The sequence below is a fragment of the Malurus melanocephalus genome, unplaced genomic scaffold (genome assembly GCF_030028575.1).
Source record: "Malurus melanocephalus ecotype Western Australia unplaced genomic scaffold, MMel_1.1 scaffold_205, whole genome shotgun sequence".
Classification (NCBI taxonomy): Eukaryota; Metazoa; Chordata; class Aves; order Passeriformes; family Maluridae; genus Malurus; species Malurus melanocephalus.
In genome coordinates this window covers 1,004,952-1,076,604 of record NW_026623437.1, presented here as the reverse complement: position 1 = coordinate 1,076,604, position 71,653 = coordinate 1,004,952, and the positions used below count along the sequence as shown (strand labels likewise).

The following is a 71,653-nucleotide window of genomic DNA, read 5'->3' as shown; positions in this document are numbered from 1 at the left end:
TGTATGTATTTAACATAATATTAAAGATGTGCCAATTCAGTTTGCTTTTCAATATTTTTTTATGAGACTAATGTGTACCAAAGTGACTGTGAAACTGATTTATTTTTTTCTTACTGATGTTTTGAATATATACTTCCAGTCTGTCATGCATACTGCAAGTAAAAATAAATAAAAGTTCAGCAAATCTGGATATTTTGGTTTGGATAGAGGATCAAAATTTCATTCTGGCATTTAGAAGTTACAGAATTTATTTATATAACTTATCAGATGTCACTGAACTTATTACATAATGCAGGTTTATTTCCATGTATTTTTAAGCTTAACATTGCATGGTTTTGTTAGGACAAAAGGCATTTTTCTAAAGGTGCTGCTAATGATTCTAAGTCACAAAGTCAAGAACAGACCTGCCTTGTTGAAACCACATTTAAATGTTCTCTCTGTTGGCTTTTATCGTGCAAGCCTTTTGGAGGAACGTGCTTAAGGGTCATGCAACACAAGGCAAAATGTTCAAAGGGAGCTCTTTTGTGGTATGTAAAAAATGTATAAAGCTGTATAGGCACGTGCAGGCCTTTGCATGGAGCTGTGCATGCAGGTATGAACAGTTCCAACTCTTAAAGGCTGGTTTGAAAATCTCTCCAAAACCATTCTTAGGTATTATTCTTAGGTTCCTAAGGAAGGAGCCATTCCTAATTTCCTGCAGCATTTCAGTTTAGCATTTGAAAAATATGAAAATTTCCTGACACATTCTAAAGTAGGAACTGGAATTTTGCTTTTCTGCAACAAATGTAAAAATGAGGGCAGAGATGCAGTGTGCAGGAGGTGTTTTCACCTTCCTCAGCCAGCAYTAGCATTTTAAAGCAGCAGCATCAGTTATTAGTTTATTCTAGACTGCTATGTTTGCCAATTAAACACCCACAATGCCCTGTTTTGTTAACTGAGGATGAGTGAGGAGGTGGCACCTATGCTTTCCAAGTTCCCTTGGTGTCTCTAAACCTGCTGTGCTTCTCTCCTTCACTGTGAGGGTGCTGACACAAACCCGTGCTCCTCGTGGCAGGAGGGTGAAATATGAGCTCCAGGAGCAGGCTGAGAGCTGTCTGCCATCGGGTGCACTCTAAATAAAGGCAAATTATTGCAGTTACTCATCCTTTACTGTAAGAGTAGGTGGAAATGTAGTAAGAGCAGGGAGAGAGACACAAGTGATTTCATCTGTCTCAGCATTCTGGTCACAGAGAAGAGGTTTTGTTACTGATGRTGCCAAGTGTTGGTCAGTCTGCCTTTCTCCTCTCCTCTCCTCCAAACCCTCTGACTGCTCTCTCAGCATGGGCTGCGTGTTGGGATTTTTCCTTCACAGCAGTGCCTGGTTCCATTACTCCATCTTGGAGAGCTGAGGGGTTCTGTGCAGGACACAGGACAGGCAGCTTTCTCTCCAAGGAGACTGCTAGACCCTCCCCATCCGTTTGCCACCCAGTTCATACARTTCCCTGCTCTGAGAAATATCAAGGGCTTGGGGAGCCTCTGAGAAGGCTTCTGTTTATGTTTCCCAGGCAGTAACGCTTTGACCTCTTCACCTTTAATTCCTCAGTCTGCAATTTACCACGTGCATTTCAGCAAGATCAGGATCTGCCACAACACCTCTGTTATTGTGCAGATTGTTGTAACAGCTATCAACAGCTTAAAGATGATCAATTGTCCTTCTTTCTATTTTATTACGGTTATTCACACAAAAATCAGGCCTTGTTAGAGTCTCCCAGTCATTAATGGACTGGTTTGGCTCCATTGCATGGGAGTTTGTTGTTCCAAAATTATCAGCTCACTTTTAGGAGGAGGAGAAAATCCTTGTGGTAAATTAACCACTTTTCTCTTGAACAAGAGACATGCTGAGAAAATGCTGCTGTTTTCAGAGTAGAAAATATCACCCCAATGGGAGATGGATTAATTTCTGAGAGTTACATGGTACACATCAAAATAAGACTTGACTTCCCTCAGACAGTCCAGATAAATATATGTTACCCCTGGCTGTGGTTAGTCACTGTTCGGTTGCAGAAAAGCATTAAAAGGAGCAAGGAGGGAAAAAATAGATTTCTTAATATAAACCTTGATATTTGTGGGAGTTCAGTGTAGCTTTAGCAACAACACAGCACAATCAGTGTGTTYAGAAGTTTAAACCAAGACAGGAACACAATTCATTGTGGCTTCATGGTCTTCAGGGYAGTGCTTCCAGGATGTGAAGGCAAAAATTCGAGTGTTGTGGTCTGGAGCTCAGATGGGCTTGGTGCAAACAGTTCAGATCAGCTTTTGCAGCTCTCGAAACGAGTTGACTTTTAGGCTGAAYATAAAGCTGCTTCTGCTTATAGAAGGCTCATTTGCCAGTTTCCCATCCCACTTTAAATACCAAACCCTCTGCCCACTGCCAAAGCTTCAGCTGTGTTTCTTTTTCGGATTAATGGGAAGATGCTCTTTATTTATCCATTCCCTTTTTCTCTTTCAGAAGATCATTGTCAAGGAGACAAGTCAATGTTTTGTCGCATGGAAGTTCTGTCCCGCTACTGCTCCATTCCTGGCTACAATAAGCTGTGTTGCAAGTCCTGCAACACTTACAGCAACACCACGGAGGACGGCAATGTAACTGATGCCAATGTAAATAAGAATAATRTCATTGAGGAGGAGCTCCGGACCACCCTCAGCCCTCCCGTGGGAGTGCCCACAGCACAATCTGCCACCAGCCCTCCTCTGGGTCCCAAAACACGGGCACCCCCTTCCAACGGGACCGAGGAGCACCCCGAGATCAAYGCGGTGGATGTTCCCTACAAAGTCGATGGGTTGGATAACGAAGTTCCGCAGCACAACATCATTACACGGAGGAGGCCTTATGAAAGGACAAGGAATCAAAGAATTCAGGAGCTGATTGMTGAGAAAATGAAGAGAGAGACTCTTAGGAAAATAAACTAAAACGGAAATATGGCACAAACAACATTTTTCTCTTATAGAGATGCTACCAACGTCATAGTATTGGCCATCGTAGAGACTAAAAATGGGGAAAAATCAAAGTGGTGCTATGGCAGAGATACCAAATTCTCAAGCCTACTATAAATGGAAATGACAGATTGTTTCATAAGTGCTAATCTGAACACTTTGATGGCTAGGATAGGTGTACAGGGTACGGCAGAGTATTAGTGCAATATCCCTACAGTGTCCCACTGAACCCACACTAACCACATTCCTTAGGCCAGGTTAGCAGCTTTCTCAGTTATGGGCTCATGAAAGCCTTCTATGCCTGTGTAAAACTGCTCGGGAATAGTAACAGGAGTCACACTTTGTATGGAGGAGAGCAGTCCCAGACATAATAAATCCCTTTAACAGCGACAAGCAGGGGGTCAGCAATSCTGTGATGTTTCTGTGCATTGCACAAACCCTGGCACCAGCACAGCCCGCTTTGGGAAGCTCCTTCAGGACATGCCAGGCTCGGTTTGGCTCCCTTTGGCAGAGCTGCCTCTGTGGTCACAGCTCAGCATGTGCTCACGTAGCTTCCCGAAGCAGGACTGTGTAAGAAAATATAGAGAAATTTCTGTAGCCATATATTTATGTGTAAATTAAAAACTGACAAACAGTAGTTTACATACTTCCATAAACAATTTCAAAGGATTCTCCTAAACTTTTSGACACATGCAAGACATTTAGTAGGGTAGATCTGGCCAACTTGGACTGACAACATCCTAGTCTTTCTGTTTACAATTATCCATATTTTTATAGTCTTTAAGTTCCTGTAATGCAACAGCCTCAGTGATCATTATTGGTTGGTGCTTTTTTTATTGGTCTGGTTTTTTTTTCTACCCACATTCTGTTTAACTTAAARATGACTGGATCCTTGTCTTTTCTTTGGTGCTTTGTTAAGAAAAAGATTTTTTTYCCCCCACATAGGATGCAGTTATTTTTGATGAAATAATTTTATATTATCTACCTTTCCTTAGGACAACTTTATTGGTGCAGAAGTGAACAACTGTTTGCTGTGCACTTACACAATCAGACACACATGCACGTGTATTCACAGCACCRGGTCTGCTAGAAAACTTTGAGATGTGTAACCTGACAACCCTTTGAGTACTTTCTTTCCCCTCATGGTTTTCATAGGTCATTTTGAATTCCTGGTTGGAGAACAGAGGATGAATCCAGCTTGGCTGTAACACTGCCAAGACAGGGAGCATTGGCTGGTTCCTGCTGTGGGTGGCATCTGAGCAGTTTTTTCCTGGCTTGGACCTTTCCACTTGTTTCCTCTTTGCTGGTAAAACTCCTGCAGAGCCTGGGGCTTCCCTGAAATCCTCTCTTTACCACTAGGTAGGTCTGGTGGCTCCAAGTTCAGATTTTCCAGTCTGGGAGGAAGATGTCACCCTCCAGCCTGAGCTGGTCCTGGTTTATAGAATAGAATCACACAATTACTGGGAATGTGCTGCTTTCCCAGCAAGGTGGGAGCTCTTCTCTGGCCCAGCTGCAGGCAAAGAGCTTCACAGGCATTGCAAAGTGAGCCACGTGTGACTCCCTGTGACCCTACCCCTTGTCCTTGACCACCACGGCTGAATGAGCTGCCAGACTCCTCTTCCAAAGGAGCCTCTCCTGCTGGGAAGGAGGCGAGGAATGCAGGATCCTCAGGATTCACAGCACCTGCATGGGGAACTGTTCTGACCTGAACTGTGGCCAGAAGTCTTTGAAACACAAGACCTGGTCTAAGAAAAATACTTCATGGAGGTACTAGCCCAAGGAGGAAAGGAGTGTTTTCAGCTTTTTCAGCTCGTGTCACGGCATCAAGCGCCCCTTCTTACGGAGGACTGAGGTGATACAGCTGGAGCAGCTCAAAGCGCAGGGATGAAGTTACACTGAACACCATGAAGACGGGGAAGCCCAACAGGCTGTCAAGAGTCCAGAGCATTAGGAAACATCCCCTGGGCCGAGCARACGTGGCTGCAGATGTGGAAGCAGCAGAGCCATCCTGAGCAGCGATCTGCTCTGGTTTGGAGCGGTGGAACAGGGACTGTGCGGTTTGGCAGTGCTGTGGGAAGGGCTCCACATGGGCTCTGTCTGCTGGGACATGGAGTGTTCTCCTGTACTCCAGGGGTGCTCCTGTCCAGTGTTCTGTCCCAGCCCTGCTCCGTGACCTGCCGGACATCTCACGGCCACCACGGTGCACGGCCAAGCCCCGGGAGCCTTGTGCTGGGGGATTTGTGGTTACCAACAGACAGGACAAGTTCTAACAACAGTGTAGGGTCAGGTCACGTCTGTGCATAACAGCAGTGAGCACTGAAGAGAAAAACACCCCACCAATGCTATTTATAAGCAAGGAAGACGTGTCTAAATCAACATCATTGCAGCTGCTGGGCCATGGGAGACACRAGCTGTAGCTGGGCTCCCAGCCTGCAGTGACAGTATTTCTTGCCTTCCACAYTTCCTTTACACAGATGAGTATAAAACTCATCTTTTCCCCTTCAAGTTAAAATCCTTTCAGCTCTGTGGACAATAAAAATAAACCACAACCCCCTGCTTTTTCATAGCCTAGAAACTCATCCAAGCATGTTAAACCTAGGAAAAACYCTCACAAACCCAAAGMTGGAAAGGGTCTGAGCTGGATTTAYRCAGATGGGGAGGTAAAAGTTTSCTGCCTGGAGGGTACCAGTAAATCTCTGGGACTTTTTGAGACCAATTGCTCCAACCCCCTGAGATAACTTGTCTGATAGTTTCTCTTCTGCCTTAGCTTCTGGAATAGGCTTAGTCAACCAGGCAGTGTGAAGAAATACCATGGGAGGCAGTGCCCAAAGCCCAAAAAARGTATTTTTCCAGATAAAATGGAAAGTTCTGCTGCTTCAGGGAGCAGGAACAGCCTCCTGGAAKGCTGCTCTGGTGCTATGTTAGGTCCAGTGTTCATTAGGGACCCAGTGCAATGCCTGGTGGCATCTGCATTTTGGAAGGGCTTGTTCCCTTCTCAGTCACCTTTTGGGAGATTTAATTTGATTTGTTTCTCAATGGTTTAAATTCCACCAAAAGCAGCTTCAGTCTAGATTGCACAAAAATCGAGAGGTTGATAGTCCTTCTCTTCAAGGAGCAGGAGCCACCAGCTGCCTTCTCTTCACAGTCCTTCAGTGTGAGAGTTTGAAGTGAAGTCTCTTCAGACCAGGGAAGATGCCTTCTTTTCAAGCTGCCATGGGCTCTTCAGGAAGATGGTTTTTTTTTGTCAGCAGCTCCCCATGATTTCTGTAACCTGAGAAAATCTACATCATTTCTACAGGGAAACACAACACAGGGCTCTACTGGTAAAGAAAAAACAGCCCCAGGCAAAGGGTKGGAGTTGCTCCCCTGACCTTCCATGTCATGCAGTGGAAAACTTGGTCAATTTTTTGGCTGTTTGAACTTTGACAAGTGTTTCATCTTTTCTGCAATGCTGTAATTGGGCAAGAGGACCATCGCAGTGTCTCTTTTGTGATCAGTTTGCTGCTGCCCAGGTGCTGCATTTTCAGGCACAAAAAGCAGACCATGATATTTTAATATAACCTAATCCCCAGAAACTAAAGCAGGTTTATAAMCAAATGTATCCCTGCAGAGACCATCTCAGAGATCTGAGAGATAAAGCAATGTGCTCCCATGAAGCAATGCGTTTATGATTTAAACATTTAATTACAGAATTTTTTCAATTGTCATTTTTTGGTTGTCTAAACTTAAAATCCAAGTGACAGCCTCTTGTGAAAAAAAAAAAAAAAAAAAATCCCAAACATTTTATTTGGNTTCCTTTGGTTTCTTTAGCTCCAATCATCTGCCATTTTTTTCACCAACATTCCTTTAAAAAATTCTGTTATCCATTATGAATGCATCACTTTTTATATTCATATATCCATTCAATATTTAGAGTCTCACAACATCTCCATAGAATGCTTTCAGATATTTTGAGAATTCTAGAAACGGTGCTTTACCAGTACTCAAAGGGTTTTATGTTTTATTTTATTACGTAATGCATTTAATGTCTTATTTACTCACCTACAATGCACAGTATTAGCTATGTTCATCTGAATATCTATATGCAACTTCCATACACTTACATATGCCTTAACAGAAATTGCAATAAATAGCCATTTCTTGTGTATTAAAAATGTATATACAAATTAGAATCTTTAATTTTATAATTTATTAAATTCAAATGTCTGTGTTCTTTTGCAAAAAAAAAAGTGTTTGGCTTTTCCCTGTGCTTTTTTCATTGAGTTGATATTATKCAGAGATGCTGGAGGATGAGGAAGCAGCATCTCCAGATTCAAAACCAATTCAATTTCTACAACTTAATGAAGTGGGATTGGGTTACACTTGCTGCCAAAGTCCTACATCCTTGTTACAATATCCTTTATCCAAGGCTAAATATCATAAAGTCACTGGACCAAAACCTCAGTTGATAACAGCATAGAAATTAATCAAACTCACTTAAACCTGCTTGAGGCCGAAATCTGTCCTGAGCTGTGTATCATCTTTTTAAAAGCTCAGTTATTTGGATTTCTGTTCAGGAGAACAGAGGAGCAAATTCCACTTTGCATGTCCTGTTGATAAAATTGATAAAAGCTCCTTTCCACGAAATTGTTTTGCACACATTCTCCTGCCATATCCTGCACACTCATGGGCAGGTTCCCTTTAAAGCAGAATCAAATCTTTCCCATCTGATTGAAGTTTGTTGCTTGAGGATTTGAAAGACCTTGATTACCATGATTATCCAGTGAGCACCATGCAGTGCATTCAAGTCCATCATTCTTTAATCAGGTACTGAGCCACCACTTTTCCACATGGRAAAGTAATTTACATACTGAAATGCCCCCATAAAACAATGAACCAGCCCAAACCTGGGGTCATCTACTGTGGTAATTCATGCAGTATTTACTGCTGTGACAAGGCTTACATTTAATTGTCTTTTGCTTGCACAACCCAGAGATTTTGAGATTTTTTGGAGTGGCCATGGGAAAGGGTCTCACATCCACACCCCAGACCCGAGAAACACCCAAGATGGAGTCAGTCATGTCCAACACCTCTCCTTCCCCCTGGATTTTGCTCTCTCTGTCTGAAATGCCAAAAGATGACACCCATACCAGGCCTTCTCTTCCTCTCCTGCYCTACATTGGCTTTTTAACCCTTTTCACCATCATCTGGCTCTGAGAAAAACATCTTTAAAAGGCAGCCCAAAGAACAATTCCAGGCCAGSAAAGCAGTTATTCAGGTTATTCTCAATTTCACCAGGCAGAAGGCATCTCCTCCAAAGTGCTGTGCAAATTTGACYGCCCCTTCCCACAAAGAGGGGGACACAGGATGATTTCCTGTGATGATTTTCAGCTCTGTGATGATTTTCCTCCTGCTCTGTGTTCTGGCCCAGGACTTGGCTTTGCTCACAGGGGTCACAAAATGCTGCTGAGCCTTCCTGGGAGATGAATGCCCRAAAATCCCACTGGAGCTGAGTGCATCGCTCACCTCTGCTCTCCCCCTGCCCCCTCCTCCTTCAGCAGCTCCCAAAGCCCAGCAAGGACCGAAGCGATGGAGCCACAGAATGGCTCAAACACAAGTGACTCTCCCAAAATCTCTTTAAGGAAGGAGCAGAGCAGAATGACACATTTGAGAGAAACCTCCTCGTAGTGAATCTGCCGGGTTTTAGGGCTCATCAGYCACGAAGCTGCACCGAGCGCAGCCCCAGCAGCACCGGGGCTCCCGGCAGGCCGGGGATGTTTCCCGCTCGGATGCGGATTCTGGTGGTGTCACCACTAGATGGTGGCACGGCACAAGAAGTACGAGAATGAAACAGCCGCTGGACTGTGATYCCAGCCTGGAAAATCCCTTGGTCTGGGACGACGGGCTCAGGAAGGGCGGATGGAGTAACGCCCACTCGGCTCATCCCCAGCACGGGATGGTTASTATAAAACTCATCTTTTCCCCTTCRAGTTAAAATCCTTTCAGCTCTGTGGACAATAAAAATAAACCTCAGCCCCCAGCTTCTTCGTAGCCTAGAAGCTCATCCAAGCATGTKAAACCTAGGAAAAAYCCTCACAAACCCAAAGATGGAAAGGGTCTGAGCTGGATTTACCCAGATGGGGAGGTAAAAGTTGTTTCCAGATCACTGATCTTCCTCACCAAATGTTTTTTCCCAAGCTTGATTCTGTGGCTGCTAAGCATCGCTGGTGTCTGAGGGTTTTATTCCTTTAGATGGTAATTATGTTTCCTGCAAGCAAGAAGGAAAATTTGAATCTCTGAGTTATCTCAGCTGATCATTGCTGTTAGTGAGTTTAGTGCATGAAGGCTGTTGGTCTTTTCAGATAAATTCTGGCACCRGAAGTCCAGACAAACAGCTTTAGATCACACACCTGTTGTATTGAAATGCTAAGCAATGGCTATTTCTAGAAAAAAAAAATCTGCTTGGAACCATATCCTGAAGGGATGCACAAGTCTGTTGAGCTGCTTATTTCTTTTTACTGGRGATAAAGAAAAAACCTGAATGATGAGTGTGTGCTTGGGTGACTAAACCAGCAGTTACAGMCAATTCCAGCCTGAATGCTGGTAACACAGGGAATATTTGCACTAAAACTAAAGCAGGGATTTTTAATCCAGGGTTTCTGCTTTTCTCCTCATCCCTCCAGCAGGTTAGGACAGGCGTTGTGGGGAGCAGCAAGGCTCAGAAATGCAGTCACRCTCCCTGGGCTGGGCACTCAGAGATGTTGTGTGGGATGGCTATTCCCAGGAAAGAGCAGCAGCTGCTGGGGCTGCCTCTGACGACAGCGTTGGGAAATAAATACAGAGGGAAGATTCTGCTGCAACAGAACAATTCCTCTCCCCACGCAATGTGATGCTGCAAGAGACRCTGTGAGAGGGACTCCGGGGTCATTCCAGAACTGCAATCAGTTTGGAGCATCTTAATAAGGCAGGAAACAAAGGTAAATTCCTGCTGCCCAGGGACCTGCAAGGCTGGGTGCTGCCACTGTTCCTGGCAAAGCAATTTGCTGTAATGCACTTGTGTGGCCTCGGAGAAACACGAACAGGGGCGATGCTGGGAGCTGTGGGAGAGGGGCTTGGTGGAGCAGAACCCAGGGAGGTGCCGTGACAGGGCCGGCTACTGCTGAGCCTCCACAGCAACAGGGAAGAACAGCTTGGATCAGGGATGTGTGACTGAATGAACCCAGGGATGTGCAGCTCGGACCAGGGATGTGCAGAGCAGCCCAGGGATGTGTAGTTTGGCTCATGGATGTGTGACTGAGCCCAGGGATGTGCAGAGCAGCCCAGGGATGTTCAGCTCTGCCCAGGGATGTGTGACTGAACCCAGGGATGTGCAGCTCAGCCCAGGGAGGAACAGCTCAGAGCAGAATGGAATCAATGACAGAGAACAGAGAGCAACACTAACGATGCTGCAAACATTCACTGCCTCTTGGACAAACCAGCACAAATTTGATCACAAAATAAGGCAGAGAAGGAGCAAAAACAGCCCGAAACCCCAATGATTCCCTTTTCAGCAATAAAGCATGGAGCAACCACGGCTCCTCTTTTCCCACCCCAGCCTGAAGCACACGCAGCCCCTCCCGCAGCACGGCCCCGGCCCCGCGGTCCCCTCGCCACGGGGAATTGTCGCCGGGCAGCCTAGAGGGAGGTTTGGCAGTCGAACGGTGGGGATGGACAGCCGAGAGGAGGGTTTGGGCAGCCGAGAGGAGGGTTTGGGCATCCCTCAGCAGGGATGGAGAGCTGAGCCCCGGGGATGCGCCAGGGCCCGGCGGTGCCCGCGGGCTGCCCCGGTGCCTCGGCGGCTGCGGCTCGGGCAGGGCAGGCAGCCAGCGGGATATATTTAGCAACAGCAACAAAACAGGCAGCGGGATCAGCTGACTGAGGCAGGGAGCTGGCGCATGGGTTAGTGCTCGACAGCACAGCTCCTGTGCGGGGAGCAGGGAGGAGCAGCGGGGCACAGCCGCGCCGCCAGGGGAGCGACCGCCGCCCGAGCCGAGCCCGCAGGTAAGGGGAGGGGGTCTGGCCGCGGGCTGGGGGTGCTGGAACAGCCGGGGGGATGCGGCCAGAGATGCTCCAGGCACGGTGGAGGGGCAGCTGCAGCGCTGGGGCTCCGCTCCCCGGGGGCTGCAGGTGACAGGGAGGTGACCGCGCCAAGGGGAYCGCAGCCGGGCGGGGGTGATCCATCCCATCGGAGGAGTTTTACTGAAAATAGGTAATTGAATTTCCTTCCGGAGGAAGGGCGTGTTGGCAGGACTCAGTTAGCGATCAGCACTATCGTGACTGAGCACGACATGCCCGTGCCCTCATCAGGAGCACCCGGCCGCTCTCCCGCGGGCCCAGCCCGACCCTGCCCAGCTCGSCAAGGGCTGCGGGGAGGAAGGCAAAGGAGCAAACCTTGTCTTTAAGGCTTAAAGACATGAGAGAAACGGAGCAGGCAGGGAAAAGGATGATAAAAAGGCCTTAAGGTTTAAAACAAGCATCTCCTRCGCTCAGGTCAGCAAATCCCAGCTTTGCTGGCTTCACCAGCAGCACCTGAGAAAAACCCGTAAGGGCCAGAAGCAGCCAGGGGAGGGATGGGCACCCTGCGAGATCTACCCTGGGCTCGGCACGARCTGCTCATTTGTGCTCCCTGTGTGATCTGCAGCTTTGCAGGGAGGTTCAACAAAGCCAGATTTATTTCCAGCAATGACAAGCAAGGCATTAAAATAGCTAGCAAAGCACTTTTGCGTTTAATCACACAACAAAGCTATATTGTGTCTGCAGATTAGTCACATACAGATTTCATTGGGGGAAGCAGTTAAAAAAAAAAGTTAATCCAAGCTGTGGTCATTTCTGCCAGAAGGGGAGATAAGCAAAGCGCAGAGGGGAGTGTTTCAGAGAAAAAATAAAATCAGTACAGTTAGAAAACACTGTGGCACAAAATGGTTGTAATTCAATATATTTAACTGAGTAGTGGGAGCAGTTTAGTGGAAACCCATCCTATAAGGAGTTGAGGATGACTACTCGAATATAAACGACATTAATTAAATCCCTTTGACACTAAGCACTCATGAAGGGTCTGCTCTCCATAACTGCATTTATGGCACAGACAGAAGTGACCATGTCTGTTCTCACCTACAGCTTCTAGAAGGGACCGTGGTAATGTCACTTTTCTTACGTGGTGCTCCCCACAGGGCAGGGCAGCTCCTCTCCTGCTGGCTCCAGCTCCTGCCTGCTGGGACACAGGGTGAAGTCAGAGCCCTGTTACAAGGAACAGCGGTGGAACATTGAATTAGGAGAGGAGTTTGTGCCTTGCTGCTACAATAGGGACAGTGAAACAAGCTCATGCCCCTGCCCCATACCACACCAGCTCCCTTGCTTTGCTTCAGGAGGGAGCGCCATTGCTGTTCTCCTTAAGGAGCCTTTCATTTACTGCCACATTTAATGACTTGGCTTACTTGGTACATTTATGAAGCTCTTTATGAAGCCATGGGTATAAAAGTCCTGCCAGCAAACTTTTAAAATGCAGTTTTTGTAAACAGCCCCATTTGCCACAAGAAGACATGGGTGGCTCAGGTAGAAACAARCCCAGGATTTCTTTCCCCAGCATGTCTCCACACTCTGATCCTGTCTGCTCTGTTTGCAGCCATGGCACCCCGGATCAGACTGAGCCTTTCCAAGCCTCTCCCGACCATACGGGAAACCCACGAGGAAGCGATGGAAGATCCCAGCAGTGCCCCAAAACGTGCAGGGAGCACTGCAGCCAGCCCAGACTCGTACTCCAGCGAGGACTACATCCAGTCCATCTGCCACCTYGCCAGGCCCACCTTCCCAGCCCTTCTGGAGAGCAGGCGAAAGGGTCAGGACAGAAAGACCCTGCAGAGCCTTGAAGATGTGTCACGGTCCCCAGCCCTTGAAGGGACACAGCAGGAAAGGTTAAAGTGTAAATTGACCGATTTCATCTCAAACATGGTGCCACTGGGAAAAGTCCCACCTGCAGAAATCGACTTTTGGTCCAGAGGGGATCCCCTGGAACAAATTTACACCCATGCAGGAAATGTTTGCTCCTCCAAGGCTCCTTCCTCTGGTGAAAGTGCCAGCACTGGTTACTCATGGTGCAACTCTTCTGCCCCAAATGGTGACCCTCATCCCACAAACCTGGAAGAAAAAAACACAGGGAAAAGCAGTTTTCCACGAGTGTTCAGTTTTCCAAGGCTTCCCTCCCCGAGACCAGCTCAGAAAGATGCAGTAGGCTCAGAGCTGAGATATCTCAGAAGGGATGAGGGAACAGTTTTAGGGAGTAACCACAGCCAGAAAGAAAAGGGCCCCATGTCCATTAATGCTGAAGAGCTGCTGGCACCCTCAGCCAAAGGGAAGCTGCCAGGAAACCCAGCCCTGCCCTGCTCTGTAAGAAAGCAGAGTTTGTTCAATAGAGCAGGCATTGATGAAAAAGAAGGAAGAGAAGCTTCTCACTTTGACAAAAATGTCGTGGGTGATGTCCCTGCTAAGCAGAGATACTTTGAGTCTTTCCAGGTACCTAAAAAAGCCACAATCCATAACTGGATTTCMGAGCACAGATGCATCTGGAAAGAAGCAAAGATAAAAGCTTGTTTGCTCCCAGCCATCGCTGAAGTGTGAAGAAGTAGCTGCCTGGAATAATTTTATTCAMAAGATATAACCACCCTGTGCTCTAGCAGCTCTCCCTGGAGTCCTCACACAGAAAACATGGCTTGAACATGCATGCGAGTCAGGCAGACTCTTGTGATCCATCATATCCCTCATCCGTGGGCAGAGGGACAMTTCAGAGTCTCATCTGCTGAGGAAACAGCGATCCGTTTTCATTTTGGAAAGGCAACAGTTCATAAAGCATCTCCTCCCACCTACTGCCTAGAACTGCCCTGAGCATGAAGAAAAGCTGGAGAGAGCTGGAGAGAACACAAATCTCATCTGTGCTGGAGGAAAAGTGGGAACATTGAAATATCAATGCTTTCCAGCCAATGCCAAGTCGCCAGATGTTGCTCACACTTGGGTACAGCTATTCAAAATGGATCCCTTTGCCCAAGGCTCGGACAGTACGAAATGTTCTCTCTCTGGCACACACCTTTACTGGGARACCCATCCTAGATCCCACCTCAGCACCAGGGTCCCACTGGAGAGGTCATCCATTAGAGCAGTAGCATAAAGAAATAGTTCTTTTAAATCATRWGAWGRCTTTTATGAGGATTTGCTGGAGGGCAACATGAAGAATATTACARCTCCTTGGGTGGGGATTTTCCTGGTGCTTACCCTGGCAAAAGYCTGATCCCTTTACTCCTGGACTTASCCYTGGCAGGAGGAGCTGGGAGCCCTGGWGGGCATTGCCAYGCCAGTGCTGTGGCTGTTCTGGAGCTGTACAGAGACAGGCATCGTGTTGGAMTCTKTCACAGCCAGGGGCACACCATGGGCACCCACGGGACTCTCTGCTCAGGTGCAGGAGCCCCAGGAGCTCACAGACAGCTCTGCAGGCTCAGAGGAGCAGCCTTGGCTGAGGGGCAGCCTGGGGGTGCTGGGCTGGTGCTCRCAGAACCTGAATGTAAAATAATAACTTGTGTGTTTCCCTTCGTATCCGTGCTGCTGCAATCTCACCTCCCTGAGCACTCTGGTGATGCTGACCATGCTCTGCCTCGTGCTGTGAGACTGAAACGTGGAAAAAACTGACGTGCATGTTCCCACCACCCAGCACAGAACAGACAAACAGTTCATGGTGAGGTTATTGCTGCGTGGGATGTCTGTAGGATGAGAAGCAGTCCCACACGGCTGGGAGATCCTGCCTGGGGCAGTGGGAACATGCCCAGGCCATCCCTCACTGCCACACGGAGACATCTCCATCCAGAGAAGCATCAGTGGCACTTCCCCTGCACTCAGAGAAACCTCTCCCACTGTGTCTGGTGCCACACTCTCCATAGCCAGTCTGGAGAAATAGGTGAGAAAACTGCAAAGCAATACCAGCCTAATTATTGGTACTGCTAGGAATAAATGTTTTGGCACAGTGGAGAGCAGAGGGACCAGGCTGTTTGCTCAACAGCAGCTAAGATGAGAAACAGCACTGGAGAGCTGCAATTATAAAAACACTCACAAGTGATTTCCAAACCACCCTCAAGCAGATTAAATGAAAAAGCAACTTCTACTCAGTACCAACATGAGTGTAAATATGCTCAAGGATCAWAAGGTGAGAGTGTTTGAGTTTCTCATCCTCTCATCTCTTACCTCAAATGTTTTTTTTCTCCTGTTGTAACTCATTAGTGCTATGGAGATGAGCTGCTTCTCAGCTGTTTTTGAACTAACCACACAGCMAGAACAAAAGTGAAGGTAACTCCAGCATTTATTAAAACTGCTGGAGAAGCTGAACCCAGAAGGTGCCAGCCTGCTCTGCCTCCTCCACACCTGTCCTCCCTTCTCAGGTAAATGCTGGGGTTTAAGTGATGCTTGTCCTCACTGCTCTGCTGTCATTTAAATTTCTCTCCATGTGAATATTTATGACTCTAATGCCTAACAGGTCTTGTGCCAATTGCATGTATCACTGCTTTTGACAGAGGAAACAAATAAAATCCTTCCATCCAGTTGTTGTTTCCGTTCTGCATTCCGTGGGGGATTATTTGTGGTGCTGGCTGGGTCCACAGCACGTGGGCTGTGACTTGTCACACAAACACCTTCTCACTCTAGCAGGTCACCAAAGACCTTCACTCCTCACCCCTTCAGCAGCTGCTGCCCAGCCYTGAGATTCCTTCTCAGCTGCCACAGAATTCTGCAATTCTCTAAACCCCAGAAACTCATCACCTTTTCTCTCCAGAACAAAGAGGTATGGGAGCAGATAAGATGGGCAACTCATGACACTCTGGAAAAGCCTCCAACTCCTCTGATGCAGGACAGGGAGCAGGTTTTGGGGGCTGGGCTAAGAGCTGGGGGATTTGAAAACACAGCATTAGCTCCAGGTTTACTCAGTGGTGGCTGCTACGTGCCCTTGGGGCACCARGAGTTTGGAGCAATGAAGCTTTGCAGTGATCTGGCTCTTTCTGGAGCAAACTTTTTCTTTCTCAGTGAGAACGGAGGTTCTACTCGAGCAGGTTTTGCAAGAGGAGCCAAAGCTGTTGGGATGCATCAAAGATGGGGACAAAGAGGCAGGGTAAATGAGGGGCATAGGAGCAGCAAGGCAGGGAAGGGAGGAGGGAAAGGTGGGGCTGGGGGTGCCATCGAGTGAGCAGGGCAGCTTCCAGCAGGACGGGGATGCTGGGTACCAGGGCTGAGGGATTCCAGCTGTGCAGGAACAGCTGTGACAGGTAAGGAAAGGAAACCAGGTTTAGCACAGGACAGAGGCAGCAGGCAGGGAGAGATGTTTCTATTCAGATTCAGTTAAATCCTGTTTTGAAAAGCACAGTCCTTGCCTTCTTCACCCTCAGCTCCATTGGAAAGGAACACGTTGGTCCTTGTGAAACCACTGCACAAATAAATACTCACCAGTTCCCTGGATGAGGCAGTTGTGCATCATCCTCCACCTGCTGCAGAGGAACTTTGGGCTGGATCAGTGAGGGAAGGAGGAGTGGGGCAGCCTTGTCACTCCCCTGCCACAGCCCCTCTGCCCCCAGCTGCTGAGGGAGCCTGCAGCCCTCCCAAAGGAAGAATTGGATGCTGTTGGGTGGGATAATGCAGTCTGTTCCCCCCATGGATGCTCACCTGGGCCATGAGGGAATGCTCCCCCTCTTTCCCTCTCTACAGAGCAGCTCCTGAGGAGTCACTGGCCAGGATGAGCCTGCAGAAGTTGCTGCTGCCTGTTCAGAAGTGCTCTCAGACAAGAAAGAAAACCTTATCGAGGAATTTAGGTCACAGAGTGAGATAAAAGCCGTGCTGCTTCCACAGCCCATCTCATGGCAGGCTCTGCATTTGAAGTCACTGGCAGAAAAATCTCATTTATTGAGAWCATCAGAACTGCGAAGGGATTTGGATTAATTTGAATGGGGAATTGGTATCCAAATCCCACCAGCAGCTTTCAGCCTCAGACTTCCCATTCAGTTCACAAGCAAACTGAGAGCTAACATGAAGTTTGCTTGCTTGATCATGCAGCCTCTTCCTGCTGCAAGCGGGAAATGCATTTGGACAGGGAAAATCATGACCAGAATGTACAAACCAGAGATGGCGAGGCAGAAAGAAAAYTGTCCCACTCTTTGCACAGATTCTTGTCTTTTAAATGACAAAGATCCCCACCAGCTCATGCGAAAAGTGAGGTAGAAACAGCTCCAGGAGCCTCTCCCTGRTGATCAGACCCGGGCAGGGCAGGAGCTGCTCACAAACTCCGACAGCACAGAGAGCCTCACTCATCCAGGGAGGGGCCTTTCTGTGCCCACACGGTCAGCCAGCAACAGAGATGATAAGAGACTAAAAYATGAGCCAGTGCAGAATGATTGCAGACAGGATATGGCATGAACGGGGCTCTCTCAGGGATGAAAGACAAGCAGGAGCAGAGACAAGCTGGAGCAGACTGAAGTGCTGTACGCAAACAGGGAGATGCAAGGAGGGGTATGAGCAAGGTTGGCAAAATCAGKTTCTAAAAAGGTCTTTAACTCTGAAGTTAAGATTAAAGAAGCTATTTTTGATTTAAGAAAAAAATCCAAATCATAAAACTCCAAGGAAATCGTAAAGCTTCCACCTTTTAAGGAGATCAGAYCTGAGCCTGAGGCAAAACCCAGGGTGGCTCAGCTGAAAGCAGAGGCTTTGTGGGTGATGCTTCAGGCTTTCCCCCTGCCCTGAACTGCCTGCATTTGGGCCTAATTGCTCATTGAGGGCACATTTTAATTAACTTCGAGCCTTCCTAAGTGGAGACTAACTTCATTTATCATGGTGCAGAATGAAGTTAAACTGCATTTAGTGACTAAGCAGGGATCCCTCAGCTTTGAATGAAGCCTTGACTGAACCATCAGCAATGTGAATAATGGKGAAAGGTTTTGTATTTTCCATTTGCAGCTGTAACCGTGGGCAGGAGGGAGCTCTGAAATGATGGCTGAAAGCTTTTCTGCCTGTGTTTGAAAAGCCAGAGCATTCAAGCCGAGCTCTCTGCCTTGCTCACCAGGGCCCATGTGTGTTTTTGTGGCTGGCAGCATTATGTGGGCCACAGCTGACAGCAGGGATGGCCCCTGAAKCGTGGGCTTGTGGCCTTTCCTCATGCTCTGAGATCCTCAAGCATTATCTAATTTGTTTGACACAAGCTAGAGCTGATGCAAAATACATGTTGTGTAAATAGAKAGATATTGTTCCTGGTAATTGCAGCCTTCCTGGAATTAATGGTCCTGGAGGCAACATTTCCAAGGATTGTTGTGAGGAGCTGTAGGAAAACCGGGCATTTTTAGAATACCAGCTTGTTGCTACATAAAGTTTGACCAAATGCCATTTAAATCAAAGGGAGCCTTTAAGTGCTTTGGAAYGGGCTTGTAATGGGAATAATTTCCTGCTGCATTTAAAGCACAGATTTCTAATAGCAGCTGATAAGGAAAATCAAATTATTACTTTATTTATTCGTRTGTATTAGCACTGTGCCAACTGTTTCTTGTCTTTGCTTTTAAACTAAGCTAGCTGAAAGCYCATCAGGCTGCTGTGAGCTCAGCAAAAACTGTGTGAGGCACCAGGTTCTGTCTGCCAGTGCCTCACCCACCTGCAGTGGCTTTGTCCCTCGGGATCAGCAAACCCCGGCTCTGCAGAGCGGCTGCTCACGCATGGTGAGAGCAGGAGAAGCCAGCAGGGACACTGTCACCTCTCATCCCGCAGCACAACATGACATTTGCAAGTCAGCTGTGCTCAGCTGAATGTTTTGTTATTTTTTCGTGAATGGTAAGTATGTGGGAGGGGAAATGGTTTATGCCAGAGGGGATGGACTGCTCTAAAACTCYCTGAGGGGAGGCTGCAGCCAGCAGTGCTGGTGTCTCCTCCCAGGTGACAGGCAGGACCAGAGGAAATGGCCTCAAGTTGTGCCAGGAGRGGTTTAGCTTGGATATTGGGAAGGATTTCTGGATGGGTTGTCAGKCCCTGGAAMARGCTGCCYGGGGGAGTGRTGGAATCACTGTCCCTGGAAGTGTTCAAAACCCATGGTGGCACTTGGGAACATGGTTTAGYGGTGGCTTTGGCAGTGCTGGGCTGAAGCCAATGATCTTGGAGGGCTTTTCAGACCTTAATCATTCTATTTTATGTTTTTTGTGTCTCTCCCACTCACTCAGKGAGCATTGGCTGAGCTGCACTAGCCCAGCTTCAGAACAGGAAGATGCCACATCTCAAGTGTCCAGGGCTCCAAAGCAATTACATTGCTCCAGATGTTCTTCACATCCCCCCTCAGGTCATGMTACAGAAGCATCAAAACCTGCACAGAACAAATTGTGACTCACAATTTGTGGCTCACAAATGCTCACAAATGGTTTAGCAGTGCCAGAATGGCAGAGAAGAGCCTGTGTAAATGCAGAGTGGCCATCCCTGACCTGCTGAGCCATTCCAGCCTCCCCAGTGGGATGAGCTGKSAGCTTCASGTGGAGGCTGATTTGCACAAAGAGMAAAGGAACRTGCACAWGCAGAGSCAGCYGTGAAAAACAGTGAAAAGTGTKTYTGKTTWTCAGGGGAAGCAAATATAAGCWCAGGCCTGACCATGCCCAGTTTTGAATCCAGAAACATCCAGGTCCTACTCCAGACCCAGTTTAGGACAGATGGGTGTCTGACAACCCACACTGTCTGCAGTTAAGAACAGTTTGGTGGTAGAAATGTTGCAGACGAGTTTTTGGTCTTGCCCAGAGGAGCTGGTAGGGATGGGTCAGAGAGGCTGCACTGGGGCTCTGCTGCTGCTCGCAGCCGGGTTCAGTGCCAGAACTGTCAGAACATCCCAGAACCTCTTCCTTCAGGCACTGCAGGTGACACAAAGCACGGCTGAGCTGGGTGTGGTGACATTCGAGCTGCTCCATCAACTTGCAGCTCTCCCGTGGGTGTGGTGGGGTGTGAGACACCCCAGCCCCGGGGGATGGTGACATCCCTGCCTCAGGTTCCAGACTCTGTGCTCACCMTCCGTGCTGCCTCTGCTCCAACCTGGGCTGCTGGACCAAGGGAACACAGAGAGAAAACAAAACAGCCTCCTTGCTGTGCAGGGCCAGCTCCCGGAATTAATTGCTGCACGATGTCAACAAGATAAAATTCAGCAGGATTCAAGAGAGGATTAGACAGTCCTGTGATCAGGAACATTTGTGCAATGCTAACTGGGTCAAAGAAATACAAGAGAAATTAAGCGTTGTGCTTCCCTGAAGGGCTGAGCCGGTACCAGCTGGATTTAGAACAGATTCCTCCCCACCTCCCTTTCCCAGGCTTTTTATAGCAACAAGCAAATAGCAGGATCTATTGCAAAGTGTCTTCTCTTCCCTCAGAATAATAAAACACTGCCTGCTCTAGGAAGTCCTCGAGACCAAAGTGACAAACGATCCATGCTCAGCAAAACCCTCCCCTTGTCATTTTAAAGGCAGAAAATGAAAGTTTCCTTTCTCTACTGCCTCCAAAGCTTCAGATCAACAATTGCTTGAGAAGGAAATGAACCACACAATGAACTGGCTGCAGATGAGCTGGTTGTGTCTCCACCCTAAAATCCTTTTCTAAGTATAATTAACCAAATTAATTATATAATTGTACAATAGTGTTATGCAAAAAAACATGCGGGGTAAAGAGCTGAATCCAAAAGCCAATGTAGGGCAGTGACTACTATTGTAGAGTAGCGTCAGAGGGGTAATGGCAGTGACGGTTTCTGCCACCAAAGAGAGCAGAAGAGATTGAGTCTTGAAACGGGGAAGCAAAGAAGCAAAATCGTCAGGATTTTGGAGCAGAGTTCACTCTCCAGGTCAGCAGATACTGCCCTGGGTGCTCCAGGGAGGTAGAAGGTGGAGGCTGGGACGCCCAGTATAACCTTTTCCAAGATTTTATTTTTCAGTAGAAAGATGCTGACAAACATCCATGATCTCTGCACATTTTTCTGACACATAAAAGCACTGCTGGCACAATGGGCCAGAAGGCACAAGGCACTGCATGTGACAGCAGGGGCACTGCAGCTGCTCCYAGCACATCAGTTCACTTCAGTAAATTCCACTGTCTTCAACAACAGGATTCCCAGAGAAAAGTCTTGCTGAGGCTAATGCTGGCAACAGAAAATTACCCGGTGATCTCAGGCAGGCAGCAGGAATCTCTGGATTCTGTGCCCAAAGACAAAGCCTTCTTCCGACAGTCCACCGAAAACAATAAAGGATAGAAAGGAAAACATGTCAGCATTTAAATATCACYCCATTAGGCCTGGCAAAATTTGTGATGCTCATTGTATTCAAAATTTTCATAAAATCATAGAATGGTTTGGTTTGGACCTTAAAAATCATCGAACCCTCTGCCAGCACAGGGACACCTTCCACTATCCCAGGTCTCTCCAAGCCCCATCCAGCCTGACCCTGAACATTTCCAGGGATGGGGCAGCCCCAGCTTCCCTGGACACCCTGTGCCAGGGCCTCACCATCCTCACAGGGAAGAACTTCTTCCTATACTCAATCTAACCCTGCTCTCTGTCAGTCTGAAGCCACGAATTTTTGTATTTGCTGCCCAAATTTGACAACGAAACAAACCCTCCCCAAACCGCCCCACTGCATTTCGTTGCATCTAATACTAATCCTTGCAATTTAATTCAAAAGGAAATTCAAAATGTTTTAATTGTTTCCTTTTTTCCTGTTCTTCCAGGAATAGCAATGGCTAATATGGCCTGTCTCACTTTGTCAGACTCCAAGACCTGAAGGGGCTGTGAGTTCCCAGCTATCAAGCCAAGCACTGTAATTAGATTTATCAGAATTCTTTCCTTTCTCACCAACAGTATCAAGCAYCACATTTACATGGCAGTTTTTCACACTGTTTATTTTTATTTTAGAGGAGTGTTTTTGCTTGGACCACAGTAWAACAGTTGGACTCAGATTTTACTGCTCCTGGAACAAGCACTCACATCCTGACCCACACGAGCTCCCAAGGTCTTTCAGCTCCATTGTACTTCAGCAGACAACACAGACTTAAATATCTTTATGGATCAGACCCTTTGCAGATATATTTAAGAAGTCAGAGCCTTGTACAGCGTGTTCCAGGCCAGCAGTACAGGATTCTTAAAACCACTAYGAAAACAAAGCACTGCACCACACGCATTCCTTTTCCTGGGGACAGGAGGGAACCAACTGACCTGACAGACTGAGGGCACATGGCTCATCCTGCTGTGGGGAGCAGCTCCAGGGAGGACAAGGCCATGGCTCTGTACCCTCCTCAGAGCATTTGATCTGCCTGAATGCAGAGCAGTTTTACCCTTTCCAATGTCCCTCAGCTCATGGGACAAGATTCTCACCTGCAGGACAAGAGGGAGTAGAGCCAATTTGAGTCCAAGCTGAGACCTGTTCCACCACCCAGGACCTTCAGCAAGTTACTGGCTTCTGGAGTAATTTCTGCTTTCTGCAGAATGGGAATCATTCCTACATAGGGGAAGAACATTTGTCAGATTAGCCAAAACTGTGGGAAAAAATAATTYTATAGAAAAAGATTTTTCAGAGCCAGCAAAGAATTCAGAGGTAAAGAGGAATGAACGTGTTGCAATTCCAGGTRGTCCTTTATTCATTTCACCAGTTCCTACAGGACATGAGTAATACAGGGACAAATGTAAGGGAAAGGCTGGTGRCTCCTGAGGGTGATGTAACAAGTCGAAACTGCAGTTTTCACACCATMAAATTGAAAGCTTAATTAAATTGTACAGCCATGCCAGAGACTGGGCACTGGACCCAGCAAAAATGCAAACTCAGTTCAGTGGAATGTGAATCCTGTGTTGGGTGCCACAGGTCAGACAGTGCCCTGCTGCCTGCAGGGCTTTGGGGGGTTAGGGCAGGTCTCGGGGAAGACAGCCTGTTCCACATGCACACGTGATAACTTCATTTTTTTTTATCCTCCTGATTATGTTTTCCCAGTGAAAACCCAGTGGAGTCAACAGATAATTTCCTGTTGTCTRTTTTAGGCCAAGACCCAAATTTCTACCTTTTGTTCATCTCCTACTCCCTCACTGGTCCCCAGATGAATGATTCCACCTAAGGGAAAAAGTGTTACGCTGAGCAATCCCAATCCKTCCTGTAGTCTATTACCTCAACTTACATCAGAAATACTTCTGGTTTACTACCTGCAAGCATTAGCTATCCACTTACATAGGGGTACAGCCTCTCAGAGGGCAGCTAAGGCACTAAAAACCTTCAGCTGCCTCACASACCAACTTAAAACACTGCAAAGGACATGAAAATATGTAAATTCATGAAGTCAGAAACTGAAAATCAAAGAGCAGTTTGTAGGAAAAGCATGTTTGATTTGATCTTGTCTCACTGGACATTGCACATCTACTTTTCACGGGGTTGTTGGGATTACTGGGAAACTGCCCAGCCATTAAGGCAGCACTGTCCCCAAGTCCACCACGTCCCCAAGTGCCACAGCTACACATCTTTTAAACCCTCCAGGAATGGTGATTTCAGCACTTCCCTGGGAAGCCTGTTCCCATGCTTGACAACATTCTCCTTGAAGAAATCTTCCCAAATATCCAATTTGAGCCTCCCTGACAGATCCTGAAGCCGACTCCTCTTGTCCCATTGCTGGTTCCCTGGAAGAGACCAACTCACACCTGGTTGCAGCCTTCTTCCAGAGATTTGTATGGTGGGATGAGGTTTCCCCTAAAGCTGTTTCCAGAGGTATTAACCAAGACAAATACTCATTATCTCCATTTGTTTTCTTTGCACAGGAACCTGTAATTTCTATTTCTGAAACTGCAGCAGCACATGCACCCTGTGACCCTCAAGTGCAGCAATCTGGCTCCCTGCATCCCACCACCACACTGGCCATGAAGCACTCTGACAAGCCACTGGAGCCTGGCATGTTCCCAGAGCCCAGAAAACAGCAAACAAAATTTAAACCAGAAAAAAAAAAAAAAAGGTGTAGTCTCATCAAGTGACCAATGTGTTACTTAAATCTCTGTGGTCACCAAAACCCAGGAGGGTATGTATGTTTTGATTTTCTGCAGTGCGTGCATTTTTACAGTAAACATTTAGTATTTTTTAAATAAATCAGTACTGTCCACTGATACATCAGGAAGATTTAACCAAAACATACTACCTTATCTTTTAAAAACTGACATTSTGTGAGAACATTAGGCTTATTTTGGAATAAGAAAATATTCAAGTGCACCAAAGATCGCTATAATTAGCTTAATTAGATTTACTGCTTTCCAAACAGAGTAAGGGAACATTTAGAGAACAAACAATTATTGCCTTTGGGTCAGGAAGGGAGGATGAAAAGCAAGAAAATAGCCAGAACGCTCACCTTTAGTGAAGTATGGCTTCCTCCAAAAGGTCACTCCATGTACTTTGTGTAGTCTTGTCCTTTCCGCTTACCTTTTTTGTTTCTCCTCCTTTCCTCTTTGYGCTCAATTCCACAGGGTTTAAGGCTCCTCTGCTTTACCTGTGTCAGTAGAACAGAMAAGCCACACAGACAACTGCTCTCACCCTAAAAGGCCCAAATCAATTTTTTTTCTAYCACTGAAGAGCCAGTGGACACAGGRTATGAAGGACCAGCAACCAGGAGTCTGTCCAGATTGTGTAGTCAATTCTATTAAAATAGCTGCAGTTATTTTACTGCRAGTTCAGGAAAGACAAAATTTCTTAGGGCCTGGCTGAGGAGCACAGGACACAAGCTCAGCTCAGTCCTTTGCCTTTGARGGAGAGATGCYCTTTTCTCTGTRTTMTCTGACAAGGGCAGTGGYCTCTCCATTAATTTTRSCAGTTTCCCTACAAACAGCTCTCCCAATAGAACCATGCCAGGTTAGCAGATTCTATTTAAGAGCTTGTAAACTCCATTCTGGCACCATGCAACAACTGTGCTCATCTGAAAACGTAACATAGATTACTGCAGCATTCAACCCTATTGAATTATTTTGTCACCAAGTAGGTCCTTTTCATTCATATCACGACAGCTGGATTTATAAATCCAGTATTAACTGGCACAGATGCCATTAGGAAAGGTTCATCCCCGAGTCTGACTTACCACAAATATTCTTAAGAATAATTCTACAAACCAGGCTTTGTGCGTGGCACTGAAAGAGGCTCAGGCTGTGTGTGGATGAAGCCTGTGTTTCCCGCACCATCTAGTGGCAATCCTGCAAATGTGATGGGAATTAACATCTCACCCATGAGACAAAACCAAGGAGAAATCATTGCTAGGCCTGCAGTGGACTCAGCACACTGCTAGGGACTTACAGCTGCTTCAAGACAGCACAGTTTAAACCTATGAACGACCTGAACACGCTGGGGCCTGTGGTATTTATGGGAACACTGAACTATATAATTTATTTCCTAGCAACGCAGCACCAACATGTGCTCTGGGGAGGGGGCAGTGGTGCAGAAAGGTCTCTGGTGTTTCAGTGCTGCACACACACCCCCAGATGTGCCCAGTGTCTGGGGTTTGYTGGCAGTGATGGGAACATCACCCCAAAGTGGTGAGGCTGCACCGTTAAACTGACACTGAGGCACTCCCTGAGAAAGAACATGGTATGAAAATACACCAATGACATGAGTTTGCTGAATCCCATTCCTGGAAAAAAGATGGAAGGAATCTTCACTTTGTTCCCCTTGCATAGTAAATTAATGGAGTATTTGAATCCCTTCTTGCTGACAGACCCCAAGTCTACTTTGTGCTTCTGGTGCAGTAAGAGGAGGGAAGGAGCACGATCTACAGGACAGAGATAAAACCTCCACTGCACAACTGCCCYTACAGACTGACCTGGAAGGTCAGAGCATGGCCAGATATGAAGGTATGGGGGCTGAGCTCTGAGTAGGTTTGGACAGGGTTCTMCACGAGCTCTGGAGGCATTACTGATCATTCCTTCACTTTACAATCCAAACCCAATTGACTGGAACAGATCTCTGTTGTGCAGATCTAGAAAGTAACAGGAARCACAGCAAGATCCTTCTAGGATTGTGAAATTCCTTATGCTTCCATTATACCCTTCACACGCTTCACTCACTTTGGCTGTATGTGTAACTCTGCAGGAAGAGCTTTAGGAATCAAGTTTAAAATATGAATTAGACTTCAAGAAGGTTTGAAACAGATACTGGATTTATTGGTCAGCTATGAGTAGGAAAATACATTGGTAAAGAAAAAGAAGACCCTGTATATAAATATAATACTAACTAGTTAAAATTTGACCAAGAAGAAAGTTCCACTGAAGAGAACAGTAAAAGCCCTTGTTTACCATCAGACCATATTCAGTTTCCCATTTATCTTATTGAAGAGCTGCCTATAGACAAATGCAACATTCTTTGAGCTTAGTGCAGATAATGTGCTGGTTTTTGTAACATGAATGGTAAACAAGAGTTAGTCCAGTGCATTACACATTATACAGAAGTACTGTGAATAAAGACTAAGATATTCTATTTTAGACACTACTTAAACATACCAAGACACTTAAGTGTTACAAATTTATGCAACCAAAAGAAAAGAATAGCAGTTAACATACTAAAAAATACTGTGTCCGGCTGGATGAGAAAGGCTTTGCTACTGAAGCGGTTAACTGAACTTTTAAAAGTTTTACAGTGTAATTACTTTTCTTTTTTCCCCTCCCCCACAACGGTGTTGCAATTCTTTTGTCTTTCATGCAGGTTTTGTGTGGTTGAAAAAGCAAAGCATAAGCTATTTTCCAAGCCTGTTCATAAAAAAAAGCCTTGAGAGATTTGCAAAAGTTACATCAAAGATGCATACAACATTCTTAAAAATCAGTTCTGTCAAATGCTAGCCAAATTTACCTTTAATTTAAAGCTGCTAAAAGGACAAAATAATTACAACACACACCARCTTAGATGCTCTTTCCCCCCCAACTTGTGTTATGTTAAAAGCAGTAACTTGTGGTATTAGTCTTGTATYCTAAACAATTGTTTTAGTTAAAGGTGTAGCTCAATTTACACTTCAACACCCAGAATTCTTGGTAAATGTAAATAAAACTAGACAAGATATGGCAGAGTGTACTTTAAGTGGAAAAAAGCCTGGTCTTACCTAAATAAATCCTTTCAACCCCAAGGATGTTCTGTGACTTTTGCTAAATGTGCTTTTACAACAAGAACACTGAAGGTACATTATGGCAACACCCAAAACCACCTTGAATAAAAATATTGCAAATAACCATTTCATGTTAAAAACTATGAAGCAAACATTTTGATTTTGTGAAGACACGGTTTATTGCCTTATTCTATGTTATAGCTGGAAATTGAGACTTTTGAGTTAGATTTGTTTGACACGAGAATGTATTTTCTTTGAAAGATTGTTTGACAAAGTTTATCTCAGCTCTGTTTTGGTGCCATCTGGTCTTTCCCTATTTTCAAAACATTTCTCCTTCCTTCCTTCAGCCCCCRAGTCACAGCTGCAGTCCAGTTAAAACCCAGTGAAGTCAAAGGAGTGTCTTCAATGGATTCAGAGGGTTTTCAATCAGGACCTGATGGACTACTATAAAAGCTGGAGGAAATGGTTATTCAAATGGACCCTTAGACCATAAGGTGACTAAGCAGGAACAGTTGTGTCTCCAAAAGCACAAGGGGCCGTATAATCATATGCTGTCATAAATTCAGATTTTTTTTTTAAGACTAAGCAATAGAGGAGAACACATACTGGATAAAGCTCAAACCTTTAGAATCTAACAAGTGCACTCAAGCTCCAGCATCTATTAAAGTAAATTATCCCCCCTAAAAAATACAAAACGAGTAAGTGCTTCCCTTCCCCTTCTGTAAAGCTTTCTGGACTCCTTACACAATCCAGGTATCAGAAAAGAAAAATAGTTTGCTTAGTCTGACAAGCTAAATTGGCTCATCATTACTGGAAATTGTCATGATGTACATTACCAAGACATCATTAAGGAAACATGAGTAAAACACCTTTTATTCACACTTTACAAAAAAACCCCAAAAAACAAACAGAAAAAAAATAACACTACGCATTAAATCTACTACAGCAATACTACCAGCATTTCAATGTACTGATTATAAACTGGACATGTTTGGTGTTTTTACAACTAAAACCAAAAGAAAATAACCCCAAGAGATCAGGTCCCAGACAAGGATTCAAGATCAAAATTTCTCATATTGAAATTTTAAAATGTACATTTTACACATCTGAACTGTCTGTAATTTTTACTTTGAGCTTAAAACAGAACGGATTAAGCACACTTGCGTGCTGACTACTTTTCAATAAAATTTTGAGTCATTATTACCAATTCATTCTCTTATATATAAAAAATTCATAATATTTAGAAAGTTTTCTCTTAATGCTCAGTGTCCTTTTGCTTCCCTGCCCGCAGCTGAAACAAAAGCTGTTTAAGACCAAGCTCTCTAACTCCATTATTTTATTTTTTTTTTACATTGATTATTCAAGCTGTATTAGTTTAAGGAGATGATGGATTCTCCCTTTTAGGATACAAATAGGTTAAATTTGTAAGCTGTTATATACTTGGCTTCATTACACAAATGGCACTGAGGGTACACTATAACTTCTGTCTTGCTTGACACTTTAAAATAAGACTTGGTCACTTTAAAATATGATCTGAAGAATTGTCTTTGGGACCTGTATTGAAAATGCATTTATTTTACACTGCTTCATTAATAGAAAATGTAGGGCTAGGTTTTTATCGTCAAGGAATTATACTTTCTGAAACTGAGGAACACACAAACGAAAGAGAATCCACATGATAGTAATTCTTAGTGGGAAAAACGGCACTGTGCAATGACACTGAAAGAAGCAGTGCATGGGCATTAGAAGCTAGAAACTGTGTACCCATAACCTGAACATGTTCCAAAGTGTGATATTCAATGCTTCACAAAGGAAAAGAAGATGCCACAGCTTATACAAAAGTATCTTCATAAAATTTTCACAAGTGTTAACATTATTTAAAAAAATAAAAGAGGATGCACAGGATCTCTCTGCATGCACAGGCAGTGCTATTTGAGAACAAATTTAAGCAGGCACAGTGGAGATAGGACAAATACTGGAAACAGAAATGAAGAAGCTGTACACAAGTATCCCTAGATTTTACTTCAAAAGTTAGAGATGAGAAAAGTATCTGASTGTATACACATCAGCAATAACTTCCAATCCATACAGGTCTACTTATATTCACTGCTCAGCTTATCTGTTCTGCGAGAACTCTATGCCTCTTTTTTTTTTATTACCAGAAATAGAATGTATTTAGTWATCTCTGTAAGATATTAAGATTTTTGATAGGTTTGGAATTTGAAAGCAACGTTCTCAATTGAACATAAAAAGTAGTATAAAAGGGCTAACGAAACCCTAACAGTGCAAATCATTAGCAGAGAAAACCTGTGACAACCTCTTTTACACGCTGGCCTTTATAACACATGAAAACAGATAAAAATTTAGCCTTAGTTTACAATACAATCATTTTCCAAATCTGATTTTTCTTTTTTTTTTTTTTTAAAGTACAAAATCTCATAAATCAGGTTTTCTGTTGTTCATATACAATCAATAAAGGCTAAATTCAAATTCTATATTTTACAAACAAGTCTGAAAAAGGAGGGAGTGAAGTACGGAGAATGTTCTGTGGATGTTCCTACTGGCCTCAAAAAAGTAGTGCTACAGATAACTGTGCAAAGAGAATACACTGTATAACAATTCCCTATTTCAAGGCATGAAAATGTCACGTTGGAGAAAAGAAACAGGAAGGTTAATTGTAACGTATTAAAGAAAGGTGCAAATGCACCAATCGCTGTGGAACAGTATACAAAGTATGTTGGGCTCAGAATTGTGTCTGTTGATAGCACCTGGCTTTTACTATGTCTTTAGCAAATAATTAGATTTAAGATTAAGATTATTAAGAAAAAAAATCCCTGTTGGCCATACCTCACTCCTCTATATTCAGATTTTACAATTGTACAAGTTAGATTGAGGTTGCCCTCTAAAATGTATTTGACTACCTCCTGCCAGGGAGATGGATTCCATTTACAGGAGGCAGGAAAGGCAGCAAAAGCTCCAGTTGTGCAAAAAGTGAGAAGTGGTCAGAAGGGATGAGTGGATGTGGACAACCACTTATATTGTTCTCTATTAACCAATGATGATCCAAAGGTCCAAGAATGCCAAGTATGTTTAGCTGAGGTTTAGAGTAGAAGATGTAATCAATAATACCCTAAAACGAGAGGGGAAAAAAGATTATTGTTAGTGTTTATTCTTTTTTCAAGTTATTCTTGAAGGTGAGCAAGAGGTGAGCTCAGTGTTAGGAATAATGAAATACCCCACTCCTTCTCTATAGCACATCATCACTTCAGGAGATTTCTTCCTCCTATATCCCATGGGATGCTCAATATAGATTAGGAAAACAAAATACAATCCCACCCTGTATTTAGGAAATCAAAATGAACTCCCACCCACTTCTTCTATGCTTCTGTGGGTTTCAATTTCCAACCTCCTACAGAGCTTCAAATCACATTTAGCTGATTTTGAAGAGGAAAAAAAACACTTTTGTTTTCCCTGGGCAACAGAGAAGTGAGAGTTTTCCAGAACAACAATTATTTCATTGCAGAGGACAGTTTAAGAGCCTCTGTCATTTAGCTTGGAGTATTAAAACACAAACTCTTACTGTTTTACAGGGAAGGTTAAGAGCACCCCTACTCTTGCAAATGTATTGCAAGTTACTAAAAAGAATAAGATGGTTTCTAGGAGACTGAAGTGTCAGGCATTCTAGTTTGTTACGTTTTAAGTATAAACTTGGTGAACAAAACAGATTAACTTATGTAACAACTTCATAGAGCAAATCACATTGGTTAMACTCAAAAATGGAAAACTTTTCCAAAATATCAGCAAGTCCTTACCTTGAAGTCAAATGTGTAATTTGTATAAGGCATTAGACCATTCTCATAGGCACTCTTCAACTTGAAACCATGCGTAATTCTTCCGTTTGTTGTCCCATTTTTCCCATTACAGCTGAAGTTAGTAAGACTTTCATTGTATCTCAGTTCCTTAAAATCTTTGTGGTTTGTTTCCACTCCACCAGTGCTCAAGTACTCAACAACACCTGTGAGGAGACAATTATAAACAAGRAGGTATTAACAAGCATTCAGAAAATAAGTGTGTGTAGGCACTTGGAGTCAAACATGCAACTTTATGGCTTTATATAAGCAAAACCTGAACAATACACAATATCGTCAACAATAGTTCTTTTAAAATACTGTAGGACAATGTGTATCAATGTCMCCTAGAACAAAGAGACAGGCTTTGATTAGAAAAAATGAGAAGGTTACAAAGGAATAGGGAGGGAAGGGGAAGATGAAAAAAATCCAAGTAAAATTCTGTCAATGCTAGTTATCAGCTGCCTCTTCTTGCTTCCATGTTCAGGTCCTGCCCTTCAATGCTYTTCAGCTAAAAAAGCCAACTTCTGAAACACTACTTCAAATGAAGTTAACTTTTAAGAGGCTGCAAAGTCAAATTGATTAGATTTGTGTCAKAGAAAACTATGATTGTGCCTTAATTTCAGAATAGCTGTGTGAAAGTCCTGGAAGGTAAAAGAAGCAGTTAGTTGCTCTGAAGRCACAACCAGACACGTGAACTGGTCACTGCAATTACCACGAGTGATCCTGACCTTCCTGGGATCAAAAAGAMTCCAATTTCCATTACTGCTGAGCAATAACTGCTCCTTAAAATCCTAACAGATGTTAAGAGTTGCCAAGATGAGGCCAGAAGGAAGGGTACTAGGAATGGAGATTATTATATTGAACCACCAGCAGTAAGGAGGAAGGATGGCTCTTGAGCACAGCACTTCAGCTGGGTACCTGAGAAAGCCAAGGTGGCAGTCACTGAATGTGTTCTTTTTTTGCACTTTATTATAAAGTTGCCACCAAGTCAAGAAACAAAGTTCCAATGAGCACTGAAAAGCCCCCTTCTGAAGGGGACGTATTGAATTTTACAAGTTCTAAAACACTACAGAAAATGATTGTATGGTAGCAAATTTGAAGGTAAAAAAATTTTCTTTTCACACTTAAAATTAAGAAAACCCAATTATGAGCAACACACTTGTATTTCCAGTTATTTCTGGAAGCTTTTTTAAAACACAGGAACAAAGAAGGAAAAAAAACAACAGTGGAAATGATATTGAAAGACCAGACACAGCTATACTACAGCACAGGCAATAATGAAACAGTTCTACCTTCTCTTCCCTCAGTACTCCCAGAGCTTATATATCATACAATGCATTCTCTAAGTTKAAAAACTTATATTGTTACACACTTAAAACAGTCTAAAGAATAAGAAAYAGAACTCTTACCAGAGTCTGGTAGAGAATTGAGATCTGCACACAGTACAAGTGGAATGGTTCCAAGCTCTCCCGAAACACCAGGTTTGAGACTACGAGAAGCTTTATCAATAATGTTCTTTACCTCGGACAGGAACATCATAGTCTGAACCAGCTTCACATCAGAATAATCTGGGTCCCAATGCATATGTGCATTAGCTACAAGAACTAGCTGCTTTTCCATCCCAAGATGTGGCTTTCCCGCTACAATTTAAAATCAGTTATTAATTTAAAATCAGTCAGCAACAGAAAACACTATTACAGAATTTTAAACAAAATGTTCGAGGGGATGAAAAAATAAAACACCAGTATGACTTCAAGAGGATTATAAAATTATTATTGAAATTATTAAATTATATTATTATTATTAAATATTATTAATATCATATTATTAAATTATATTATTAAATTTGAATGAAGAGGATCAGATAACTCCTGTAATATTTAACATGTGTTTTAGGTAACATAAAACATTAGGAATGATATTTCCCATTCAAGACTATTAATAGTCAGACAATCTTGTTACATGAAATGCTTTTGTATTCACTGAAAATTAACATAGTAACAGATGATCCTAATTATGGGCAAATAGTGTTGTTCTAAAAATTRCAGCAGCTTTCCTCAGGCTATGATAGCAAACAGGCTCTGTTCATATCTTACCAGGCAGCAAGCCCTGAATTCTAAGTTGTCCACATTCTAAGCTACCWCTCTTAGTGAAGTGTTTCTTAAAAGGCTTGTTTGCTACAATCTGAACTAATCAAATATCATTTGGATAAATGTAGCACAGGTTGAGTAGGCTCCCACTGTGATACTCATAAAGCCAATTTACATTTCCTAAATTAAGAATGACAGGGCAGAACAAACAGGTTGTATAAGCATGACAGTAAAGAAAATAAGTTAAAATGATGCAGATACATGATCCAGAAACACACAACTAACAGTACCTGATTCTTTAATACTTGTACATAATTTAAGAAAAAAACCGCAAAACCAAAGAAGCCAATAACAAAATCACTCAAACTTAAGTCTTTATATCTTTTTTTTTCCTCAAAAAATACATGAAGTGGTAAAAAAATCTTCATCATTTAAGCAATATGACTTTTCCCTAAAATCCTYTTTGGAAATAAATTTGCCTGAACATACAATGTACAAAGCCATATTCACGCAGAGGACTTAGTTTCTCTTGTTTATTATGACAAAATTAGTTTTCTTCATTTACAAAATATCATCTATTAAAAAAAGATAAATGGGACTTACATGACATTTCTATCAATTCCTTTCGCAGTTCTAGCAGAACAGCAACTCCAATGTTATCCTTTGTCATGACTCTGTTCAGCATAGCCTCTGAACCTTCTGAGTTTGCCATTGCTAGTTGATTGAACTCAACAGTATGCTTTTGAACCAAAGTAAATCTGAAAGAAAAACATGATATATATGTTTTTTCAGCAGCCAGATACAGTAGGAAATGTTATAGGTAATTCTTCTTTTAATTAAARCTCAAACACATTTATGATGTGAAAATCTCAGCTAGTCACATAATTTCACAACATCCTAAACTGAAATCAAGGGATATAGTCTTCCGAGTAATTTACATACAGTTTTATAGTACYTTAGTTACAATTAAAAGATTTTATTATGAGAGAGATACAGAGAAGTCATGCTTGTTTCTAATTCTGCATCTGTTCCCAGTTCAAAGATGTAGGTTTAATGGAGACGGACACTAAATAATTTTTCTAAGCCATTAGACATGAAACCTGGCACCTACATTTACTTGTGGACACACAGGAATTCAGTCAGRAAAGGACATCATGACCATGATACTCAGTTGTACAAGTGAAATATGACACAACCAGTGAGTGCTGCAGCCCTTAAATGATTAGAAGTGTGCAGTGGTACCTTKTCTTCTGGTTTAACAAAGGCTAATGCATCAGAAACTCAATGCCATCTGAGGTCTTAGTTCAGCAGTTTGGGGGATTAAAAATTCCCTTACTCAAAAAAACAAAAGGCAAGAAAATCTTCATAATTTTTCATTTCCTTAATTTTCTACTGTTACCACCTAATGATTGGGGGACACACTCAACAAGTTCTTTTTTTTAGTGAGCTTCCAACCAGCACTGCTCAAACAGAATGAMATCTCATTCAATGGAAACAAAATTTCAAGGGTAAATTTTTTATTGCTAGTTCCACACAGAATGATTTCTCTTATACAAACCACTCTTTCCAGGGGTAGAAACGGTCTGTATGAAACCCTGCCTGGCTACAAAAGGGYAATTAAAGCCAAACTGTTTGAGCTACAGACCAACCTGAGTAATTATGTAAAAGACAGCAAGAGACAACAGGAGGTTTTGCAAACCACATCACTTACTTTTCTGTTTTGAAAAATATTGCACAACCATCAACATGTTTTCTTTCCTGTTCTGACATTGTCCTAGCTCTAGATTTTGGACTGAAGAATCCATTATAGCCACGTTCTTTCAATTCTACCAGGAAAAAACTGTAGTACTGCTCCGTTTCAACCTCCTGCAAAGTTAAGGCAGCACAGCATGAACATACTATYAGAAAAATACAGAAGACAGATATTATTTAGACTCTTCAGAAGTGTAAATCACTTTCAAATTAGATTTAAGAAGGAAAAAATCTAAGAATTAAGTACATCAGAGAATGCAAATTCAAGAGCAATATCCCTATTTTAAGAAAATATAAACGAATTTCTGTAATCCCTGGAGTTATGATTATCTCAAGCCTCTTATTTGAAAATGTGTCAATTACAGCTCCACATACACACACAGGCACAAAGACACCCCCACGAACATTGCTTTGATCAGGGGCTGCTGGTTCCCATTCCAACTGCGGGGGTTGAGAGCCTTCTTTTGATGTCAAGCAACAAATAACGTTCTAAACATCACTTCTTTTTTCTTTTGTTTGCAGGAGGTTTTGAAAACAGACCGTTTACTATAAATACACTTAACGTRAAGAAACCAGCACATGGGAAGAGAAAGGGGAAAGAAATAATGGTGTGTTTTTTACCTGCAGACTTATGATGTCAGCATTGCAGCTCAGTATTTCCTGCATAATGGCTTTTTTTCTGTATTCCCAGTTCAAGGCCCAGGATGGACAATAGCCATACAGCTGCCGGGTGGCATATTTGTCACAGAGGACGTTGTAACACATGACAGAGAACAAGGCTGCAGAACAATAATTTTACTTACACACTGATAGATTAAAAAAAAATACACAATTATGTTCTTGACTTTAGTCTTCTGTATATTTATCAATTCACGCTTCATTTGTTTCAACCAAAACACAGCATGTGTATCTGTGCTAAAAAAAATTTTTAGTTCTTCTGGGGAGACAAATTATGTGTTTGGACTTATGGCAGCTGTCTTCTAGCTTTTAATTAGGAAACAAACACCCCCTTTATATGGTTAATGTAATAAAAAGAAGACAAATGTATTTTATGCTAAGTAGTACTGTGCTGCAAAAAGCCCAAAACAATGTAAGTGTATTTGAACACTTGTATTTGCCAGCTACACAAAGGTCTGCAAGTTACAAATAGATTCTTTAAAATCTACCTTAATTATTGCCACCACAAACTGTAACAGATCCATTGACAGGGTAAGGATCCCTTCATCCAAAGAAAATGTGTAGACAAATTAACCCCCCACAGACTTCCACCTCAAAAAATCATTCAGGTGTAGGACAAGAAATATTTCCTTTCTATATTAATCTGAAACAGGAGTAATAATGAGACAGTCTGAAGCAACTTGACAGGTAATCCAGCAGCATGGATTTTGGGGGTTGTTTTTGTCGGGTTTTTGGCTTTGTTTGTTTTTAAAAACCACTTAAAGAATTTGCAGTACAACAATGAGACACCTGGAAGCTTCTCTCAAACACAGAAAAAAGAAACAAGATCATTGTTCGAAGATAAAGAAAATTGAGGAAAAGAATCTTGGGCTGGTRGGGGCCAAAGTCCAGCATTTTGAAAACAAATAAATAGGTGACTGCAAAATAGAAACTCCATTAACATCATGATCTTTGATGCAATCACCTTAATAATAGGAGAAAGTAATGAACATCAGTCCTGAGACKACATTGCAGTAACTGAGAAATACACTAAGATTTTTGGTGTGCAGGTACATAGAAAAGGCTGTATTTTAGACAATTTATGCAGGAAAAAAATTAATAAAGAACTGAATCCCAACAGCAAGAAAAATGCTGAATCAAGGATGATACCCTGGTTACTTGAAACAATTCTATGGTTTTTTTTTGTATCATGCTCAAATGCTTCCATTTTTTTTATTCTTCAAYGAATGTTAAATTAAGCCTGGTATAATTCCACTATTTAACTAATTGTGGACAACAGTTTCAATTCCTGGGAGGGGGATGTTAATTAAAAATAAATTACTTTAGAGTAAAAGATGGGAAAATCAGGAACAGGTGTTCCAATTGGGATAGAATGACTTCAGCTGGCTGGTCAGCATTTCAGAGATGACTGGTTAATTCAAGCATTAACTTTTTCTCCAGTAGAAATCAACAGCTTTTATTAAAAGGCAAACAGAAGAAATGAGAGATCTTTGAAGTGTTACAGTACCTGTTGGTCTTGTACGGTCTGGTTCTTGCAACATAATCCAAGATCTTGGAGGTGGCTGCTCTGTTGAAACTATGGGAAGATTTAAAAGTAGAGATACAACAAGTGATAATCACATTCATTTTACATAGCAGAAAGAAATGTTTTAAGAATGATCACTTACTTCTTTTTGCAGTACCTGCCAAATTATCAAGCAAATAGTTCAGTAGCCTTCGTGTCCCATCCGGTTCCTGATACAGGTTCAGAATATCCTGTGTAAGTGGGTTTCCTACAAACCAATTCACAGGAATACTGAATAAAATACATAGAACTATTCCACATCAGTGTTTAAAGCTGGCATCTTGGAGACAAGATGTACTATGAACTACTTTGGGGTTTCAGATCTCAGGTCTTCAATCCCACAAAACCCTGGATGTGTGGACAGCCCTAGTGAAGTTTAACCACATTCCCTGCYGGTTCTGCCTTGGGACTTCTCCCCAAGGGTGCTCCTTGGACTAAGAGCAGTGAAGAATTGGTGTGGTACAAGAGGCAGAACTGATGAGCACAAACACAAGAGCCACCTCTGCTCGGTGTGCAACATCCACCAGCAGTTGATCTGACAGTCAGATCTGGGCAGAGACTGCCATCTGCCAAACACAAGCAGATTGCAAAAGTTGTAGTGGACAACACACACTGCAATTGCCTAGTTTTAAGGGGGAGAAAAACAGACTTTTGAGACTTATCAGTGTTTAGAGGTATTATATCTCTCAATGCTTCTGATTTTGTGACTCAAAAATTCCTAAGGTCAGCAATTTTACAGCTAGAATCCATACAGTTCAGAGGAAAAAAATTGGGAAAAGACTTAAATTGCTGCTTGCATAAGCAGCACAGTACCCTGCAGCTGTACAAAGCATGTTCCCTTTCTGGCTGGAGATGTACCACAGTTAACCACAGACTATTTCTTAGTTAAAGCAGAACTGCATTCAACCCCTACRCAAGCAACAGAAAGCTTCTGCTCACTCTGCAAAAAGAAAAGCAAACCTCTTTCTATGGGCACTGCTCTGCCAAACYTGTTATTTTTCTAAGTAATCCCTAAATAACAGTATTTATAAATGCGGAGTGAGCAGCTACATCTGGGATTGCTAATCAGTAACATTTTATGAACTAGCAGACTACAGCCATTACAACTCAGCAGCAGTATCACTAAACAAGCAGAGATACCAAGAAAAAAGCAGCAATACCTTTCAGACCCAAAGTCTGTAACTGGAACAGTTTTCCCAGCTCAAAAGGTAAAACTCGTAACAGGTTGTTATTTAAATGTAGTTCCCTGTAGACAGAGCAAGAATCACATGGGGCTGAAAACAGAGCAACGTTTATCTGCAGCAGTACAAGAATTGAACTAAAARAGAATCAATATAGTAGCAAACCACAATATTGAAAAACTCACAGACTAAACAGCAATAGTTAGGGAAATGCTGCTGTACTCAGATACACACCCAGACAAAACACATTATGTTGAAGTACAGAGGACTGGAGCTGTTTGGAGAGTTTATCTTAAACAGTCAGACATTTTATGAACATTAGCAATAATTAAACACTTCAGTATCTATAAGTGATGAAGCAGTAACAGCTCAGACAAACTAGACCATGAAACAGGTCGGCTGTGATTAAGAAATAAAGGGAAATTACATCCCTGAAAMCAAATTAAAAAATCCAGGATCATGGCAGTATGATTACAACTATGACATTACCATGCAGTAGTCATTTACAACAGTAATTTTCTGTTGGCTTGGGTGGTTTTCTTTTCATAATTTCAGTGKTAAGACAATACTCACAAAACCAATATATAGAAAGCAACAGAATTCATGTCCTGAATTCTGATATCCCAACAAACTGGGCAGAGAAAACAGACTTGTTAGGAGCTTTTCACTTTCCTAAATGCCTCCCCACTAAGCAGTGAAGACTTTCATGGAATCAATCAGTATAAAGTTGCTGCTTCGAAATGTTTACAACTTGATGCCTAGAGACTTACTGAGTATTTCTGGGCAACAGAAAGGAAAAAAAAAAAAGAAAAAGAAAAAGAAAGGAAACCTGGAAGGCAATAGTTACTTTAACTCGTCTACAGAACAGCATTTGAGGGTTTCAATGTCTTTCTTGTCATAAGCAGCCTAGAAATGAACCCAGGATTTGAGGTGTGGCCTTAGCAGTGCCCAGCACAGGGGGACAGTCATTGCCCTGGTCCTGCTGTCACACTATTGCTGATCCAGGCCAGGTGCCATCAGCTTTCTCGGGCACCTGGGCACACCTGGTGCATGTTCGGCTGCTGCTGACCACTCCCAGCAGGTCCTTTTCCACCAGGCAGCTTCCCAGACACTGTTCCCCAAACTGGAGCACTGCTGGGTTGTGGCCCAAGTGCAGGACCCAGCACTTCACCTTACTGAGCCTCACACCATTGGCCTYGGCCCCTGATCCAGCCTGTCCAGATCCCTCTGCAGAGCCTTCTGCCCTCCAGCAGATCAACCCTTCCACACAGCTCTGTGTCATCTGCAAATGTACTGGGGGTGCACTCAAGTTCTTTCAAGCATATCAAGAGAATCTGTTTTACAGCTGAGCTTTCCAAGATAACATGTTACAGTGTTTATTTTTTCCTCCTTTTTCTGCAGAGATCAGAAATCCTACTGCTCTGACATCTCTTTTTTCAACTACTTGCAGTAAAAAGGGAGATGAAAGGAATCTTGGGTGAGCTCCACAGTACAGACTAAACCCAGAGCTCCAGATGTGGGAGCTGGGAGAGCTGTTATCAGTTCTCAGCATTGAGAGCACAAATGATTTCTGTGGCTCAGGGYATCAGCAATGCCCAGGGTTGAATTACCATTAGTTTGAACAGCTTCCCAGAATCCAGGGGAAGTGTCTGCAGCAAGAGCCAGCCTGAAACACAAAACCCCGGCCCAGCTGGGACCTGCAATGTATTATCACAGAGGATGTTCTTATGGGTTTTTCTTCACTTTTACCACAGAGAAAAAAAAAAAAAGCAAAACCATGGACAAGTTGCAATTACTGAGGAACACAGTGGGTTCATGCACAGCTTTTCACATCTAGAGATCTGCGCTCAAGTGTYATGTTTGGTCCTAAACAGAAAACTTATGTGATCCTAGACCTTAGCTACACATTTCACAAGATTTAGCCTTCTTTGCTCAGAAGAAACTTAAGACTTGTAAGAGTTGAAGCTTCATATAATCAGCCAGAATAAATCAAGAAAAGTGTTGGRAAGAAGGCATAATGACTTGACATTACTGATGACTCTGCACTGCTAAGCTATCTCCATGTCACAAGTGTTACATTTACAAAAATGTTTTAAAAGGGAAAAGACTGAAAGGAGCCTAATGAAGTACAARGATGAATTTGAGAATATTCCAGTAAATTTAGGGTTGCTAGCTCACCATATCCAAGGARTTGGATAAAGAAGGGAAGAAACCTGTTACTAATAACTGCTTTCAATTGAAATAGCAATGCAAAGAGCTAGAGTTTAGAACAGACTCCTTCCCAGTTGAAAGCAACTATACAACATGCTACAAAACAGAGCTGCCAATTATGCTTCAAAAAGCAAGGTCCCTTTGCTCAGCCTCCAAGGTTGAGACTTGAACTGCTCTGGAATTTGAGCTTTTAGYACCAATTTAATCAGCTAGTTTAATCCTCTCCAACAGAGCGGACTTTTCTAAAGGGGAAGAAAATGCAATGACAGATATTTCTATGTGCAAACTTGCTTTGCTTCTAGTTTCATGAAAGCTATGCTGGCAGTCCATTTCTCTATCACTGTGTTTACTTCTAACAACATTTTAGACTCCATGTTTTCTGGATTCGAGAAAGCTGCTTATAAATATCTTCAGAATTAACAGAAATGAAGACAGTAACTGGCAACTGTGTAATAAACCTAAGATAAGGCTCTTCTTGTGGGTCAAGTGCAAAAGACTGTTGCCTGCAAATATTTAGTCTTATACATATAACTTATGTATTTATGTAACAGTGTTTCTACAAAATAAAATACTGCAGCCTTAAGTATAATCTAAACMGGCATCATTATTCATATTTCACTTCCAAAAGGAGTTTTTATTCCATGCTAACTTTGTGCATCTTGGCATTGCAAAATTGAGSGGAAAAAAATTCAAAAAACTGTGATTAGAACATTTTTTTTCTCCTTCCTAGTTTGCACAGGAATGCAGTTMCATCAGAGCAAAGGTGGAGAGGAGATGATACTAGACATGTTGCAATTTTTATACAATAAACACGAGAACTACTGTTAAGAATAATTACTAAATATGAATAAAAAGGAAAACAATATAGTTAACACAATTATAAATGTTTAATCTGACCTTTTTCCTACCTTACTATGAGTTATAAGCAATTTTTTTTGGTGCATCACTTGCTCTTTGAGAAAAACACCACATAAAGGATTTGTAAATGAGTCTAGAAAGAGACGCTTGAAAGGAAACCTGACTGGGAAAAATATAAAATGCGTGATTGCCATCAAACGCAGCACTTCTGAGGCTCATTCTGTGCTGTCATACATCAGAACAGGAGATCACAGAAAAGCCAGTATTGCTACAGTTGCACAGCCCACAGAAAGTACTCAGGGTGGCAGATAAGAAGGGARGAAAGGGGAATTTACTTATGCTGAAATTTAAACTGCTGCTACGAAGATAACAAAAGAACAATTTTAACTCCTGCTAGGATTTCCATACCTGAGTGCCACCATGTTTCCGAGCTCTGCTGGTAAACTGCGGATTTTATTAGAGGACAAGTCCAGGTATACCAGATTGTGAAGCTTGGCAATGTCTGAAGGAATACGGGATAAGGAATTGTCACTGAGATGCAAAGCTGTCAAATGGGTCAGTGTCCACAAGGATGAACTTAAGCTTCTCACTTTCCCTGTGGAAGAAACATACAAGAGAAAACAGAACATTTAAAATACACAGATGTAGCAGTAATAGCACAGTTTTCAAGTATGTACRGGGCAGGGAGCTTGAGGGGGACTTTTGCTTGCAGTTTTTTTTGAGGGTTTTAATCTTATTTTATTCCATGAAAATTCCATTAATCACTGTTTCTATAGATTAAAAACTTGTCATTTTGTGAGAGAATGCAAGATACTGCAAGGATGCTTGAGATTGTTTTTCCCAATCCACACTTAAGGCTCAAACATCTGTCTTTCTCTAGTTCCATACAAGACAAAACATATTTACCAGCTGACCATGGATTTATCATTAAAAGAGGWGTAAGGAACAGATTTTTTTCAATTATCATTTATGTGTGAGACAAAAGATGGTGCTTTGGTTCACCCCCTATTTCTGCACATCTTTCAAACCAAAAAATCTTTATTCTATGGCATTAATCCAGCCAAGAACAGATAGAAACACTATATTTAGGGTGACTAAGATGCTTAGTTGAGAACATGGATTTCCATCTGGCATTSAACTAAAAGCTGTATAAACTATTGCCAGATATTTAAAAAAAGGTATGATCTTTCGTATAAACTGAAGGGTGRAAACATGGGTTTGTGTGACAGAATCAAGATTTTTACACTGCCGCATGCAAGGAATCAAAAGGTCTCAAAATATTTCTTCTCTCCAAGATTTTTTTTCCCTCCAGGGGTAAATCCTTCCGCATTTACATAAATCATCTCACTGTACCAAAAGCATTAGAAGAGGAGGACCAACACCAGTTTGTCCAAGGCAAAAAGTTACTTGGAACAACTTTAAAATCCCTACTGTGAAGCATCAATGTTAACAACCATCTGGTTAATTTTATACCAACACACACTTTGTAATTCCATTCCTTAAATTGTTTTCTTCAAAATAAAAGAATTCAYATTTAGCACCCAGGGAAGGTTACACTGAAACTGTGTATGTGGGACTCAGTGCCTGGCAGGAAAATGTTTAATACTGGTATAGTTTCCAGTGAGCCATACCAAAGTGAGTAGCATAAAAAAACCTGCAGTGGAAAAACATTATTTAAATGAGATCAGTTAAAATATTTGTGACTTTCTGTATTTTGCGACCAAGTATTTTGCAAGGAAAGGACAGTGTGAACATTAATGAAACAAAAACGCTGCGCATTTTATTCTGCAAGGCAAATTCATCCAGCTCTTAAAGGACTGATGCTGCTCTAATGCTCGTTAAGAAATCTTTTGAGAGGTCTTAAATACAAATCGATAGTTCTTTGCATTTTTAAAACTGAATTAGCACCTCTTCCCCACCCCCAATGTAAACAGGTGATCATAGAAAGCCTTGTAGCTGAAAGGATTTCCAATCAACATCCCTGATCCAGGCTCTCCACTCCAGCACCTCCCTTGGCAGGAATCAGTCTATAGTGAGATTACCAGGCATGAAAGGAAAGAGCCATCACTTAATGCACTTCCTATGCAGAGCAGCAGATGTCCAAGAGGATTCCAAGCCTAATGCTGATATATAATGCTGATTCCTGAAGCAGCATTTAACAAGGTTTCTGCATCTGTAACCTTCAGTAAAGAATGTTATTCACATGGTGAGGCACGTGGTAATGGAAGCAACACAGATTCAGTGAACTGGACAGAAAGATTCTTCACAATTTGAATAACTGTTTGTTTATTCCTTCCATAAATTTCTCTACTGAACAGTTATTTACAAATACCACATGACAATTTTTGCAATCACTTAAAAAACCTCTATACTTAAACAAAATTACCATCTAAGTTTAATACATCACAATATAATTTTTTAGTTTTTAAAATATTTTCCTGAACTTCCTGGTAAAYATACTTTTTGTAGTAAACTCAGGGTTTACTCTACTTTTTGTAGTAAACCCAGGGTTTATTCTACAAATCAAGAGACACTGGTGGTCCACATCAGTTGAAATACATGAATTCTTATGAATTCTGAGCATTATCTTGCTTTTCAGAGCAGATTCAGAAGTTCAACAGTATCTTAAAGCTTGCACACATCTTGGGAGGTTCAAGGGGTTGTTTTGGTTTGTTTGTTTTTAATCTCAAGGACAAAGCAGAATTTACAACTGCTTTTAAACAAAAGCTTCTGCCTCAGTAGAAACTATGACATGGACTAATAAATCATTGTTATATTACTTACAGTAAGAGCACACATCTATAGATCAACCACAGCTTCAGCCTCTTCTCTTTGGTAAATTAGATATTAAATTCAAGCCTCACTCCCTCCATCTTCGTAAAACACAAAGAGTTCGCATCCATATCTCACCTTCACAACTTCCCTACACATGGGGATCCCCACCTTACCCCTCTACAGCTCCATGTGCTATCCCAAGCCAAGCTTTTCCCTCCCCACACCCACAGCAGGCAGCTGCCATCCTGGGGTTCCACTGGCTCACTGCAAACCAGGTAACTCCACTCCAGACTGAGCCCACACTACGTGCAGCGAGTTCGTAACTCAGGACCATGCCTCAGTTTCTTACCACTTATTTCCAACTCTGCCCAGTGTGATTTCTTCCCATTGGCTGCTTCCTCTGAGGACATAATTGTGTACATCCTCCGTGGATCAGGTGGATCGTACTTTTCCTTGGGCATTCCTAYGGAAACCAAAAGGCAAGTGATTAATTGAGATATTATATACAGAGAATTCTTTAGAAGATAATTTCTGTTTCAGTTAAATTTCATATTAGACATTTGCTCTGAATACTTTTCAAATCCACAGATAAAGATAACATGCCCATTTACAAACTTCACTGAATGGGAAACACAGCTATAAACTGGAAAAACACATTCCAGATGTTCCCAGAATGGCAGACAATAGCCTAATCCCACACCCAATAATTTACCAAAATCTGCAAAGAAACTTAAAATGTTATATCCCACCACCTTTTATAAGTAATGTCACTGTKTTCTTCAAAAGCAACACATCCTACTGCAGCCTCTTGGTGATTCATCAATGAAACTTCAAAAAGTGATGATCACCACCACTGGGATCTCCCTCATACTCATAGAGAACGCATTTGCTAATAACTATCCGTTCCAAGTTTGTTGCAATTCTCAACTTTTCACACAAATCAGGATCAAGAAAAGAATTAAGGTTTCAAGAAGATCCTCAATTCTTTAAATCTGCAAAATGAGCGGTTTTACTCCAACCTTCACCCTACTCTCTGCAATCTGAAATATTGTACCCAAGGTAGATATTCTTGTCACTTTATTAAGCCAGGTATTTAATGCTGAAATTTAACTCAATTTTTCACATTCTTTTTCGTATAATTCCTAATAGCTTCATAACAATTATTTTTCTACATTCATTTTACCATACTCAATCAYACACGAGAGAGAAGTAAATACTCCTCTCCAATAAGAAATAAGCTATAAATCTCCTTATATGAATAGAAAAATGAAACAATACTGACTCAAATGACATTTAAAAACACATTACAAGCAATATTATGCAACTATTCAGCAAAATACATTACAGCAATATGATAATACTACCTAAACCCACTCAGTAAACAAGAAGCTATATTGSTCAAATTTCTAAGGACATCTTACTACCAGGTCTTTTAAGACTTTTCATTTTTTTTCATGCCCTGGGACAAAGTGAAAAATCTTGTCATTATATAAAATAATCTCAGTAAGTAAGAAAGACTATCAAGTAGACCTACACTCTGTTTATTGATTTTACTGAAAAATGTTTACTCTGCATGTTAAACAAAACAACAGAAATCCACCAAAAGCTTTCTGCTAACTATGCCTCTTAWTTAAAATAAAGCTTTTAAGTATTGCTTGCTTACTTTAATACAACAGCTCTTTTACGAATTCACACTCCTCCTTTCCTTTCCTACTCCCACTACTGGTCAAAACCAGATTTCTGCAGTGAAAAGAAATTCCCCTTTAAGAARTGAATTGTGGGTAAAAGGATCAGATTATAAATAGCAGCTGGGTGAGGCTCCTTCCACAGTAAAGGCACTTGAGTAGCCTGAGTGCTGGAATTACCAAGTGTAACGCTTTTTTACATTGAACTTAACTAATTAAATGAGAAGAGAGTGGATTATAATCATCAGAAAGGTAAAAGYGTAACTTGTCCCTGCAATAACTATGCAACTGGTGCAAGAATATATATCAAAGTAATGTATAGAGCATCTCTTCTGAAATTTCTGCATACATTTATATATAATTCACAAAGACCAYGTAGGAATGCTCCAGCTTGTCAGGAAACATCTACCTTCCTTAGACATTTACTGYTTTCTCTTTCTGCCACTCCCTGAATTAATAAATATGTTCCAATTTTTTGAGAAGCAGGTATGGCAAATACAGAACTCTCCTTCAGTACAGAAATACGAATGTTCCCCAGAGCACAYTCAATCACATGCACTAATTAACAGCTTTGCTGGTACCAGCAGCATATCACTGCTCGCTACTAGAAGAGGATGACACACTTTTCCAGTGGGTTTTGTTAATGAACACTAAAACAATTAGAGATTTAAGAATCTGAGGTTTTAACACTGGATCCTGGCAGCCCTGCACTCCCAGTCCATCCATGAGCACCACCCTTCCTCTCAATAAATTTCCGKCTCTCAATGGTTTTCCCTCTCTCACTGCTGCATTTCTCAGAGGATGAGTCCCCRCTGTTTAGGATTACAAAGTGCCAAAAAAGCAGCAAATGCTAGAGAGCCTCCTGGTTGAAGGAGCTGCTGCTGCYCGAGAGCATCACTGCCATCAGCCACATCAAGGATACTGTCACACCAGGCATTAGCACATCTTCATCTATCACCCAGAACTGAAAATTTCTCAGAAACTGACAGCAAGGCTAAATTTGGGTTATATKTCACAGGACAGCATAAAATACAAGTGCAACACCTTGAATTGCATTTCAAAACTTCACAGCATGGAGCAGTTCAAGAAAATCAGTCTTTTTTACTGTCTCCTTTCTCCACCTCCCCAAATTCAAATTTAGCACCTTTCTGAGCTGCTACAGTCAAACATAAAAGCTGAGGTAAACATCAGATTAACTGACACAGTTTTGTCAGACAAAARCAATTTTTAGTAAGACCCATAAAATAGTGTTGAGCATCCTTAGAACCATTGATAACCGCAGCTTTTAACAATCATCACGGTAATTTTCAGAAGAGCTTATACCACATGCAGTTTTCACTTCACCAGCACAGATGATMGAAGCACTACTAATGTTAGGTTGTTAGATGTACAGTAAATCTGTTTGTAAAGGAGAAAATCTTTATAACAAAGATATGACATGGATTCCTGGAACACACTTTAGACTACATACATTTAATTAAAAGGTGTTTAAGTATGTTTGAATGCAAATGAAATTGTTTACTATCTTGTACCAGGTTATTAAGATTGTCATTTTAAAAGTTGTAAAAACAGAAGAGCTTGAGTTGAAGTGAGTGTGGCTACCCTGGGTGACTCAGTCCCAAAACCAAATTAACTTCCCTTACCCCAAACACACTGAGCCAAGTAAGGCCAATGAGGTCAACAATGCACAGGTCTGACACGGGAATYAGGTCTCAAGCCTCCAGTACAGACATTGTTTTAAGCCCTTATTTTACAGATGGTGCTGAGAGAAAGGCACTAAGACAGGGTGAGGAGGGGTAGGGACCAACAGCCCCTTCAGGSAAGGGTGACCAGGATCAGAAAGAGAAGGAAGAACCCTGAAGGTTGTTATGTCATGGGAGGCCAATCTGCTGAGAGAAGAGCTGGCTGCTACAGGAGCTGGGTGATGGAGCTCTGGCTTCACTCAGAACAGACCACTGGAGACAAAGCCAAATGCTCCCAGGTGGAGCTGCATCTGTCCTGGCTGCTGCCTGTCTCTCCAGATTACAGCCATGACTGCAGCCAGGCCATGCACAGCCAGGCTGGGCACTGGCTTTGGAACTGTCCTGGAYGATGACAGTGTCATTACCAGCACCATGAGCTCCTGGGGTGCACTCCCAGCTGCAGCACCAGGGCCAGGGAGGGCACCATGTCAGGAGGAGATGGTGGCCTAGAAAAGGGCTTCCTGGAGGCCAAGCTGGTTTAGATACACTGCTCCCTGCAGAAGAATGAAGAGAGTTCAACTTTCTGCCTGACAAGACATTTGCAATGATAAGTGTCCTTGGCTACGGACATGTGCAAAGAGGTAGTTAATGCTCCAGGTGACTATGGAAACTATCAGTAAATAATGTCTTTAAAATGGAGAAATGAGCCTGCTCTGAGTGACAGTGCAGGAAAGATGATGACTATTCTTTTCCCCTGTTCTACCCTTCTGCCATTTTTRTGAAACTGGAAGATGGCAAGGAGGAAGGTTTAAACAAAATAGGTAGGTGAGCAGTGACCTTGAGACTAGGGTTTTGGGGTGTTTTTTAAGCACCAACAGAAAATACTACAGCAATTCTTCATTTCCTGAAATGCTTTCTACAATACCATGATAAATTAACTCCATTTCAAAACTAAATGTATTGGACAACTCCTGTAGGCCAAGTACAATTTATCCTTTATACTATTACTATGGATGTAGATATCAAGTTTGCCCCTGAAACATCATCTTCCATATCACATTTTAAACTAGGAAAAGAAAACTTGAATTCTACAACTGTGTAGAAAATGAACAAGAACAACACTGTTTAGACAGAACTTTAACTGACCTAATCAATTATTCAAAAAAAAAAACCCAAAACCTATTTCAATACTTAGTACATACCATCTATAAAACCTATTTAAAAATCTGGGAGCACCTTTATAAATCAAGATCACAACACTGAAGCATTTCTACTGTTTCTAAAACTTCCTAACACATGCTGGTGACTTCTTTTGACTTCCCCTCCTTCCCCTTTACTTGCTATTACTTATCACTAACGAACTAATGCAGATCAGGAGATAGGAAGGAAGGGAAAGCACACAAAGTAGCACCACACCTTATCAAGTGGAGAATTATTCAAACTTTTTGCTACTTTAACAAAAAACAGTGAATAAACTATGCAAATCTAGATCTAACAAAGTGAGAAGTAACAAGACAATTGGAGTAAATTTTCCATTTATTAATGCTGCACAGTATTACTTGCCAAATAAATTACTTCTGAACTGCTGAAAAGTAGCAGCACAGAAAGCAATCTATTRAGTTGCTCAAAGATTTCATAACAAAACAATAGCACATATGAGAGACTTTTTTTTTCCCTTTCTCTCTCCAAACCCTCACACTGGAAGATCACCCCAGACCATTCTTTTGTAACCTTGTGCCTTTAACCCTGAAGCTCTTTTCCATGCAATCCAAAGTTTCATTTGAAAATGGGTTCCTATGACCTTCCCCACAAATATAAATGTTTCTTAAATTGACTAGTCTGTTTTGAATTCAAAGTTAATTTAGGATCCTCCACACCCTCAACCACTTGCACTGCGGTTTTACAATGCATGAAGCAGAACTAAGCTGCTCCTGCTGCAGTTCCTCCTCCCCAGGACCCTGTATTTCCACTTCACTCTTGAATCAGCGCTGACTTTTGTCTGGTAACAAAGAAGCTGCTGGAGAGAATTAAACTGGCTAAGGGGGAAGGTGAAAAAATATATATTTGAAGGAAACTAGGTTCCTGAGTTATTATTCCTGTATAGCAGGAATGCATTTGTGGATTTGCAGCTGTTGAAATCAGGATAACATCATAATGGCACTTCTGGCCACACTGACACAAAATCTCTTCTGCCATGGCAGGAAGCAAACTCTTGCTTCCAGCTACCCTCACCCAGTTAAACAGTAACACTGAGCAAAGTCTGAAATCCTAACTGAAGGCAAAGTACATTGCTTTTTAGATAACTTAAGGCTGTAGCAGTTCTAGCAATGCATAGGCTAATCAGATACGTTAACTTGTATTTAAAGGGTTAATTTCTACTGTTGAGCTTTATTAGAATTAACAGAAATAACTGCTTTCAACTCCAAAGTGACCCTCTTCAAAAGGAACACAAGAACATCTAAAAGGTAACTACTGTGCTTTGGAAAAAAAAATCTTTAGGGTAATTTCATAGTGTTGTATTTCAGTTTTACTACAAAACTGCAGAACTGCCCTTTCCTACTCAAAGACTTGCTACCACTTCTCTAAAAAGTATTTTTTCCAAAATGAATCAAGCTTGCTGCTTTCCCTGTCCTGTCACTGGTGGTGCTTTACTCATCATGTCATGAATTTCTGTAGGAACTTAATCACATTTCAGCTTGAAGTTTAGGCAAATAAGCAGCAACACTGTCCCTAGCCAGGATGACAAGGTGCAACATCTGTCACCTCCTCACAGAAAAGCAACAGCAGCTTGAACAGGATTTATGATAAAGGTCAGTCCCTGCAGAATTTATACACTTGACTTGATGATTTGAGTCAATGACTGTATTTATTCTCAGCCTGTTCYGTGCCTGGGCAACAAACTAGACAGTGATGTCAATACTGAAAACTGATGGAAAAATATTCATGGGCAAGATACCGTGATGAGGAAAGGAAGCAAATACCCAATGCATCCCAGACAAACATTGAGCGCCATGTGATGTAAATTTAATGTACTTCAGCTAAATTCTTATTTAAAATAATCTGGGACCACCTCTCCCACCTAAGATATAAAATTTAAACAAGAAAATTAGAAACTGTTCCTACAAAGCCTTCTAAATTTCAAGTCATCTTCTATCAATGTCTTACTCAAAACATACTAAATTGAAACTTTGCTTTTTAAAAAATAAACCTTAACATGTCTGTAGTTTTGTATTTCCCAACTACTAGCAGACATACACCATAATAAGGAACAATACTTGCATACACCTATGAAATGTAACTCACTACATAATGGGTATTTTGTTGCAATATAGTATACAATATATATTTCTATTAACGCATTTTATACTTGTGTTTGATACAATATATATTTTGTTACAAAGCACAAGCAGAGAAACCAAAGTTCAGGAAAGCAGGTACAGGCCATCACCCAGAAKAAAAAAAATCTGAAAGAGTTCAATCTGCCTCAAAATTGAGAAATCCATACTAGAGTACATTACAACTAAAATCATATTTTGAGGCTGAATAAACAGAAATTTAAGGTCTTGCTTATCTACTGAAATACAACTGTACATATAACTTTGTAGGCATGAACCAGATTCCTCTATTGAAATATATACAAAGAAAGCACCACTGTTGCAAGAAACCACATATTTATTTTTTCCCTACTAGTATGCTACTTCAAGGCAAATATCAAGCCTGTTGTGTAAACACCTATTATTTGTGGACTAGTACAAACACTTTTGGCATTTTATTTGAAAAAGGCTGCTCAAGTGTTGGTTTTTTTTTCCAGTAAGTATTTAGTATTGAAAAAATAAGGCAAGGAAAAATCCAATTGGGAAATCAGCTAAAGGCCAACACCTGAATTTTTCAGAACACATGCTGTAAATTAAAAATTTCTTCTTACCTAGTGTGGGAAAGGATGGCAAGTCCCAGCTGTGGGCACAGGCAGAACTGCAGCAGAACAAGGCCAACTCCTGAAACATGTCCCACTCCCAAGAGACCCAACTATTACATGTGGGAAAGTGTCAAGATCCCTTTAACCCAATTTATAGCTTAATGTTGGAATAATCTAAATTAAAAATATTAAAAAAAAAAGCTGTTGAGTCAACACAAAGTCAATTGATTCACTCCAAGTGCTTTTTCACCTGCTAAGATCACATTTTAGTGGCTGTTAGCATATTAAGATTTAATGGCTTCATCAGKGATGTAATGCTTCTCCATCATATTYTGARGACTTCTAAAACTGTAATTTTACATGACTGCCAGTACAAACCCAYGAGTTACTCTTCTTCTTTTTCAGACTTGAGAAAATGCAGTGGGATGCATCACAACTATGTAATAATAAATACAAGATACTGATTAAGTCAATAGCCATTAATTCATGTAAGTATATCTGGAATATTACTAATCAGATGAGTTATTTGAATTTGCATACATACATTCTCCTAAGTTGACAAATGCTTTAATATTCTTTCAAAAATCTATAAAGCTGTTAAAGTTCAGCAAGCCACTTAATCTAACCAAAGTTGACTAAAATGAAACATAACCCTCCTGAAATTTGAGCAAAGCATCTTGGTTCAGATAAATTGGGCCATAAATGTCAAAGGATTTACTTGCTGTCTTCAAATCAGGAAGGCTCCATTAGACTAGAGAGCATTGTCTAGAACAGGCTTTAAATTTTTTTAAGTTCAAAACTCAGTCATTTCATATTTTTAAGAAGAACATATTAAATTTTGACCTGCAGATATTTCAAATTTAATTAAGGTTTCTTTGTCCTTCATAACGTGTTTACGGAAATGCAAACTGGCTGGTTCCAGCTGGCAGGGGCAGGCAYAGGCAGGATTTTCCAAACTTCTCCTTTTCCTACCCAACCCCTGCCTGTTACAATTTCCCACAGATAAGCAAAGTGCAACCCAGTATTCTAATGGTGTGCATGTAATCCCCTAAACTTTGCACAGTGTGAAAAACTTGTTTATCATCATTTCACGAGTGCAAAGAAGCAATTATCACTTCCATGTAAAAACTAGTTCGGGCTCAAAAGAAAACTCTAAAATGGTCAGAGTACAAAAGGCACAATTCAGCACAGAGGTCCTTGACTGCTCCATCTTCTAGACAGACCGACAAGACAGATATTTTTTATCAGTTTTATCAGACTCAAATTCCCACCACTTACCCTGCACCACATCTAATCATTAGAAAGACAACGTCCAAATGTTCTCAGTATAGCAAACATGGTCCAGATGATTAGAATAGCTCTTAATTATCAGAAATTGTATCTAATTATGACTATAGTAAAAGGCTGCTGTATACAAAACAAACACTAACACAAAACCAAATTGCAAAGCAAAGACTGACCTTAACTGGTATCCCTAGAACCACATTGGCTAGCTAATGAGCACAACACAGCATTCAGCTTTTTGCACATTCTGTTAGTGTATTCTGAAATGCCAGTACATTAAAGAGATGTCAGATCCACTAATTATTAAGAATTTAAATAAATTGCATTGCATTACAGAATTGTATACTGTACGAGTCAGATGGAACCTAAAAGACCAGCTTTAAAAGGAAGAGTTGTGTTCTAAAACATTTAGCTTCAGGTTTTATAAATGTAGGCAGAGACACCAAGGCTTAAAAGCTTCACGTACTAATGTCTCTAGAAAGCTGAAAATGGTCTTACACTCCAAAACATTAATATGATACCAACTCCCACTCCTCTGGTTGTATCCAATCATATTTGACAATTCACTTAGGATTCTTCACAACACATGGAACATTGATTTTTGTTTAGTGGRCCTAGTGCAAAATTTCTTATCTTGGTCCAACTCAGTAAGCTATTCTAAACACTGGCACAGGCACCAACATGTTCCTTACCACATTTTTCTTTATGTGTATGCAGAATGCTCACCACATTTCTATTGTTTCATGGGTGAAAACATGAAGTCACCACACAAAATACTATTTCTTAGTCTTCTTACAATAGAACCAGGGAGCAAGAGAGAACTCAACTATTTAAAATGAAGTTTGGACATGAGCTCATTTTCAGCATTCCTGCTACAGAACTGAACTCGAGCTTGACAAGAGACATCAGTATCTAAATCCAAAAATCTCTGCTGTCCTAAAACACAGCTTCTAAATGCTTGTTAGCATTAGTGTTGATAAACTAACTGAAGRTCAGGATGTTACAGAACTCATCGCACAGTTGATGCTCTACCCTAGCCACATCCTGACAGAAGCAAGCAAATTATTCACAGATTGGTTTTACTTCAAGTTTAACCAACAAACCTGAAAATATTTTTCCACAACCACACTCTTGCACAGCACAGCCAACTCAAGACTTCTTTCCTGTCCCCATGTTCCACTGCATCACCTCTCTCTGTTGTGTTGATGCAGCTGYTTGAGACAATACCAAATCAACAATGATATCCAGTTAAGAAAGTGACGTTTATAGGTTTTGGCGGTTGGGGTTTTTAAATAATGAAGTATGACCACTCAGCCAWGTCACTGCTTGCAGTATTACTCCAACAAGAGTTGTACTGATATGGATTATGTGGGTTTAATCAACAACCAAAGTAGCAGCTTTTTRAATTCTGCCACTGAAGAGAAGTCCTGGCCTACTACATCAGAAGAAACCATGAGGTGATCTAGTCCACTGCTCCCTGGACAGAAAGCACTTAGGCCATGACYGACCACTGCGAATCTCCAGAGGTGRCTCTCTCACCATGTTCCTCATAAAAACAGGATTCCTTCCTGGTCTTAATTATTTTTCACACTTAATAACTTGCTCCTAGAAGCTCTCACTCCTTCTATTTAGCCATTATGATGACCTCTCCTTGCTCTGCCAGGTGACACACATCGCATGGTGTATGGCCAACCCTGGTAGTGTTTCAGTTTAGTTTCAAGCCTTCCTGTCTCTGTAGGCGTCAGCTCAACGTGGCCTTCGTTGCAAAAATCACATGAAAGATCTGTGTCTGAAGCACATTTTTGATCCCTGACTCTGCAAACTGACCTAATGCAGAGAGATACTTTTGTGGAACTGCATTTAAGTCAGATCAATGTGCAGRATCCACATCTCACCCATCAATATACTCCAAAATAGCTCAAGCAATAAAGCTGCACATATTATTTGTAAGATGCAGGATATTACATTATTGTATATTCCTCGTCTCCTAACCATGGCAAGATGCTGCACCCTCATAACAGGAGCCATCACTCAAATTGCTTCAGCATGTTCTGGAAACCCYATCTTCCAACTGAAAGTGCTGCCCTGCTAAGGAAAGGGGGAAGCTCAAAGGATGCTTTGGAGATACTATAAAAAGGAACAAAAATTTTAGGAAGGTCTTCAGGTAGGGAGMCCCTTCACTTGCAGAATAAAGGCTGCATACCAGGAACATGAACTAAGATGCGAAAGAGAGCCATCCAAATATCCAGGCTGTGATCACAATGTTGAGCTGGCAGCCTCCATAAAACAACTAGCAGCATTCCCAGTCTAAAAAAATCCAAAGTCAAATCAATCTCTTCCTGCAGATCTCCATTGTAGCATAAACTGGAAACCTAACAGTAAGTATTTTAGTACTAAAATAAACAACTGTATATATTTACTGCTCCTAGTCTCTACTTGATTCAAACACTAGAAAAAAAACCCTCCAAGGCATTAACAAAAGGATTCATGTTGCAGTCTTACAAAAGGAAAAATTGAATTGTTGCCAATCTTTTTTTTTTTAAAATAAGCACCATTTTGGAAGTACAATTAGTAGCTGAAAGTACATGTTAAGCATTTAAACAGCTTTTTCTTGTGGACCTGCCTAAGCATTTGTAAACTCTTCTAGACTTCGACTGCAGAAATTGCTCCATGTAGAAATTGTGAGTGTAGGTCCCCAAGCCCATGCCAAGATTCCCTTGCTGAGTGGACTTGTACAACCCAATTTCAATGCAAGAACATAAATTATGTCACTTAACACAATGCTAATAACCTTACAGGGTATTGTACAACAATCACACATCCAAGTGTGAAGCACCAACAATTTAGAAGGAACAAAACAGATGAAACCCTGCAGTGACTCAGTTGGAGCAATTTATGCATAAAGCTTTCAAAATTACACCACGGAGAAGGCTAAATTTAGACTGGAATGGGTAATGTCAGTATTCTGACATGGGAAGTAGTGTAAAACCTCAATATATGGATTAAAACCCCCAGATACTTTGTATGCAACAGGGCGTGTGACAACCTCTGCCTCATGTCACTAGAACTAAAATCCGGTGGTTGGGTCTGTTAAGAAAATTCTTGTGGTGTTTTAAGGTCATTGGTAGCTTTTTAAAGCTCACCGTACACAACTGTAACCTTTCAATACGATATATATTTCCKGACAATAAAATCCCTGTAGAAATGAGTTTCGATCCTTCTACATCCCTTCAATTCTGAAGACTGAAAGGCAYCCTCATTCCTAAAGATTCTGTGCAGAATCTTTGCCTAATGTGGCCCCATTTGAGAGTGGGGTGTAATGGTCAGACTGCACATACACAAGTGTACAAACAAAAGGATAAGACAAAACCAAAAAATAATTTAAAACTCAACAGTCTRTTAGGAAACAGAACCAGGGCCTCTGCAACAGGGACTGCACAACTGGATRAATTCTGGTTCACCACCTGGACTCCTGGGCATGGTGGTGAGCCAAATAACATGGCGCACTGCACTACAAACAGTAATATTTCAGCTTTTTGGTGACAGATTAACAGGACCGCTTTTATTTTTACAGTCATGTTTTTAAATATAGATTCTTTTGTTCATCTGYAGGGAAAGAAATTTTAGTTTGCTGAGTCTTGGAACCATTTTAAAGACCGTGGTTTCCATCAAAAACGTTGCACTTGCTTAAAAGAATGCTTTCCTAATAACTAGTAAAGCCCTATCTTAATTTTTACCTTAAAAGGCACCATGCTCAATTTTTGACCCTTCATAACRTGTTTTCAAGTCTTCATATACAAAATGTCAAATGTATTTACCTGCCCATGCAGTTTTACAGTTTCATCTATCTTTATATTTCAGTTCTTCCTCTAAAATTCAAGCACAGTAAACAGCCTGAGCATCAGACTGTGAATATTCAGAGTTCAACTTCAGAATGCAAACAGAAAAGAGATGCATGGTAGGATCCTTTTTAAACAAGGGCTGATCGAAGCGATTCAGGTGAAAAGTGAACAAAGAGTTAATCCAAATGCGAAGGGCTCCATTTCAGTAATAGCATGAATAAACCCCCACAGAAGGCTCCATTGCTAGCAGCAAACTCCACAGAGTCCAGATGAACCAGCAGGAAGAACAGAGGGCGGATAATCCTGTAAAATTACCCCAGTGGAAATGTTGATAAATTCCCAATTACGAGACCTGCTCTAGAATGAAAAAAAAATGCAAGATACAATACAATTACCAGTCAACACTTGCACATCTTTGTATTTAAGCCAGACAAATACCACAGGTATTTCTTAATCCCTTGGATTTTGAATTAGTTACCCACTGTGGTGAAATCTAGATTATGAAAATAAGCCCCAGAAATCGAATGAAAAAACAGGCAATCKGCAACTCTAGTTACAAAGCAAATACCCATCCATGAAGCTATATTTTCAGTGATAMAATTTTCTACATGTCTGTGGAAATACAGACGGCTGCATTAAAAAACAAACAAAACAAAACAAAAAAATAAACCAAAACAAAAAAAGCAACAAAACCTTTAGCTCACTGCATTTGTTTTGAACATATTTCTACAAAGCAAAGTAGCACAGATTCACAGAAGCAGGTTGGAGAAGATCTCTGAGATCATCAAGTCCAACCTAGGACTACAGCCTAGTATGTTTCATATGCTTTTTTTAATGCTTGGAAAAAAATTGCTGGTAAAATATGTGTTCACCACAGATACCAAGACAGAGGCAGGTGCATAAGATATCTCCTTTTCYAAAGCCTCGTCTGATCCCGGGCTTATCGCTCTCCATAAAATTCTGGAGGAGCAAAGGCTGTCCTGTGAGTCCCACAACAGACCGGGGGGTGCCCCACCGCCCGCTCCCCCGCACGACGCGGTTCCGCAGCCCAGGGGCACATCCCCCGTGCCCCAGCCGGGGCAGCGACCCCGCCCGCACCCCGCGAGGTTACGGAACGCTGGCCTGGCCGGACCGATGCCAATCCCGGCGCCGCCGCCCCCCGCCCCAATTCCCGTCCCTCTGTTTATCCCTGCATGCGCCCGCCCCCCGCRCCCTCCCATTGGCCGCGGCCGCTGCCGCTCACAGCCCGCGCCCGCCCCGCCGCTCCCTCCGCCGGAACGAGCGAGCGCCGCTCCGGCCCCGGCGCCAGCGCGGCCGCGGCTCCCGCCGCCGGCGGGGCGGGGAGGGACGGGAGGGCGGGCGGCTGCCGCGGCTTCTTCCGGAGCAGGCGAAGCGCTCCGCTGACAGGCAGCGCTACCGCCCCTCGCTGCGCGCCCAGCCAGGCGSATCGGCCTCCGGGGAGGCAGCGGCGCGGGGCGCCGTGCGCGGAGGGTGGACGGGCAGTTCCCCGATTGATGTCATTTCCCTCTGCCTTTTGTTTAATTATTTTAAACTCAATTGGACGGTGAGGAAAAAAAAAACCCAAAAAAAACCAACAAAACCTACCCGCACCAATAATAACAACAACAACAACAAAAAAACAACTTCAGGCTTCCAGATGCCATTATACTAATTTCTCTTAATTGCCCTCCCGATGCAAACAGAGCCGGGCTCCTGCGCGGCGCCGCCCGGCCCGGCTCCCTCCCAACCTCCTTCCCTGCCTCCCGCTCGGCGGTGGGCGCTCGGCGGGCTCGGCCMGGGGCTGCGGGCCCCCTTCCCGCCGCCCCCGCTTCGAAAGCCGCCGTTCCCCGCCGCCTCCCCGGGCGCGCAGCCTCCTTCGGGCGTCCCCGCAGCAGCGACTGCCCAGGCCCAGCGCCCCCCCGCCCCCGGAACCCCCCCACGCCCACAGGGGCCTCGGCCCCCCTGACACCCCCACACGACGCGGCGCGGGGGCTTCTCCCCGCCGAGCCCGGGGGTCCCCCCTGGCCGTGCTACCGCCGGTTCCCCCCCCTCAGCACACTCCCCCCGCAGCGCTGCCCCCCCCGGGCAGAGCCCTCCGCTCCGGGCCGGGCCCCGGGGCCGCCCCTACCTGTGGCTGCAGCATCCCCGTCCCCCCGCCGCCCTTGCTCCGCCGCCTGCCTGGCTCTTTGTTTCCTGCCGCGGGCCGGACGGGAGAGCGGCTCCCCCCCGCCTCCTCCTCACACTCATTGAAAGCAAACAAGCATCATGGCGGCGCTGGCGGCGGCGGCGGCTGCGGGCGGGCCGGCCCCCCTCCTCCTCCTCTCCTCCTCCTCCTCCTCCTCTCCTCCTCCTTCCTCTCCTCCCTCTCCTCCTCCTCGGCTCTCTGCTCTCCGCCCCACCTGCCCAGGCCGCCCGCACTGCGCGCACGCTCCGCGGCCGCGGAGGGAGCGCGGGGAGGGGGCGGCAGGGCCGGGGGGTGATGCGGAGGGAGGAGTTTGGAGCCTGTTTTGGGGTACGGCCCCAGGAACGCGGCGGGGGGAAAGTGGGGGAAAGTAACGTGGGGGCCRCGGAGTGAGGCACGAAACCCGTGCAAATGGTGTGCGGCCGGGAAGGGGTTCCTTGCGGGAGCCCAAGGAACGCGGATGGGAATAGTCACTTGTTTGGAAAAGAACTTTTAAAATCTGCAAAAGCCCAAATGGGGAACTCAGCCTTGRAGTCGATGAGCCCAGACATGGTGTGGGTGATAGGCCGGACGCTTTTTAGGAAAGAGAACATTCCTTCTATGTTCATGTCTTTAATGGTACACCAGTGCTTTGCATCCTTTGCTGTGACATACTCAGGAACAGCGTGTACTGTGAAATGTCTCCCAAAATTCGCAGCAGCACCTTTCTGAAACTTAGGTTGCAGCTCGCGCTATTTTCTCCCATGAACCAATTATTGGATGCAAACCAAGATATTTAGAAAAATAAAGTACGTTCTCATTAAGTATTGTTATTATTACTGTCCCTGCACAACAAGACTTTATGATGAGAGATGCCAAGTGAAATGATGGTGAGGAAGTGCCAGCCATAGTGTAGTACTGGCAAAACTCCTAAATAATGACTYGAAATTAAGGATTTCCTCAGTTTTTCAGAGAGTTAAAATGCTGTACCATTGATGATGTGGCAGCAAATGAGCACTTGGTACACACCACTTCGTCCAAGGGAAGAATGAAGAAAAACACTGGGCCGTATACAGAACCCTGTTTCTGATCTGGGAAAGCTGAACAGGAATTGAGGCCTCCATTTGGGTATAACTGGAAATATATGGCACTCACACTGTTGTGCAATGAGACACTCTCTTTTAACATAATGTGAAAGAGGATGGTGTCTGGTCCAGTTTCTGAGGAGCACCACCCCCAYCCACCGAGGCCAGTGCTTTGGAAAAAATGACCCTGGCATCCTGCGGACCAAACCTGCTCACGGAACGTCCTCCACTGAAAGGCTGACACTTCGTTGGAAATAATCCTGCTACACTTCAGATTTCTGTTCAGCCTTATCATATCATATATCTGAAATGCTCTTGGATGATAAACTATCTCCTCTCCACATGGCGCAGTCCTGTGCTAAGATATCCGAGCCTGCTCCATTACGGTTGCGCACGGGCTCCAGCAGAATGCCGTATCTGCTTCCCGGCCTTGGCTGGCTCTGGAGAGCTGACAGTCATTCAGAACTCACTCGAGTAGCTTTACATGTCATTCTCCTGCACTGCATGTCTTTTCTTTCTGATAAGCAGCTGTCCTGCACATTCTTCAGTTAATACTTTCTGGGTCAGATATGGCCTCAATAGACGATATCATTTTGCCCAGAGCTAATTCTCCAAAAGCAGTAGGAAAGTCTTTGAATACGTTGCAGGATTTTCCAGGAATTGCTGCTCAGCAAAGAAAATTCAGTTGATCATAAGTGTSTCGAAAAATGCTTGTAGGGAACCTTCATTCCTCAGGGATGGATGCTGGGGTAATATTACATTAAACATGGAAAGGTCTACTGGCAAAGGCCTTCATTGCTGCAAATGGGGAACAAATGGCAGAAAATGCTGTAGTTCTCAAATAACTAAGATAGGCAAATGAGAACATTAGAGGAAATAAGTTAAAAGCAATTAAAAATAATTCTGTATTACTATCCGTTATATAGACTAACAGAAGATCACAGAAATTTGGCAAATTTCAAGTTACTGAACTTTATGATGATGCTACAGATTATTTATTTAAAACAGCAATGTTAGCAGGGCCTGAAGTTATGACCTTTTATGTCAATTTTTTTTTATCTGCTAGCTTGTGTGGTTTGAAACAGCAGAATGAAGTAAAAACAGGTACGTGGGGTTTTTTTTTTTAGAAACTGTTATGTTCCACTGAATTTCCTGTGCAGAAGTGCTGTTGCTCATCTGTACGTCTGATTAACTTTTGCTCCCTGAAAGTGTTATCAGACCTGTAACCAGGCAAACAGCAGAGCAGATGGCCAGTGCCAGTATCGGTGTTTCTGGTCGGGGTGCTTAATGAGATCTGAGAGTGTAACATGAGCCTCTTTCATTTTGTCTGTCTCACATGGCAGATATACTTGGTGCAAGTGCTCTGGTTGCTCAAGGTCACAGATTCATCAATCAAAAGAGAGCCCTTCCCATTAATCTTTTACCTGTCCATGACAGTTCCATACGTCTCAGGAACTGCCATGTCACACTGAGTGCTSTTGTCCTGAGTCTGGGACAGAAGTGCTGTGAAAGACAACCAGAGAGAGGGATGTGAAACTTGTGGTAGAGAGTTGTCTTTGCGGCTGAGCAGTGATACTTTTTCACTTTGTTTAAATTGCTAAATTTGGTGAAGATATGCTCTTGAGTTATCTCTGAATGTTTGCACAGTAGAGGCTTGTTTGACTTCTAAGCTCTTTGTAATAAAGGACATGTCCTTCGTCCTGCATGGCTCACACATCACCCCATAATGAAGGAGGGCAGGCACAGAGGTGTCATGGCTTGTGGAATCTCTTGTGTCGGGGTTCCAGAAGAGGTGACCAAGGAAAGGTCCAGTTCAACTCTCTCCYTCACTTTCTGTGCCCAGAAAATGTCACAAAACCAACGTATCTGGARGCAGAAAAGGAATCAAGGAGGGGAGTCCARTTATGGTAAAACAGGGGAGATAATGAGGAGGAAAGARGGAGTAACTGGGAGTTGGAGAGGGATCCCAAACAGGAGGGCAGAGCCTAATTACMGTCTGCATTTTCAGTCTGTGTGSGTATAGATGCAGGGATCTGAACTGCAGGATAGCTTCCATGGCTGTTGAGATCAGTGGGACARCTGCTCTGAACATGGCATATGCCTAAAATGACAGGTAGTGTGAAAAATGAGGACTTGGAGCGCTCATATTGTGCTTCTGAAATCATTGCATTTTTAATGATTTCAGCCTTAAGTTTTATGGCCTATTCTCCATCTACCGAGTGAATGTAAGAGCATCTTCTTTCACAGCTGGATAGTAAAGATAAATCTTTGATGTTTATTGAGCATTAAAACTACAGTGAAAGCTCCATACAAAAAGCATTGAGGCAATTAATATTCCTGCTTTCCTCTGCATGGRATGGAGTTCAGTGGTTTCCAGAAGACCTGTATATAAAAAGGTAATTGAAAACTCCCCTTATGCATATCCACAACAGAGATGAATTCAGGAATTTTAATCCTGGGATGGCACCATTTGTAGGTAAGGGCTTTGCAGCCTTAGAATTACTTTAATATGCATTGTTAGACAAAAGTGGAATAAGTGATTTAAAAGAAACTGAATATGATCAAAAGCTTTCTTTCTAGAAATATCTGCATTTTAGTAGGAAGACTTCCACAGTGAGAGAAGAGTTTCTAATCCCTTTTTGCCAATTATGGATATTACTGTTTAACTTTGCCACCACCTGAGATGCTTGTGTATTATGTTTAAACGACTCTTATAATTATTTAGATACTTGAGAAATTGTCAAGTTTGGAGCCATGTAAAATGTGTGTTGTTGAATCTTGTTCTCTACCTCGAGCATGCAGGTATTGGGAGCATTGAGTCATTAATACTTTCCAGCATATGCATTTGTGCTATGCTGTAGYACAAAAGATCTAAGAATGCCTTAATTGTTACTTGTCCTAATCAAATATTAAAATCTGAAGGCTGTTAAGAAGCTGGATTTATGAACCATGATGTTGTTTACCTCATTGTCATTTTTTAAACACAGGCAGGTTCTTGCATGTTTTTGTTTCTAGAATCACCGCTCCAACTCTTGGTCACCTTTCTCTGAGAAGATATCCATCTTTTCATATTAGAACTACATTAATAATATGAGAGGAAATGTTAATGGTATGGCCTGCCTGCATTCATTACATGGGCAGAGCTCCTGGTTGCATTCAGAGCTCTGCAAAAAGAGCACAAGGCTTTGCCTTTCACAGCAAAAGCTTTTATGTATGTGAGTGAATAGAGCAAATTGCTATGAAATACCTGAATGCCCAGTTATGGAGTCACAACTGAGAGGTTAAATGCCAAATAATGACGTTATTGATGYAAGATGGAAGGTTTCTCTTTAGTAGAAAGCCAGTGTTCAAACTAACCATCCAGATTTTTGGTGTTTGCKACCATATCCTCTTCCCTTTGTACCCATTTTGGCAGTTTCCCCCCCTTCCTCTGTCAGCATCTGATTTTTCATCTTTATTCATCGTTGCTTTCTATGCTTTTCTCTAGCAACAGAAACATATTTACTTGCAAGCTGATCCCATCTGTGCTCCCGCATTGTAAAGCTTCCCCCTGCCGTGGCACTGCATGTCTGATGGAGTTTCATACGACGGGTGGGAAGCTCAGCCTTCCGGAGTGCCAGGATTTCACACCGTGGATCAGGCAGGCAGGGCACTGCCCACTGGCCATGGGTTGTTTTTTGTTTTTTGTTTTTTTTTTTAAGAGGGTGGGCAGTTTTTCTTGTGTAGGAAAATGCAATAATACTGTAATAATTTGTCGCCTGACCGTTCATTGAAATGGAAGAGTGCTGAACTTTTAATTTAATTGGGTCTCTCGTGCTTGCACTGCTTCCTGCTCACGAACCAGAATATATGAGGACTATAACTCAAATATACACTAAGCTGTCCCTGCTGCAGTCTCATCCCTTGCAAATTAAGTAGGATCAGGACTCAAAAGAGATAACTAAGGAGACCTATGTCCTGGAGGAAATTACCGTGAATTACAAAATGATGGTTTCTCTCTTAATAAAAAATGAACTAATGCTCCAGTGTGACACTATGGAACTCTTTAGTTTATAAAGGTACTGTCTTTCAGGAAATATATATGTTAATCCAGCTGTCATGCATAAATTCTCATTTAGGGCCTGATCTAATTCCCATTGAAGTAGAGATGGACTCAATCTACTTAAATTTCTCCATGCAGTTTCACGGCTTTCCACTATCTTCATCTGTTGTATCACATTACTGTGTGTGGGTAGAGTTGCCACATTCCACCCATGACACAACTGTTTCAGTGGCAAGTGAAGTGATACGTGCATATGGTACACACAGGCTTTACACAAACCGTATGCTTTCAGACAGCTATCTGTGTAATTGAGGGAAGTTAGAGAGGATTCCTGAAGAAAATGTCCATTTGCTACATTATTACAAGACATTGCAAACTTTGTTTATTATTCCCATGACCTTTTGATATTTGAGGGACAGAATGAGTGAGTTGTTGCTTACCTGTCATAAATTAGTAAGTCAGATTAATTACTTTGAATAACAATAAAATGATTGCATGAAGATTTTGGAATAAATCTCTTTAATTTTATTATTTATTGTGTCAAATCTTAGGCCCAAATTTTGCTAATTTAACAGCAAATGACTTCATAAAATTTCCAACTACAATTATACGTAGTCTTCTTTTTGCTATGTGTTTCACATTTCCAAGATGTTGAATGGCCTCATTGCTGAGTGTTTTGTATAGGAGATTATTATTTATCTGAAGAATTTTGGCTAAGGGCAGTCTCCAATGGGGAAAACACCCTCCAGAGAATTTGTAAAGTACACTTTAATCTTGAATCTATGATAGGCCTACTATTCTTTTTTTTACCCCCCACTGGTGATTGCAAAAACCAACAAAAATTACAAAATGACTGAATAAATTTAGCTGGTMGTTAAGTGTGGCTATTTCTATTTTATCCAAATTGACAAAATACTTTCCTTAGGACGTTAGGTTTGCAGAGAGAGAGGACAACGCAGTCAAAATAATTAAATATCAAAACTCATCAGCTTCTSATGGAGATACACATTCAATCCCTTCTGTCCTGTTGGGTCCAATTCTCTGGGACTCCCTGGAGCACCTAAAGTAGTGTGGGCACATCCGTGTGTGTGAGCTGCTCACCATGGGATACCCCTGCAGTCAGAGGAGGCTGCAGAGCACATCCTTGGGGCTCTCATTTCCCTTTGAAGGCTTTGAAGGCAGGCAATGGAGCTGAGATGATGAAACTGGAAGAGGTTTGTTTGCAGGCACTGGGAGACCTCAGTGAGCGGAAGGAACGCAGAGCATTCACTGCTGTGAAGGGCAGGGGTGACTCAGTGTCTGCAGAAATGCCCGCTAAAAGGCTGCTCCACTGAACTGCTTTTGCACAGAAAAAGGGTAAAAATCACTGCCTGCTTCCTAGGTGATCACTGCAGGTGACAGGAAGAAAATTTGTCCAATATTCACAGCTGGTGATTGGTGTGGTACATTAAGGGCTTTTCCACTCCYTCCAAAATATTAGGCACTTTGAATAAATGCACCCAGGAGGGACAAAATGTTGAACTAGCCACTGATCCGACCTGCTGTTATTTCCTCTGCGTCCAGAATTGTTGGTCTGCAAGATTAAAAAAAGGACAAAAATCTGTCAGATAAAGAAATCACAACGTTTGAGCCTAATGCAGCAGGCTCAGGCTAAATCACGTTTCCCAAAGTGTGGCTTTCAATATCAAGCCTACTCCTGAAGAGCTGGCAAATGCTCAACGAGCACAACACGGAGACAACTGGCAGCCTGAGTCATTTTCGCATGTGATTGTTGAATGTGACAGATTGAGAATAGCAAGGAGTACGAGTTCATGCTATGAGAGTGAAGTAACCCAGCATCCACTCTCTGGCTCGAGCCTACAGAGAGATGTGCAGTGCTGCGGCAGAGAAATGCCATCGAGGCTTTGGAAAAATGGGTTTAGCACACATGTTGTTTTCTTCTTTTGCTCATTTCACCATAGAATGTTTCTTTCCTGTCTTCATGGCAGATGGAAAGTAAGAGAAAAACCCTTGACATGTTTGTCAAGCCTGGATTGACATTGACTTAGTCGCCTTTTTACTTTTTCTCTGATTACCTTTTGTCTTTCTGCTTGCCCTGATGGTGTATTGGCCTTTTTATTCCTTGTTAGTTACTGCTCCAGCACTTTGGCTGTGCGGAAATGGTTTCAGATAAAACTGGGGTACACTTGCTTTTGGAAATGATCCCTTGCAAACCAGCCTGGCAGGGTTTCCTTTCAGAGTGAACTGCAACAGGCTGGGGAAGTCCAGGGGAGTCACCCATGAAACAGCTGCTGCAATCCAAMCTTCTGTTACTGTTGACCAGAGTATTTTATCTGAGTAATTCATTAATTAATTTTATCCACACTTTATTTTCACACACATTCTTGGAAAASGCAACTTCTTCCCAATTTCTTATTCAGAAATGTTCATTGTGTGATCTCTGCCAGCACAGCTGAGCACTTCGGCTGTTCAGGACATGTCTGTAATGTGTTCTGCACTGAGTTTCTGTTTGAAGTCTACTGCTCAGCTATGTAACATTGTATGTGAGGGRTTAGTTCATTTAATCTTTGTTAAACAATGTGCTTGATTAATTAGTTGTAGATGTGTTTTGAGGGTTTTGGATGTGAGACATCACAGACCAATGACATGTTGCAAAAAGTGTTTGAGATGGGTAATGTTGATGCCCAGGGCCCTTGCAAAAACAGAAGCCTCTGCACAGGCTGASAAGGATAAAGGTGGATTTTTGATCTTTGCAGAATTTTTTTCCATATTTTTTCTCCTGTGAGATCTTATGTGTAACCATGGGTTCAGGCTCTGTTTATAGCAATTAGAGCCACCCCCTTTTTCTCCCTTAATTCTTTATTCACCAAGACTTTGGGAAGATGATGATTCCTCGGAGCCCTTTGGCCGCAGTGAATAGTGAGTACCTGGACTGACTCCACTGGTCTCTGTTTTGTTCTACAAATAATTATAGGTAATGCATTAACCCTGAGAGCTGCCTAATGCACCGGGCACGCTCTGTTTGCTCACCACAGCAACAGAAAAGGATTAAATGCATTCTTTGTGYTCATGAGCTCTGGGCCGTTATTCTYGCCAGCCTGAGGTGATTTATTGCTTCAGATCTGAGTTGCCAGTCCCTGGTGGGGATGTGTGGAAGTGAAGTGACCTGTACAGAAATTGGTCTATTTAAACYCATATTTATTCGGTGAATCGTTTGCCATAATGGCTGTTTGTGACAGGAGCTGCCTGTCAGGGATGTGCCAGTGGCTGATGAGGGACCCCAGGAGTGCACCCATCAYGTGGATGTCTGCAGCTGCCATTGCTGTTTTCCCCATCTTGGCACCTCCATGTCTGTCCATGGGTCTGACACCACAAAAAACTGCTCCAGCCTGGGCACCTTTCTGACCTTCCCTTTAACCTTGKCTCATAATTCTTTCCTTGATGATGCTTTTTGTTCATGAGAATTCTACAAAAAGCCATCTCTCTTGGGTGGCTGGTGCCCTCGAGCTCCCCAAGGCTGGTCCTACATGGACTGCAGCTGCTCTCAGCATCCTGGGGCAGAGTGGGACTTGGGGCTTTGGAGAGATTGTGGGTGCCAGGCCCTGCTGGGGCTCCTGCTCTTCCAAATAATGGACAGCAGGTGGTAGCACATGTTCATTTCATCACTTTTGGGTTTTGTTTTTTTTTTAGAAGAACTAGGCTTTGCAGAGCTTCATCTGATTTTCTRGAAAGGGAAAGAGTGGGAAGGCTGCTTCTGAAGAGGATGAGTACCTGGCTTGCTTCCAAGTTTTTYGGTTTTTCCACGAAAGCTCAAGCCCCTGACATTTCTACAGACACTTTTCTTCCATGAGCTCCTTCGCTGTGTCACCAAAAGAGCTTCTCTTGGCTTGGCTGCAATCCTTACCGGATCATTTCCCTGCGGAAGCGCGCAGGTAGTGCTGAGCCAGCAGAGCACTGGGGCTGGGAACAGCACTGAGCTCAGACAGGCTCTGTGCTCTTGAATTAAAGCTGAATTAAATTGGTTGCATCAGCTACCAGGGCTGCTGAAAGGAAACACGCTCTTCCAGCCCAAAATCCTCCTGAGAGGTGTGAAGGTAGCCAGGGCAGCRTGTCAGACAGACAGGGCTGAGTCCACCCTCCAGCTGGCAGACAAAATATCCAGATCCCTCTGCCCTGAGTGGCAACAGGAGCAGTGGAATCATTTTTGGAYAAATATTCCTGCAGGGTTTGTGATAAGACAGTACTTTTTGCTGGCCTGGTGAGAACATCTGCATGGGCGAAGGAGCAGACAGTTTCAAAATAGCCAGCCCAGCTAATCCATATGTCAATGATACATTCATCCTGAGATTTATTTTATACAGACACTTCATTTACTGCGGGCTTTGGAAATATTTCAGCTCCAATAAAAGTGCAAACTTGTTTGTTTTTTTAATAACTGGACTTACATAATTAGCTGACATGTTATGACAGTCTACTGTGGCCTGAAAAGCAGAGCTTCAAATGTCTTAAAAACAATTAAGACAATCTAACCTCAGGTTTCTTGTTTGACTAGGTTAATAATTGCTTTCAGACTGCCCTTAAAAATGCCCACATGTGGACAACAACGTCTGCAATTCGGCCACTGGGATGGCCACTGAGTTGTTTCTTTGTCAGTCCTGGCCCGAGCCCAGCTGGTGAGTGCCAGGAGGCTGAACCCTCCTACGTGGCTTGTGCTCCCAGGTGTAGCTGCTTGTGCAAAAAATATTATACATGTAATCTCTTATCTCTGTATAAATCTATTTATAGCAGGGAGAGCAGAAATGGCAGCATTTTATGCTCTAGGAAATGGATACCTTCASAGGAATATGTGATTCAACTTGGCTCTGCTTATTTTGAACTGTTTAGGTTTTTTTCTGGATTGAGGTATGAGTCTATGGTAATTAAATTGTGTTCGATTTTATGTCTTGATTCTGATAAGGCAGAACTTTTCTTCTGCAGCAGCAGGCTGGGATTCTGTTCCCAACTTAAATTTAGAAAAAGTAGCAATTTTCCAAGGAACTGGCCAGAATGCCAAGTCTTCTAGAACTTCTGTGTAGTTTAAATTGGTTCTCAATACACTCTAGTCACTGTGTCATCTGTTTTTCAGTGCAAACCTGTCTSAGGCAGGTGCTCATTACCATATGTGGCAATATAACCTTTTGTTTCATTAAACTTTTACCAGTAAAACCTCATTCATTTTAATCTGKATAATCTAGAAGATGAATTACTGCTGCAGTCCTCCTGCTTTCCAGAGTTGTAGTTGAGCCAAACCTCAGCTTTTCCAGAAAAGCGAATATTAATTTTGTGTCCCAAAATCACATGGTAACTGTTAAGAGCAAAAATGGTTCCACAATGAYGTTGCATTTTTTGTAAAGTTATTTTTTGTAAGGTGTACAGAAAAAAAAAATGCTCCCTAGTGAAAAAAAATGGAAGACACATTTGAAGTGGAGAATAAGGGGGTTTGCTGGTGATGTTTTATTTGTCCTTAAGTGAATGTAGAAGWAGTAACTGATATGAAGTTGCTGGTCAAACAGCCAAATTCTGATGTGTAAGTGCAACATGCTGCTTCTGAAGGGTGGGGCTTGCAGAAATATCAGAGCGTGTCAGTAAAATTCCCTTCAGGATGGGATAGGAAAGCTCTGGGAACACGTCCTAAAGTAGACTGGGTGTCCTGCCAGTAACCTTCACTGTGGTGACGTGGGAGGAACCACCCGTTGTAGGAGTGCAGATGGCTCACGTTATTARAGATGTCCCCGACAGGCTGGTCAGCTCTTAGTTATTTAATTTCAGTACAGCAGGGAACATGCTATTAATTGGAGAAGGGCTGTGGGTGTGCAGGATCCTGCCCAGCTCTGWAAACAGGACCTAAAACCTCCATCTCCCATCTTCTCATACCTGGGGCTGATGATATCAGGGGATGGATCAGGGGTCCAGGACAAATTCCCTCCTTTGTGTGGTGTCTTTTGTGCCTCCTGGTGAAGGAACCCAACTTGTGAATAAACACTAGCATGGAGGTGGGTCTGGGACAATCTGGTTTTGTTTAGTGRTGTAAAGGATTTTAACTTTGTTTCTCTGTCCTGGCTTTAAAAAATAAATAGAACTTCTCAGAGACAAGTCACAGAGCTGAGGCACTTCAGTCTGAAAGGCCAGCTGAGCTGATGCAGGTTTTTCCCTGGTTCAGGAAGCCCTGCCATTTGACCCCCTTGGTGGTGGTTCACTTGGAATAAAACTTCAATGTGTGCCTTGACTGCTGTTTGGTGCTGTGTCCTACCCCAMGTGACAAGATGTGCATGCCTAGAGAATAAAGTGATGCTTCACTTAATTTTGGCACAGAACACAGTGCTCCTGCCATCACTGATGGGTGAGCAGGTTAAAGGCTGTGTCCTTCCCTGGTTTAGCAGAGCTGCACATCAGCTCTGGATCCCTGGTGGGATGGCAGAAGCTCGGTTCTCTGGCTCTTGGCCAGGACAGGCAGGAACTCCCTCACAGTGTCCTGCTATTAGATATAAGTGGGGGTTAAGGAGAGCATTAGGAACAGAGCAACCCCTCCCTACATCGTGGAGTTACAGTACTGTGATGGGGGATTCCCATGGAAAATTCTGGTAAAGCTGATAAGAATCCACAGTTGACCTTTGATGTAAGCAGCTTTCAGATGTCTAATGTTTACCTTAAGGAAATGGTGAATCTGAGTTTTTCTCAAGTGGATCTGAGCATGGGCAAGCTGAAAATGTATTTAGAGCTTTTACTGTAGWTTTGTGGGTTTATTAGGGTCCAGCCAGAGGGAAAAGGTTTTCCTTTCTATGAGAGGATGTTGTGGCCAATTTCTCTACAGAGRCCAGATCCTATGAGTCTTGTTTGACAAAAAAAAACAAGTGTCTCACCTGGAGCTTTGCCCGAAGATGTTCAGAACATACCTGTGTTTATCTCATTTAAATAGTTTTCATTTAAGTGTTTGTGGTGCTTGGGTGATGCTTGTGGAGGTTTGGATTGTTCAGGRTGTTTTATTCTGTACATTTTTGTAGGGTACATCCCTGGAGGCCTGTACAGCCCCGGGAAACACACTGGTCCTGTCACAAACTGAATGAAGAAAATCATAACACTATGCAGCAGGTGAAGGAACCTTCTGGCTCATCACCAKGGGAGAGTTGGAGGAGAAAGAGGAGCAGCCCAAGCTGCAGATGTCAGAGAGGAGTGGAGGTGATCAGCGTGCAGGAATGCAGAGGGGACATCTGCTCCAGACCTCAGCAGGGACAAAGCCAAGCTGCAGAAACACCCTTTTTTAAAATGGAGATTTCAGGAATTCTGTCAGTTATCACTGAAAAGCAACTGCAGCCTCAGTCCTTCTTTCTCCAAGTGTGAGGTGAGCTGTAGGTTCAGATCAAAGGATCTGGTTTGTATTTTGTATGGGGTCATCATGGTCCCACAAAGCATTTCAGTGCTTATGCAATGAATGTGGATAATTTCATTGGTCTCATTGAAACTGTTGGTGTGTGTAAAATTCAGTGTTGGAGTGCTTTGCATGGTTATAAAGGCTTTAGAAAAGAAAAAAGCAATTTAATGGAAACATTCAAGCACTTCTAAAAAAGAGAATTTTCCTTTATGCTGGACTGACTGGATTCAAATGAGGCTTATCAGACCACCGCCTCAGGTCAGATAAAAAAGCCAACCCAGATAACTCAGGGTGAAAAAAATACTTTTTAAAAAATGTTACCTCTTTTAGCATCATTTCCAGTAACTTGGTTAGTGACGCAGTGTTACTTGGTGCGTCACTGGGCGTGTTGAGTGCATTACACTATATTAGATGGTGCAAAATCATTCTCATTTGGCAGGAGAACTGTTGGGCAGTATTTTGAAGGGCCTGTAGTTTCCCCATAAAAGA

General features: G+C 42.6%; 3 protein-coding genes across 6 annotated transcripts in view; 2 read left to right on the top strand and 1 right to left on the bottom strand.

Moving 5' to 3' along the window:
- Positions 1 to 4,770, top strand: part of LOC130577954 (A disintegrin and metalloproteinase with thrombospondin motifs 2-like) — a 169,797-nt gene extending 165,027 nt beyond the window's left edge. The window contains exon 22 of one of the 2 annotated variants that reach the window (XM_057373663.1): positions 2,492 to 4,770. In XM_057373663.1, coding sequence (XP_057229646.1) covers positions 2,492 to 2,949 — 458 coding nt within the window. In that variant the 3' untranslated portion in view covers positions 2,950 to 4,770. Of the gene's footprint in view, positions 1 to 2,488 lie in introns of both variants that reach the window. The other variant, XM_057373661.1, reaches the window with a different exon arrangement.
- Positions 4,771 to 10,825: 6,055 nt separating this feature from the next.
- LOC130577967 (uncharacterized) lies at positions 10,826 to 14,169 on the top strand. The gene is made up of 2 exons (XM_057373703.1): positions 10,826 to 10,992; positions 12,614 to 14,169. Exon 2 carries the CDS (start codon positions 12,616 to 12,618, stop codon positions 13,603 to 13,605), a length of 990 nt encoding a protein of 329 aa, XP_057229686.1. The 5' UTR covers positions 10,826 to 10,992; positions 12,614 to 12,615; the 3' UTR covers positions 13,606 to 14,169.
- Positions 14,170 to 26,649: 12,480 nt separating this feature from the next.
- On the bottom strand, positions 26,650 to 58,773 carry CNOT6 (CCR4-NOT transcription complex subunit 6). Of its 3 annotated transcripts, none has more exons than XM_057373728.1 (12): positions 58,597 to 58,773; positions 44,409 to 44,522; positions 41,693 to 41,879; positions 38,195 to 38,280; positions 37,138 to 37,242; positions 36,978 to 37,046; positions 35,414 to 35,571; positions 34,752 to 34,906; positions 33,644 to 33,798; positions 32,360 to 32,590; positions 30,912 to 31,114; positions 26,650 to 30,229 (listed from the first exon to the last, which is right to left on the bottom strand). In XM_057373728.1, exons 2-12 carry the CDS (start codon positions 44,518 to 44,520, stop codon positions 30,017 to 30,019), a joined length of 1,674 nt encoding a protein of 557 aa, XP_057229711.1. In that variant the 5' UTR covers positions 44,521 to 44,522; positions 58,597 to 58,773; the 3' UTR covers positions 26,650 to 30,016. The 3 variants fall into 3 exon arrangements, with proteins under 3 accessions (XP_057229711.1, XP_057229713.1, XP_057229712.1); XM_057373730.1 differs by having other exon boundaries at positions 37,153 to 37,242; XM_057373729.1 differs by lacking the exon at positions 58,597 to 58,773 and adding an exon at positions 56,445 to 56,771.
- Positions 58,774 to 71,653: the final 12,880 nt, after the last annotated feature.

What these genes read in the sequence shown, in the direction of transcription:
- CNOT6 (XM_057373728.1), bottom strand. Translation starts at nt 44,520, where the DNA reads ATGCCCAAGGAAAAGTACGATCCACCTGATCCACGGAGGATGTACACA. An exon ending in ACAGACTTTGGGTCTGAAAG is followed by an intron (nt 37,243 to 38,194) that starts GTATTGCTGCTT and finishes ATTGGTTTGTAG; the next exon opens with GAAACCCACTTACACAGGAT. An exon ending in CTGACATCATAAGTCTGCAG is followed by an intron (nt 34,907 to 35,413) that starts GTAAAAAACACA and finishes TTAACTTTGCAG; the next exon opens with GAGGTTGAAACGGAGCAGTA.